The 72,089-nt window shown below is 43.8% G+C and overlaps 1 protein-coding gene across 1 annotated transcript; it reads left to right on the top strand.

Moving 5' to 3' along the window:
• Positions 1–18,457: 18,457 nt before the first annotated feature.
• Positions 18,458–62,965, top strand: LOC311237165 (uncharacterized protein; the record flags this gene model as incomplete). Its single annotated transcript, XM_084324974.1, has 4 exons — positions 18,458–18,569; positions 28,728–29,683; positions 30,287–30,585; positions 62,954–62,965. Exons 2-4 carry the CDS (start codon positions 28,759–28,761, stop codon positions 62,963–62,965), a joined length of 1,236 nt encoding a protein of 411 aa, XP_084181100.1. The 5' UTR covers positions 18,458–18,569; positions 28,728–28,758.
• Between the last annotated feature and the right edge of the window lie 9,124 nt (positions 62,966–72,089).

Below are 72,089 nucleotides of genomic sequence, written 5' to 3'. Positions count from 1 at the left end.
CCACTGCTACGCCGACGACACCCAAATCTATATCAACACACAATCCCCCCACAACCCACCCCTCAGTCACATCGAGTCCTGCATATCAGAACTACAAACCTGGCTGACCCACAACCTCCTCAAACTCAACAGCGACAACACAGAACTATTCATCATCGGCACCAAAACCACCCTCAGCAGATCCGGACCCATCACACTCACCATTAACGACTCAACCATCACCCCCTCCCCCCTAGTTCTGAACCTCGGCATCATCCTGGACCCCACCCTCTCATTCGACCCCCATGTCCGCTCCATCGTCAAAACCTCCTACTTTCACCCCCGCAACAACGTCAAAATTAGACACTGCCTCTCCCCCCCTGCCGCTGAATCCCTCATCTCCTCCCGCCTCAACTACTGCAACTCCCTCCTCACTGGCATCACCTCCCGCTCCCTCCATAAACTTCAGATGGTCCAGAATTCAGCTGCCCACCTCCTCACAAACACCCAGTCCCATGACCACATCACTCCTGTCCTCCACTCTCTCCACTGGCTCCCGATCAAGGAACGCATACACTTCAAAATACTACTCCTCACCTTCAAAGCCCTCCATAGCCTGGCCCCCACCCTACCTGACTGACCTCCTTCTCCCTTATCGCCCCACCCGTTCCCTCCGGTCCTCTTCCACTGCTTCCCTCACTGTCCCGTCATCCAAACGCAAATGTTTTGGTGACCAGGCATTTTCACAAGCTGCACCCCGACTTTGGAACACCCTTCCTCAGACTGTCACTCTCCCTCACTCTTCACCTTTAAATCCCGATTCAAAACCTACCTGTTCTCCCAAGCATACAACCTTCCCTACCCATAACCACCCTCCTCCAACCTACCACCTCCCCTTCCCTACTTTCTCTCCATCTCCTGTCCCCCCCCTCCCCTCAGTTTCCTTACTTCCCTGATTGTTCCCCTACTGGACTTTGTATTTGTTACCTGTTACTCGTGGTTTTATGTCTTGTGTATTCATACTGTTGCTTATTCCATGTGGTTCTATGTTTCTCTGTTTATTTGTTTTGCTTATTGTCAGCATCTTTGGGTTCTTGAAAAGCACTATACAAATAAAATGTATTATTATTATTACTTTTAAACTTAAGAATAAAAGTATTTTTATTTTAATGAATGGGTAATGCCGTTCGACCGAACAGACTTTTTCAACTTTATTGCCAACTATGATTTTATATTTAGCAAAAAGGAAACATCACTCACATCCACATCGCCACGGTTGCCCAGGTGTGCCGAGCGGAGCGGTACTCTTGGTACTGCTGGTCGAGAGACAGTCGCTCTCTTTACCTTGGATGGGGGTGGTAAAGCTCTCTGGAAGCCTGGAGGCGCATCCGATGCTCCGTTGGATTACAAGTCGCCACTACCTCCTCTATGGACAAGCCAAAAAAGGCTCTCCTAAGAGAGGGGGCTTTAAGGAGAGGAACCTTCCTCACCTCCTCCAGGGATGACTGCTCTAGCCAAAGATGTGTATGGGACATTGAGGCTAGGGTCATCGTCTTCCCCGAGGCTACAGCCTACACTGTGTTAAGTGCAGTATAGCCCCGGAGGCCCGGGCAAGGGTATCGGCATCTCGGAGATCCAAGACTGCAAAAGACTTTACCACCACCTTTGATAAATACGAGGTATCACTGGACGCACCTCTTGTCTCTGATAAATACGTCCAATGATAAATACGAGGCCAGCAAAGCAATGTTATTGCCTGTGGCCGCGCTTTGCGCAGTGGCAGTGTGGCTTTATCCGCCAACCCGCCACTTTACGTGCCCGTTTACCCCTAGATAAAAGCTTCTGATCAGGGCACACATCATCTCGGGCAAAAGACAGAGGCGAGCGGCTTATCAAAGCGCGCCCAGTGGTCTAAAGCCCCCAGACCCAGCCTTTTTAAAAGGACAGGTAGGGCTCTTTTTCTTCTTTAGTTCAAACTCCTTACATTTGACACAATCTCATGGCGACATAAGGGTCAAATGCACAGCAGCTCCTGATCAGGGCACGTGAGCTCCCTAGGGAGAACACGCGCCCTGATCAGGAGCTGCTGTGCATTTGACCCTTATGTCGCCATGAGATTGTGTCAAATGTGAGGAATGCTGTGCGGTCGGGGTGGTTAGCCCTGACACGCCACACAGAACGTACATTTTGGGTCCTTCATCTCTATTTATTTAGATAAAGGAGAGCACCCAGGGAAATGCACGGCACTTCCCTTTTGTCTAAAAACGGGGCTATGGTCCCGGCTTTAAGCCTGCTTCAAGCCTCCAGAGACCCGTAGCCTATCTCTACAGACTGGCCGCTCCTCTTGCGTTCCGACAGAACGGTGCACTGAGCACGTACCCCGAGAGTGAGCCTGAGGTCATCAACCATCAAGGGAACTGAAGTCGACAGGCCCGAAAGCTAAACCCGTTTCGTCCCTAAGACACCACTGGAACTAGGGCCATATAGTCCATGGGCCAGAGGCCAAAATTTCACTTGTCGGTGCCACTCAGGGTGAATAAACGTACATATCATTTTTTCAAAGATCTATGTCTGTAGATGATATTTTTGTATGATAGCCCTTCCAGAGTGGTAGCTTTATCATAATTATCAAGTCATGAAGTATACCTACCCCCTCAGGAAATTGCATTTCAGATGCTGGTGCATATCCTGCTTTAGACTCATGTAGAGGACATCTGTCAATGTTTCACAATATTGTGTTTGGTATCATTTTAAAGGGGACTATGTAATCTTTCATTCAAGCTAAGATGTGAATCTTTCTGATCAATATAGAGGTCACTGGAGCTCTTTGAACAGTCAACAACACACATTTCTACCCGATTTTCGCCTAAATGATATACTATCGTTTAGCCTTGTGTCATCTAGGAGCAACAGAGATACAAAATACAATATCTGCAATACTCTCAGGACCATAAGGATTCAGGAAATGTATAATATGCCTATACTATTTCATTGTTACAGGTCATTGTGAGCCTTAAATTAGAAGAGCAGTATTAGGCTCCTATTAAACTATACAGAACAGCCACTATAGTCTAGAATGGAAACATAGGTCCACTTGCATAGGGTGAATTTTTTTTCACCACCTGTTTTTTTTATTAATCCTTGGAGTGTCTATTTTAAGATTCTGACAGGTAACAGGTTGGAATAATGTCCCATGGGGTTTATTTTTAACCCTTTATTACACCTATCCTGAACCAAAACCTGAAAAAGAAGAAAAAGAAAACAGCATAACTTTTGAAGTTAACAACATATAGAGACAAATTAAAACATTTTCCCAAACTAGTTTGACCCAAGGAATTCAGTACAATTGTTATTTTTAATTTTTTTTAAACGCTGAAAAAACATATATCACATCTCTATCCCTTTTTACTGAAATGTAGTGCATTGGACGAGATCGATTTAGGTTAATATTGGAAATAGTATTGTAATAAAGATTGTCTCCATGCTGTTATGCCCTAAATATTATAGTTTTGCATAAACAATTATATAGAGACAAATTAACACATTTTCCCATGCGATTTTGATCAGTGATTTATTTATTGTTAAGGTTCAAACTATATGTTTTCATATGCACTGGATATCATGGACTGGATATCTTCTTTGTTGACACAACATTCAAGTATTTTTTTCTATTTGTATTTTATACCCTAAACTACTAATCATCATCATCACTAAAACAATTGTCAAAGTCTATCTCTTCGATCTCCATCTCTTCCTCCGCCTCATGACACTCGTACTCTCCATCCTCCTCATCCATGTTATTTTTTTGCGTAATCTGCCTCCTTATCAAGAGCTTCTTGCTCTTCTGACTCCACTTTCTGGGCCAGTACCTCAACAAGAGAAGGACGGAGGATGGGTCCAACCGTCCAGACAGGTTCTAACACCTCCTCATTCATTGTTTTTCCCAGTCGATACTTTGATCATAGGCTTTGGGCCTCTTGAATATGGGCTGTTCTGCTCTTTTGTAGCAGGTGACTATGAAGTTGGCTCGCTGTACATGTGGAATGAGACAGACCTTGGGGGGAGGCAGGCGTTCAATGTCTACTTTGGAGTTTGCATCCAGGACTTTATCAGCACCCATCATTTTCTGCAGCATCTTGGCTCACACAGCATCAACTGACTTCATCCGACCATGGCCATCCATAATGCATGTGAAGGACTCCATCTCCTGTTGGAGCTCATCTGTTACCAGCGACAATGCGCCAAGCTGACTAAAAGCCTTCTGGAATCTAGGGTTCTTCTGCAGCTTATTCAACGGATTCACCTGTCTCTTTCCTTTGAAAGTGCTGGCACAGTCATCCCCAGAAAAGTCATAGTATCCCAGTAGAGTGCTGCAGTACAGAGACTCAGCCAGTTCGGACACATGTATTAGCTTGCAGTGCCAAGGTGCCAGTGCCGTGGTCCAGGTATCTGGAGAGTAGAGTCTGCCTAGAGTCTGCCTATTTCAAGTTTCAAGGACAATTTTGTCACATCTCTATTCTTTTTACATTATAAAGGAGTGAAATTCTTAGTTCCTGGGCTCCTCTGCCTACCAACAGCATCAACACAAGTAGTACAGAGTATCATTAATTGACGAGGATTACAATAGATTTGATCAAATACATGTTTATTATTTATACACAGCCACAGTCACCGTTCTGGTTCTTGCACGGCCAGACACTCTCTGGCCAGTAGATGTTCACATAGCTAATAGGGTTTTTGTGGAAGGGCTGTCTCTGCTTTGTCTTCCTTCCACAAGTACATGAATAATCAGCGTCCCTGCAGAGCCAAACTGATGTTGGGACGGTTCCTTCAGCCCTCTCCTTCTCCTGCCATTCGTCTTTTATGGCGAGTTGCCGCTCTTCCAGAATCAAGATGTCCAGCCTTTTATTCTCTTCCTCCAGCTGCTGGCTCAACATCTCCACCATTTTCTTCCTATTCAGGAGCACTTCCATCTGTTGAAACACATCGATGTTAATTTTACTACCTTTTAATAGTGACATTACATTAGCAAACAGGATTATTTGAATGGAGAGAAAGAAATAATCCTAAATAATTTTTTGAGAAATGCAAGTTTCAGTCTATGTGTTGTAGGATATACAGTCTATCTATCCTGTCTCAAGATGCACAATGAGATCTTCTTCTTCTTCTTATTTGAATTTCCGGGTTGAATATATATAGAACACAAAATGTGTGTCTATAAATATTCAACAATTCTAGAACATGTAATGTTCTAGAATGTTCTATTATGACATCATACTGTGACATCACAAATGTTCTCAAATGTTCTATTATGACATCATACTGTGACATCACAACGGAACATGTTTGAGTTCCATTTTATATCCTCAAACTAAATCCTCAATTTGAATAAAGTGATTAATATGATTAAATTAGTCTTTTTTCTTTTATTAAATCAACTTTCCAGCTTTGAAATCACTTTGTCAAATGATGTCAACTGTCAACCTGAATTAACATTCAGTATTCAATATTGTCTGATTCAATATTAACATTCAGTATTCAAGTAGAACAGCTAGCTAGCCGTTGTGGACACTCACCTTTCCACAGCAAACCGGTAGGCAAGGCACCTTGGTTGAGAAATGCAGGCTTCAATCGATGTTGTTTAGTCTATCTGTTCAGTACTGTTCAGTACTGTTCAAAGATGCACAATGAGATCTTGAGAGAATTGTTGAATATATATATACTGTCACATCACAAATGTTCTAGAATGTTCTATTATGATCATACTGTGACAACACAAATGTTCTAGAATGTTCTATTATGACATCATACTGTGACATCACAAATGTTCTAGAATGTTCTATTATGACATCATACTGTGACATCACAAATGTTCTAGAATATTCTATTATGACATCATACTGTGTCATCACAAATGTTCTAGAATGTTCTATTATGAGATCATACTGTGAGAACACAAATGTTCTAGAATGTTCTATTATGACATCATACTGTGACATCACAAATGTTCTAGAATGTTCTATTATGATCATACTGTGACACCACAAATGTTCTAGAATGTACTATTATGACATCATACTGTGACATCACAAATGTTCTAGAATGTTCTATTATGACATCATACTGTGACATCACAAATGTTCTAGAATATTCTATTATGACATCATACTGTGACATCACAAATGTTCTATTATGAGATCATACTGTGAGAACACAAATGTTCTAGAATGTGCTATTATGACATCATACTGTGACATCACAAATGTTCTAGAATGTTCTATTATGACATCATACTGTGACATCACAAATGTTCTAGTATATTCTATTATGACATCATACTGTGACATCACAAATGTTCTAGAATGTTCTATTATGAGATCATACTGTGAGAACACAAATGTTCTAGAATGTTCTATTATGACATCATACTGTGACATCACAAATGTTCTAGAATGTCTATTATGACATCATACTGTGGCATCACAAATGTTCTAGAATGTGCTATTATGACATCATACTGTGACATCACAAATGTTCTAGAATGTTCTATTATGACATCATACTGTGACATCACAAATGTTCTAGAATGTCTATTATGACATAATACTGTGGCATCACAAATGTTCTAGAATGTGCTATTATGACATCATACTGTGACATCACAAATGTTTTAGAATGCTCTATTATGACATCATACTGTGACATCACAACGGAACATGTTTGAGTCCATTTGAATAATATAAATAATGTTTGGTAAGGCTGTCACCGAAGCCTGTTTTTGGGATTCAAACTTCGTCAGGGTTCTTCATGTTAATTAAAAAAGTAAAATAAAAAATAAAAATTATAATTTTCTTTTATATCCTCAAACTAAATCCTCAATTTGAATAAAGTGATTCAAACTTCGTCAGGGTTTTTCGAACGGACGTTCGAACCTTCGTTTTTAAAATAAAGAAAAATTAACATTTTTTAATTAAAACATTTTTATCCTCAAACTAAATCCTCAATTTGAATAAAGTGATTCAAACTTCGTCAGGGTTCTTCGAACCTTCGTTTTTAATAAAAAAAGTAAAATAAAAAAAATATATTATAAATTATTTTATTTTTTTATATATATAATCAAAAATAACACTTGGAACAAAAAAAAAACGATAATATACGATTGGTAAACACTGATTAACCAAAACACTTAAAAGAAAACTAGATGAATTATCTTTATCGTTGCTATTGTAGATAACTGTGGCAATTCTAGAGTTAAAGAGTGTAAAAAAATGTATTCATTGATAACCAAAACAAAACATTATCTACTTGAGGAGAGAATGTGTATATCTGTGTTTTAACTTTGTGTACACACTTACCACCCATAATGGGAGTAGGTATGCGTTACTCATAAATTGTTTCTGCTTGGGGAGAAGTCTTGGTTTTGGGGAGAGTAATACTAAAGGGGTCCCCACACGGCGAGCGATTTTAGCCAGGCGACCGATTTTTTTAGCGAGCCGACAGACAGAATTGTATCGCCTTCATTGTTATGAATGAGAGAACCCACACGGCAGGAGATTCTGAAGCGACGGTCGCGCAGCTATTTCTGTCGCCTCGCTCAAAATCGCCTCGATCCTATTTTTGGAGGCGACGGCAGGCAGGACAATGAGGAAATAACATGACTTCTAGTATTCTACAGTAGTTCTACTGGTGTATCATTTGTACACCATTAATGTATCATTCAATACATTCATTGATCAATAACCTCCGTATTATTACCATGCTACTTATGTTCATTATTATTAATGGGAACAATTTAAATAAATAACGTTAGTTTGAGAAGCTGTAGTGGCCGCTTGTCATTAACTAATAAATGAACAATGCGCCACGATGCATCTACTAGTGTTTTTATACTCGGGTAACAAAAGAAGTTGTGGATGTTGACAGAGTTTAATGTCCAGGCTGCAGCTGATGTAGTTTGTAAGGTTTATTGTCCAAAGAAAATTATGGTTGAGAACAAAACAGTTTGCGTCTTCCGTGAAAAATACACTCTCTCAGCAGCTGCATAAATGAACGTATCGTAGCGATCAGGCATGCAGTAATGTCAGGAAGAATGAGGAGAGGTTGTATTCGTATATGGTGGTTTAATTCCAGCTCAATATGGGTTTTACAGGTTAATATTCCCTCGTAACGCGCAACACAGCTACCTGCTAGTGCTAGTGAAGAGCTGCTAATATGCTGCTCACTTCACAACAACATGACGTCCGGTCCCGGCGGTCCGTCCTCCTATATCTCCCGGGGGGAAACAAGTAACCACACCCCCAGCTAGACAGAGCGACGGTCGCCTCTGGTGTGGGGGGATAAGCGATTGTCGTTGAGCAACAGGCGATCGCATCGCCAGGCGACGTCTGTCGCCCGCCGTGTGCAGACCACTTTAGGGTTTCCAACCTGCTCTACTTCTAGAAACAAAACAGTGAACAAAATGTGTATTTTAGCAGCTTTAGGGGCTACAGGCGTGTAGTTCACCAGTTTGATAAGAATTTATTTTTTGGGAAACAGAAAATACTCTGTCACTATAACCACTTGTAGAGCTGGGCGATATGGCCAAAAATGATATCGCGATAACGATATCGATAACAATATCGATGCTCGCAGCATCCGGCGCAGCCATGAGCAGTCGCATTTCTGAGAGCTCTCGCCATAGAACCAAAACAACAAGGTTTTGTGCACATTTTCTCCTCCTGCTAATATGAATTACGGACTCATACCTCAATTCATCAATGAATCAACGACAATCAGAAGTGGAGAGAAGTGAAAACGGAATAAACAAGACCCACAGTGACTTTACCTTCTCAATGGCTCGGAAAATAAACACCAGCCGTTGGAACTGCGTCTATACACGCATTACTAACAGCAAGCCCGGTACGTAAAAACGTACCCCCGTCTGGCAGATTGGACCGAAGGACCATGATCATCCTGGTCCTGCTACTTTCAGGAGACATTCAATTAAATCCAGGCCCGGTTTTGACCCGAACTCAAGCTAGAAGACTTGATCTGGCTGCACAAGAAGCGATGGAGGTGTCCATCGTGAACAACAACAACAACACACCCCAAGGCTACATCCACAGCGTGGACGGCGACTTTCCCACAATGACGCCTCAGCAGACAAACACACGTGAGGCAGAGACGAGAGGAAGGGAACCGAGGGTCGCAACCATGACGACCAACTCGACGCGGGACTCAAACATCTCGACGCCCGATAGCCGGCTGGCTAGCATAGCCAGTTTAAACAACCATGAACAAAGGACCGATGGCATGCTAGCTAATGTTGCTAGCAGAGTCGTCCCAGGACAAAGGATACACCCCATCCCCCCTTCCCTCTCACGGATCAAACATCAACAAAGCCCCCTCCTCCCCCTACCGCAGGACCGGACACAGAAGAACAAAAATACTTCCAACCTGACGACATCAATCAGATAACCAACACAAATGGACTTCATATATTTAACTTAAATACAAACAGCCTGAGACCTAAACTGGTTGAAATCAGACAATTGTTTTTGAACGGTAAGGCTAACATATTGTGTTTCACAGAAACAAAACTAGACTCATCTGTACAGGATCCAGAGATTGAAATCGAAAACTATTCAATAGTCAGGAGGGATAGAAATCAGTATGGAGGTGGCGTCTGTGTGTATATTCACAAAGATACCAAATTCATCAACCGTACTGACCTTAACCATGACGAAATTGAAACTGTTTGGATTGAAATCTTATTGGAAAGGGCAAAAACAGTACTAGTAGGCACAATCTATAGACCGCCAGAACAGAGTGGCTTCTATGACACACTTGATGGGTGTTTAGCTGGGGTGGAGGGCGTAGAAAAGATTCGTATTGGGGACTGGAACACGGATATGCTACGTAAAGCAGCACCCGTCTTCAAGGCCTTCAGTAGGTTTTGTGATCTGCACGGCCTCAGCCAGCTAATCACCCAACCCACAAGGGTATGTGATTCAACACAAACCACCATTGACCTCATTCTGACCTCTGACAAGTCCATGATCTCCAACAAAGGGGTGATAGACAAGAACAAGTTACAGGTTGAAAAAGCCCTCAGCTCGGAACTAGGCAAAATCTGCATATGGCTCGCCGACAACAAACTATCATTACACATGGGCAAAACAGAGTCCATTCTCTTCGGTTCAAATAACAGACTCAGCAAGACCGACGGCTTCTCGGTTACAGTGGGTGACAATATTGTCACAAGGAAAGATGAAATTACCTACCTGGGTTCCTTCCTAGAGGCTAATCTAAAAGTCAACCAACGAACTCGATTCTTGTACCAGATCTCCTCTCTGGTAAACAAGAATACCCTGAAGACTCTAGCAGGAGCACTCATTCAAGGGTACTACGACTATGCTTGCACCTCATGGTACCAAAGCACCTCAAAGGCACTAAAAAACAAATTACAAACATCTCAAAACAAGCTAGTCAGACTACTGCTTGACCTGACTCCTAGAACCCACCTCACCCCTGCCCACTTTGACAACCTAGGATGGCTTAGAGTAGACGACAGAGTACAGCAACTTGCAATGGGCCTGGGCTACAAGATACACTACGCGACCAAGGTACCCATGTACATGTCAAAATACGTCCCAAAGGTCAGTGAATACCACGATCACAACACCAGAGGGAGCTCCACAAATCATGTTAAACCCAGATTCGGCTCAAACAAGGGACTAAACACGTTTCGCAATTATGCCACATCAATGTGGACCCAGCTGTAAAGGAATGTGAATCACTACCCACTTTCAAAAACACTCTCAAAAAACACCTACGTGAGACAGCAATTCGAAACTGGCCCCTACAAATGTCCTAACCTAGTTGTACAGTAAATGACCAAGTAAGGCTTTGTCAGTATTCCAATGTACAGTGTAAAATGTGTGTGTCCCCCCTACCCAACCCCCCCCCCCCACCTCCAATGTACAGCCCCCACCCACCCACCCAACCCCACCCCACCCACCCAACCTCCTCCAATGTACAGTTTCTATGTCAAATGTATATACACTCTTTTTCTGGACACTTTTGTATCACAAACAATACTGTATTTGCAAATCTGATATGTCATAAATGTATAGATGTAGCAGTATGTCATGTATGTCATGTTATGATGAATTGAAAATGGGGGACCCTGATGTAAACAAGACGAAAGTCTTTCTCTGGTCTGCATCCCCTTAACAATTGTATGTATTGAGCTGTACTGTACTGTACCCATTCTGCAATCTGTTAATAAACTTTTCAATCAATCAATCAATCAATAGCATGCGGGTTAAGTGACCATTATATGATTTTCTGTACCCGCAAAAAGCTCAAACAAAAGGCCGGCTGTCACAAAACAGTCACATCTAGGGACCTCAAAACCTACTCTAGAGAGGCCTTTAACCAAGAACTGGAGAGCATGGACTGGTAAGATGAGCTCAGGGGTACACAGGTTGAAGAAACATGGCTTGGATTCAAAACCAAATTCACAACAATACTTAACAACATGGCACCCCTAAGAACCACCAGGGTTAAAAATCGTGCTGAGCCATGGATGCACACTGAAATACTGACCGCTATGAAAACCAGAGACAAAAAATGCTCTGAACTTCATAAAAGCTTTCCAAAAGCTCAAACAGTGAACTCCAAGCCCATGTGGTTGAACAAAAAATTCAAAGAAACAGACTAAGAAATGACGTAAACACCATGATCAAAACCACAAAAAAAATGTCATCAATGACAAAACTGAGGAAAACAAAAACAAACCACGTGAACTTTGGAAATTACTCAATAATCAACTAGGCTGCAGTAAAAAACTTAAAACCAGATTCTCAAACATAAACATAAAGACGGACAACACGCTCATCACAGACAAGCTAGATGTAGCCAATTACTTAAACATTTTCTTCACAAACATAGCCACAACACTGGTAAACAAACTACCCTCCCACTCAGGGCATTATGGGGTAGAACACATAGTAGCATACTACAAAAACCTAGGGGTCCGCAAAGACGACTTCAAACTGGAAATGGTAACAGACGAGGTACTCAAAAAAACTGAGCGCCCTCCAACCTAACAAGGCCACTGGCCATGACAACATCCCCTCCAAATTCCTCAGAGACTCAGCAGCCGCCATCACCCCAGTCATCACACACATAATAAACCTCTCCATAAAACAGGGACACGTCCCCAAGGACTTCCAAATAGCGAGAGTGACCCCTCTGCACAAAAAGGGCAGCAAATTAGACGCAGGCAACTACCGCCCTGTTTCTATTCTTACCTCCATCTCGAAAGTCATGGAAAAAATTGTCTACGAACAGGTCGAAAAGTACCTAGCGGAAAAAAATCGAATCTACGAATTCCAATCTGGCTTCAGAACATCCCACTCCACTGACACATGCCTTCACGACCACATCAAACAAGAGGTGGACGCGGGCAAATACTGCCGCTTGGTCATGCTGGACCTACAAAAGGCCTTCGACACTGTCAATCACTCCATTCTGATTGACAAGCTAAAAGCAATTGGTTTTGATAGTCTATCAGTGAGCTGGATGCAATCCTACCTTGAGGGGAGAGAACAGATGGTGGAGGTAAACAGTACTCTATCCCCCCCCCGTGAGCTGTGGTGTTCCACAAGGAAGGATACTAGGACCGCTACTGTTCCTAATTTATGCAAATGACATGTCGTCAGCTTGTGACTGCAACTTGTTCCTGTTCGCGGATGACTCAGCCCTGCTGGTCTCTGACAAGAACAAGTTACAGGTTGAAAAAACCCTCAGCTCAGAACTAGGCAAAATCTGCATATGGCTCGCTGATAACAAACTATCATTACACCTGGGCAAAACAGAGTCCATTCTCTTCGGTTCAAATAACAAACTCAGCAAGACCGACGGCTTCTCAGTTACAGTGGAGTACAAGGAAAGATGAAATTACATACCTAGGTTCCATCCTAGAGGCAAATCTTTCCTGTGACAAAATGGCATCCAATGTAATAAAAAAAGTCAACCAACGAACTCGATTCTTGTACCGGATCTCCTCTCTGGTAAACAAGAATACCCTGAAGACTCTGGCAGGAGCACTCATTCAAGGGTACTACGACTATGCTTGCACCTCATGGTACCAAAGCACCTCAAAGGCGCTAAAAACAAAATTACAAACATCTCAAAACAAACTGGTCAGACTACTGCTTGACCTTACTCCTAGAACCCACCTCACCCCTGCCCACTTTGACAACCTAGAATGGCTTAGAGTAGATGACAGAGTACAGCAACTTGCAATGGGCCTGGTCTACAAGATACACTACACGACTAAGGTACCCTTGTACATGTCAAAATACTTCCCAAAGGTCAGTGAATACCACAATCACAACACCAGAGGAAGCCCCACAAATCATGTTAAACCCAGATTCGGCTCAAACAAGGGACTACACACGTTTAGCAATTATGCCACATCAATGTGGAACGCCCTACCCACAGCTGTAAAGGAATGTGAATCACTATTCAAAACCACTCTCAAAGGTGTAAATGTCCTAACGCAACCCCCTCCAATGTACAATAAATGTCCTATTAAACCCAATAATACACGAGACCCTCTTCTTGGGACCAAGTAAGGTTTAGTCGATAATCCAATGTACAGTTAACCCCCCCACACACAACCCCCCCCCCACCACCACCACCTCCAATGTACAGTTTCCCCCCCACCCCACCTACCCAATCCCCCCTCCACCCCTCCTACCAACCTCCTCCAATGTACAGTTTCTTTGTCAAATGTATATACTCTCTTTTTTTAGACTCTTCTTGTATCAAAAACAGTACTGTATTTGTAAATCTGGTATGTCATAAATGTATAGATGTAACAGTACTGTCTATCTGTATGTCATGTATGTCATATATGTTATGATGAATTGAAAATGGGGGACCCTGATGTAAAGTCTTTCTCTGGTCTGCATCCCCTTAACAATTGTGTGTATTGAGCTGTACTGTATTGTACCCATTCTGCAAGCTGTTAATACAATTTTCAATCAATCAATTATGAGCCCTGTCTTATCAATTCTGGGTCCTTAAGTTACCAAAGATGTTTCAAAATAACTGGAGAAATGCACTGTGGCTCCCTCCTCCCTTTCAACAAGAGCTCAAACTACTGTTTAGATTTGAGGTGAGGGGCAGAGCACACCGCTGTGAATGAAGGGTGCACTGATTTTGACAACACAAGACAAAATGTGAGCAACACGGCATGTGGCACAATTATAGTTTTATCTCGATTATGTTGTTTTCATGATTGTGGGAAGACAAAATCATAATTGAAATTAAACTTGAAATCGCCCAGCCCTACATGTTCTTCTGTCAAATGTTCTCGTTTACTCGTTATGAAACATATATAAATTATATGTTCCCAACCATAAATAACTTAAAAGAGCTTAAAAATTCAAAGGAACGCCATGGCTATTAATCTTGTAACAACTATGCTTTGGCGGCCATGCCCAGTTGACAAAGCGGTGACTTGCCGGGAACACACAGATAAATAAAAATTTTTGTATTGGATAGCTACTCAAGTTAGACCACTACTCTGTTGACTTTATCTAGTTAGACAATAACTTTGACAATAACAATGTTATTTAACCTATTCGATTTTATTTGACAATTATTTAGTTAAAAGTTTTTGGGTGAAAATGGGTGGATTTTGTAACTATTTTTTTTTTACTTTATTTCGGTTTTAGGGTTAGGGTTATGTTATTTAATTATTTTGGGGAGCCAGCCCCCCAAACTCCTGAAATGCATAGAAATCTATGAAATAAATAAAACAATCTGACATTTATATTAAAGAGCTAGCCCCCCAAACCCCTAAAATACATAGAAATCTATGCATTTTGGAACAGTTACTATATATATAGTCAAGAAAGCATTTAGTTAAAGTTTAAAGTGCTTTACTTGCATTGAACATTGCATTGAACATTGAACATTGAGGAGACATCATTAGAAAGCACAATGTATGTTTCCATAGTTACGCAGATGACACACAATTGTACATCTCCGCTGAACCAAATGATCACACAGCTATAAACTCCATTTCCGCCTGTCTCTTAGCAATAAACAAATGGATGACGAACAACTTCCTAAAATTAAATGAGGGCAAAACTGAAATCCTAGTCGGTCCTATAACAAAAAGAGAAATGTTACAGAGCAATATGGGGCAACTTATTCCTTGGATCAAACCCGAAGTTACAAGTAAGTAACCTACAGTACACTGGCTTCCGGTAACATTTAGAATTGATTTCAAGGTCCTCCTCCTTATATACAAAGTATAAACATTGCGATTATCTACTACTGGTCTATTGAAGGTTCCAAGCCACAGTCTAAAGAAAATCGGGGATGCAGCCTTTGCTAACTATGCACCAAAGTTATGGAACACACTACCTATGGACATTAGGGAAGCTAGATCTCTTAATATTTTCAGAAATAAGCTAAAAACGTACCTCTTCACCATAGCCTTCTAATACACCCCGCTGTTGATTGTACTGTAGCACTATTTTACTCTGGCCATTCTATTGCATAATTTTACTATCTATTCTACTATTCTATTATTGCACTGTATTATTGGTGTGCAAACCAGTCAACTTACAAAAAAGAGCCTGTTGGAGGATTTCAACAAGATAAATGCGACAACAGTGCAAAATATTTCACTATAATATTTCAAAGCGAAGTAAAAAATATTATAATAATTATTTTATCATGTTAAATGATCATTTGATCATGTTAAAAAATGGAAAATAAAAAACATTTGATAGTGGTCTAAATACGCCGATGGGGTCCCCGACCAGGAATTTTTTTGTTACAAAGACTTAATTTCCTGCATTCTGGTGAATTTTAGTGCATGTGAATCACAAACTAATGAGCCAACAATTGCTTAGTACAATGTACTGTTATGAACCTCAAATAAAACTGTTGTGGCACTAGCAATGCTACTCTCTCCACCTTCAAAAAGAAAAAAGCAAGAGCACAACATATTTTTCTATTTACTATTATAATAGTTAATCACTCTCTCCACCTATTCAAACAGAGCAAGAGCACAATACCATATTCACTTTACTGATGCACTACCCATCAACAGTTAAAATAGCCCTTTACACAAACATTAAATAACAGACATTTCATTACAATACTATAATAACAGTAGCCACTGCCAGAATAGTGACACATGTATCGCGTGTGGTGAGCACACGCATGCATGCACAACGAAGACAGAAGATTGCGTTGTCTCAATCATTTTAACTATAAAATTAGCTCAAAGTATGAGCTCACTGACTGAAATTTCCAACAAAAAGCATCAATTGTCAAATAATATTGATCACATTAACTATACTAGATGTTTTTGAGGAAATTAGAAAGGGAACAACAACTTAACCCTTGTGTCTGATCAGATTCTTATTTTTTTGATAACTTTGCAGCGATTATGTTTGTAGCCAATATATGTGGCAAAGGTGTGTAATCTTTGAATTATCTTGGAATTATTTTGACTTTCTCTTTCATAAATTGTTTAGTCAACTTCAGCCGCGATCATAACCACCACATATTGTTTTTTGTAATGTCAGATTTAACAACTCCTTTCAGAAAAGTGGGAGTATTTCATTTTTAATCTGAAGTTGAATAAAATATTTATGGAAAAGAAAGTGGGAAATTATTTCAACATATAATCTTTTTATGGCGTTTTTTCCAATTTAGTCCCCTAATATGGTAAGAGTATAACACTTTAGTTTTCAGACACAAGGGTTAAATTATTTATTTGTTTCTTGGCATATTTAACATTGGGCTTTTGACAGGGGAGATGATGCATTGCATGGTAACGTTAGCTAGCTAACATCCACATGTTCATTTTTATCACTAACTAACCTGCTGGTTCCTTGACCTTGGTGCAAGAAAACATTTGATAAATGTTGCCGGATTTAGCAGCATCTCCTGTAAGGGCCTTTCTTTTTCTTTGTTTTATCCCTCTCTCCTCCACCCTCTCTTTCTTCCACTGTCCATCTTGACATCAACGTTAATTGACTTTCGCTCTACTGTATCCAGGCATGCGGTCGTGCACAAACGCGGTTAAACGCCGTTTAGGTAGGTCACTGTGAGAGGCAGAAGTGCGCGCGGATGTGCACGCGCGCACACAAAAATGCGTTCACTGGACTCGTCGTGCCGGCCGGCACTTATCACCTAGACTTTGCATAATAATAGGATACCGATAGCTATCACCCCCTTACATCCCCCCTCCCTCTTCTCCCCTACTCTCACTACTGAGATGAGACATTAAGTTGTGCTTCAGTCTCTGAAGGAAACTGTCCTTCTGTAAACTAACTCTAAGTTACATTGTTAATTTAGTTTGTATTTACTTTTCTAGTTTAAGTTAATTCAATTAAAGAAATTGTAACTACAATTACATTTAAAACATGTATGCATAATAATCATCTGTTCTGTGCGCAACCGAGGGAACATGTATGCGTGTGCGCGTGCTCGCGGGAGCGCGCGTGCACGTGGCGTTTGGGCAATTAGCAAAATTACGACTGCACCACTGACTGTATCTCTCCCGAGTCCCTCACTACCTCGCTCACTGCCTGGCTGTTATTCTGCATTTGAGTGCCATCTGCCATTCCATTTGCCACCTCCGCTGTCAATCAGTTGTATCGCCTGGTCCCGCCTCCACCAATCACAAGCGGCAGCACGGCTCCATTTGTGTGTGTGTGATCCGCGAGAGGGAGAGAGTCAGATAGTTCTCCAACTCTGTTGCAGACAGTGAAATCCTGGTTGTTCCCCACCCACCTAGATTATCTAACTATCGCGCCGCCACAACTAGAAACAATGGCCTGGAAAAAAAATAAAAGATTATAATTTTTTATGTAATTTTTTTTTCTTTTTTTATCTGTGCAGGCCAGGCCACCGGGAAAACTCCCGGTGCTCCCGATGGCCAGTCCGGGACTGTATACAGTGATAAATCAACTATACAGTGATAAATAAAACCAGTGATGACGTATACATGCACTACGGTAGTAAGCCTCTGGGGGCTAGAAAAAAGGTAGATGCCACAGCCTGGAAGAAAATGTTTACATTTATGTAAACTATAGAATTTTTTATTTGTAGGTAGTAGGAGTGGTTAAGGATAGGTTTATAAACCACTTTTAAACATTGCCGACCCCATGTGATCTATAGCATCAATCTTGAGAAAACCTCTTTGAGATAACGCATGGACACTGATGCACTCTGGGAGTTGTAGCCGTCATTAGCCCCGCCTCTTCCGGCTAAAACAGGATATGACGTAAAAAATGGAGGGATTGGGGATTGCTATCAACAACAAAAACCATGATGTTGGGGATTCATCATTGAACTAATCGTTTTATATACGTTAAGGTATTATATATTTGTACAATTTTGAGTCTACGCATAACCAATGTGAATAATGCACGTGCATTGGATATAACTTTTGAATTGCATGTCCTTACTCCCAAGACTCCATCCCAATCGTGGACATGTGAAATATTAGCATTAACGACAGTTGTATTTTTTAAGTTAACGAACCTTGTCTTTCACTATTTCAGGTAAGTCGATATCCACAAGTTGTTTCAGTTTCGCTTTTCCCAACTGCAGACTAAAAGCCTTTGACCCAGTTTAACAGGGGAGAACAAGTTTTGCGCGGACAGACGGAGGATTTCTCTTTGGTCCAATTATTATTATTATTATTATTTATCTTTGCCATGTGATGTTCGGTGCCAAGCTGCACCTTGCGTGCCGCTATCGCTCATAGAATGGCATAGAAGGGGGTCGTGGTTTCAGGCTACTCAACGCTTGTGGCACACGGGTTTCATGGGTGTCATTGCGCGTGTTCGAGATTGTTGTGTGTATACTTACGCACAAAATGGGCCGTACGCCAAGCCACTTTTCTTCTTCTTTGGCTTATTGGCGGGTCACGTGACGACCATAATGTTGTCATCATCATAGATAGTTCTATATATATCTATGGTCATCATTACAACAAAAATATGTTGACATCTAACCCGGTTACCCGGGTGCAAATGTAACAGTAAAGTGCATAACAATATACAGTGTAATTAAATGTAAAAAAGTGATTAAATGGCTACTGAGTAATGTTAATCTGATGTATGTACAGTGTTATTATGTACAGTGATACAACTTAGTATATACACTACAGTTGTAACTAATAAGAGTAGGTATGGGATGTATATAGATATAGTATACTTACTTACGCCTGCTACCCCTTCTGGGGCATAGGCCATCAACAAGTGATCTCCAGATATAGTGTATATAAACAGGAATATATGCAGATATAGATTAATATATATATATGGTATATCAGTATTAATGTACATGGCTATCATACAGTATTATAGGGGTAGACTATAGGTTGAGGTAGCACTTAGCGTGTAACACCTGTACTCCACTTTTTAAACTGAGACGTCGATTTATATGTAGTAAATGGCTCTTATTTGAACCCTGGCTGCTTCCTGGCTGTATACTGTATGTATGCTTCACTTTGCTCACTTCATATTACAGGCGGGCAAATGAACATAGACTGAAATTAACTTTAGATCTCCCAAGCAACATTATGTAATTTAATTTTACTCACCCAGAAGCATTTTATATTACTTAAACATAAACATGTGGGCCACCTATTTGTCAAACACTTACCTCAAAGTTGTTGAAATGGTCCAACATTTCAAAATTCAATGGAAAGTCTGTCTGTTTCCCGGGTGCTGAGTCAACTGTGACTTGGGGAGTGTAATAAAATAATGAATTTTACATTTTAATCAAGATGTTAGCCCCCAGTAAGTTGCATTCAATTCATCATGGCAGCACCCAGTAAACAGACATGCTCTCCATTGAAATGTTGATATGTTGGACCATTTCAACAACTTCAGGTAAGTGTTTGACAAATAAGTGGCCCGGATTCTATGTTTAGGTAAAATAAAATCTGACCTCACTTAACCTCACTGTTTATGAACTCTAACCTTAACCTCGATTGAGACGTCACACTCGACCGTAACCTAAACTAGAGATTAACTTATTTGTTTGTTGTAGGCCTATCAGTTTTCAAAATTGTAATGCTTTCAATCAAATCAAATTTATTTGTAAAGCCCGCAATCACAAGTTAAAGGAAAACTCCAACATTTTGGGAAATTAGCTTATTTAACATCTTCCCTGGAGTTAGACATGAAGATAACATACCTTTCTTGTCTCTGTGCGTGCATTTAGCTTAGGGAACAGTCGCTCCGTTAGTGTAGCTCAGCTTCATCACTGGAAGTGGGAAGGTTTTAGAGCCTGACGTTCCCTACAGTGCCCTACAGTCACCAAATACACTCCAAATACAACTCCAAAACGTTCCTGTAAACATGTTGTGACCTGTGTATTTACCACGTGGAGAAATAAAAAATAATTGAATTAGACAATTACGTTTTCTAAGCAGATATACTCTGAACAATTTTTTGCCGAAAACTCCTCTCTGAGCGCAGTCAGTGATTTCTACGTGGAAGCCGTGTTTGTTTACATTCTCATTCATTCAAAGGATCTGAACCGATTGAAGTTTATGGATACCATGACTTAAAATCCTCTTACCTTGACGATTAAAAGCCTCCCCAATTTAGAACACAGTAATCCAATGGCTGGTATTGATAATATACTACTAACTACTGCACGCTCGGAGCTAACCGGAGCTAACACTAGGGGTGGGAATCACCAGTTTAATCACGATATGATACGATATCGATTCTTTGGACAACGATACGATATTATCCGATATCACACAGTCTGCCACGATACGATATGATACGATTCGATTCAGGTGCCTGCGATCGATATGAGACGATATTATGTGCCCATTTAATACAATCGGTAACATTTAAATCAACAAAAAAAAAGGCAATGGAAATATCATGACATTTTTATTTTTGAGCTCTTCCAGACATTTAAATGAAAAACAATCTATTGTTTTTAATACAAATAGACCTCCTGTTCACTGTTTTTGGTTCATTTTTCTTTTTTTTCTCTCTATTAATATCCTATTCACTGTCACAGAGCTGTATTTTGGCTGGAAAAGCATATTGGGAGTCCCAAGGTGCAGTACCGGCCAGATCCTGTTAGTGGGGCTATCCCCGAGAATGCACCCTCCCATTCCCCACTTCTCTCTGCCTATGGCGCTGGGTTAGCTTGTTAGCTCACGCTAAAGTAACGTTATCTTCGATCTTTAACGCGACGTGGGCATAATGGAGTGACGAGGATTGCAAAGCAGGTTAGATGCATTGGACCCGTTGTGGAATAAAACAGCAGGGACATGTTTTGGGTCACAGAATAGGCACACTAGTGACGCTCTAGACGCTACTGCTGTTGATGTTAACGGAGTTTGAGTTTCACAACACTGGGCGCGGGGCGATGACGTCGCCGTCGCCGGATTTTCAAAATAAGAGTATCGCAATATGAATCGATCTTTTTACGTGGCATCAATCCTATTTGATTATTGATAATAGATCGATATATCGATCTGGATCGATGTATTGTCCCACCCCTAGCTAACACTAAAGCTAATATAATGACTTCCTTTCTGGGGGGTTTCAAAATAAAAGAGCAACGTCTATAGCAGCGCAATACGTTTATTTTGTACATTATCTAACGTTAACACAAACCTAAACTAACGTTACAACTAGGGATGCACGATAATTATCGGGCCGATAACAGCAATTATGACGTCATCCCGATAAACCCGATAACGTTATTGATAGCTCCGATAATAATACATTTTTTGGTTAAAAGAAATCCGGTGTGGGTGGATTTGGATGAAGGGCGCTTGTTTTTATTATAGCCTCCTCCCGTTTTGCCAGTACTGTGGTACGACTGACAGCGTGTGGTTTAGGAACCGGGAGTTTTTCACAAATCCAGCGCTCCCTTTCTTGGCTGTGACGTAGTCACGTTACATTCGGAGGTAGACAGTCGATCTGCCAATTACGTCCCACCGCTTGCACCCACCTCTTCTTACCACCAATCAGAAGCTCTCGTTCGTTTATTTACCTCCGGATTGTCGGCCATTATTCTACTCGGAGCTCAGGCTAATAACGTTAGCTCCCCGCCAGCCACATTGACAAGTACCAGCGCTTATACATTACTGGCAAATGTCTTGTTGCACTTGTGGCAACGAGCGTTGTCGGCATCGACTTTAGTAAAATAGACCCAGACTTTTGAACGTTTCGTTCTGTCCGCCATGATGAGAGCAGAGCTGTCTGTACTCGGCAGCACCCGTGTGTGTGTGTGTGTGTGTGTGTGTGTGTGTGTGTGAGCACAGCCCGCTCCTCGCGCAGGCAGAGACACCGAGGCAGGAGAGATATAGAAAACGGCCAACAAGATTAGTTTGCGACATTTAAATTCCTCAAAAAAAAACTCTAATTTCTCGAGTACCGATAGCAGTACCGATGACGTCGGAGCTTATAAATACTAAAAAATATATATATATATTTGATAAAAAAAAAATATATATATATATATACATTTAAAAAAAGAAAATTATAATACAATAAATATCGGCTTGAGGAGCATAAAGGTATCGGTGTAAAAAAATCGATATCGTCACATTAAACATTCTTTGTCTATAGCTTGCTAGATATGTAGCTAACGTTAGTTAGGCTAACGTCGGAAGCTGTAGCTAACGTTACTGTCCAGTGGCCATGCAAACCACTCGCCGAAGGGCTAACGTTAGCTCACGTTAATTACCCTGTGTATTAGTGTTGTCAAAAACATCAAAAAATCGATACATATCGATTCTGAATATTTAAAACTGTTTCGATACTCATTTCCCGAAATATCGATATTTAATTATTCATAATTTTTTTTATTTATTTTTAAGGAAGTTGCATTGTTCATTTCAATACCTGTAATAGTACAGTAGTCCACACACACATGTGCATTCAGTTAAGTCGGAATATGACTGTAATAACAGTTCAGTTTGTCAGGTACATGCAACACAGATTACAGTGTTTACATCTGTCTGCTTGAGAAAATACCATGTTCTGCAATAAAAATGATTGAAGTGAGATGAACAGTTATTTTTAAATGTGTGATCTAAAGATAAACAAAGGGTTTTAAAAGTGTTATATTTATCTTCTCTTATAGTACCAGAGAGAAGCTGAGGAAAATCAACCAGCAACAAAAGCAAAATTTGTAAAAAAAAAAAAAAAAAAGATATATATATATATTTTTTGTATCGATAATATCGATACTTTTCAAGGTATCGTATCTAAGTCGAAATTCCAGTATCGTGACAACACTACCGTGTATAGAGCATTATTTTCAGATAACTAACAGCACATCATGTATGATCCATTACAGCTAACATTTTGACTAGGGATGGGAATCGAAAACCCGTTCCCGTTGGGAACCGGTTCCTAATTGGCCGATGCCTGGAACAGTGTGGCTCCCGTGACTTTCGATTCCCTTATCGCTGCCAGGTTTTTCCTACAGTTGCGCAATAACGTTAGCATGTAGCCATGGCAGACTCTATTTGATTCCTTAAGGGCTCGAAATTGCCTGGGTTTTGGTAATATGCTCCCGAAATGCTCCCGCTGTTTGGCTACTTGTGTGTGTGTGTGTGTGTGTGTGTGTGTGTGTGTGTGTGTGTGTGTGTGTGTGTGTGTGACTGTGTGTGTGACTGTGTGTGTGTGTGTGAGACAGAAGTCAGAGGAATAACGACCTGTTATTCAATAGATTAAATTAGTTTAAGAATAAAAAAATAAATACATTTTAAGAGAATCTCAAATACATTCTTTTATTTAAGTGTAGGCTATAGTTAACACTTTGGCTGCCGGAAAACGCCTAAACACGTCATTCCCGGCCATGCTCAAGTTGCCGAAGACGCCTTACAGCATCTTTAATATCAATATTTCAAAAATCTGGGATCGGATTCATATTTCCCCTCCGCTGGCTTGAGATCCACCAGGAGGACCCACTGAGCTCTCTGGTGGTTCAGGAGCGCCATCTGGTGGCCGATCGGCGCAATCGCTTAACAGGAAGTGCCGTAGAGGTTGTGCTGGTCGGCCGTATTACTTCCGGGCACTCGCTATAGGTCCCGAGGCTCGATCTCGACACACTACATAGCGATCGATTGCCAATAACTCGATAAACAACATGATTTGGACGTATATACCATTATACAAGCTGGAGATGGACCGGGTAAATCGACATCCCATAATGGTAAAATTTCTACTCTACGATGATCGCCCAACGGCGCGCGGAGACTGGGGTAAGTTTTAGCGTGTAAAATTACCGTCTTCGATACTAACTGCTATTATCAACATTTGACCCACATTAGATGATTGGTATAACGCTGACGTGTAGTAACTTCTAGAAGTACGTCTAGTTGGAATCTTTTATATCGCGCTGATTGCCATAAAACTGTATTGCATCATCAATATAATGTATTTGGGGCTATAGATCACGTTCTGGAGAAAGCTGCAGAAAGAGATGAAAACATACTTATACATTAGACCATACTTTACTATGAATATGTGAATGAAAAAGTTTAACGTTGCTACACAATGAACAATACATATAGGACTTTGAATGGGCCCTAATAATGGCAATGTAGCAATAGAATTTAAAAAGTTATAGCCCTGCAAAGAAGGGGACTTTCTCTATAGACAAATAGAGCCGGCAACCTATGGTTGATAATGAATGGCAGCCAAAGTGTTAATGTTTTATTTTTTACAGTTTTTGTATTTTTCTGACATGGGGGCTCAACAATAAATGACAATCAGAAATGTCAAGTTGCATGTTGTTATTCTAACCAGCTTAGACCACTACGCTCTGCATCTTCTGGCCGCCTCAGACCTACTCCTATCCAAGCTCCGGGAGGGTCATCAAAGAGAAGTCGCCTATTCTCAGTCCTTGCCCCACAATGGTGGAATGAACTACCCACCCCAGTTAGGACAGCCGAATCATGTCCAATCTTTCGCCGTCGACTAAAGACTCACTTCTTCAACCATTATCTGAATAAAAAAAAATATATCTAACCCTAACTAACCGTACTGTCATGCACTTGTCCTAATAAACTAACCTACACTGTAGCACTCAACACTTTGATGAACATTGTTGCTCAGCTGATAGAGTTGTGCCCTTCCTGATGGCTTGTCGTACAGAACTTGTAAGTCGCTTTGGATAAAAGCATCAGCTAAATGACTAAATGTAAATGTAGTTCTGTTGCATTTCCAATTTATTTATGTAAATTATAAATTGATCAGGTATCGATAAGGGAATCGATAAAGAATCGAATCGATAAGCAGAATCGATAATGGAATCGTATCGATAAAATCCTTTAAATTCCCATCCCTAGTTTTGACAGGAGATAGTTAACGTTAGCTAGTTAGCCAGCTAGCTAGTAGTAGTACCGGTGAATCATGTTGCTAATTGATTTCGGTCGAGGAACTTTAGTGAGATTGGCCTACAATCCGTTACATATTCATAATCATGAGAAGGATAGGAGTCTGAGGCGGGGATGTCGAAAGACGACGATAAACATTAATTGAATGTTAAACTCTGTTGACGTTAAGCTAACAGTTAGTGTGCTGACAGGAAAGTAACAAGCAATATGGTCCGTGTGGAACCCTTATCGCCAACACATTTATTTTTTACCGAATACCGTGATATACCGTGAAGCGGGGTATTTTTGCCCAAGGTTATCATACCTTCAAAATGTCATACCGGCGCATGCCTAAACCCGATAAAATTATTGATGGCTCCTAGTGATGCACCGATGTGAAAATTGTGGCCGATACCGATAACCGATATTAATATTGCTGTTCTGGCCGATACCGATATTTACTGATGTCGATATCTCTGTATAGAAAACACTTTTTTATGATAATCAAATAAAGAGCTATTTTCCAAAACGCATAATTTTTTTTTTTTTTTTTTTTTTTTAATAATAAATATCGGCCCTATCTTGATATCGGTCCAATACCGCTGTGTAAAAAAACGGCCATATCGGCCGATATTATATCGGCGGCCGATATATCGTGCATCACTAATAGCTCCGATAATATATAATATATTTTTTGGTTAAAAAAATGCGGTGTGGATTGGGATGAAGGGCGCTTGTTTTTACTGTAGGCTCCTCCCGTTTTGCCAGTACTGTGGTACGACTGATAGCGTGTGGTTTAGGAAGAGGGAGTTTTTCACAAATCCAGCGCTCCCTTTCTCATGCCTGGCTCAGCGTTTCCGTTAGCCGGTAATTACCGGTATTTGACCGGCAAAATCTGGTGAAGTCCGACATATCTAATCTCTCCGGTCATAATGTCCGGTGAAAATAATTCCCTCTAAACACAATTAGATTATTTGAATTGTATTAAAATAGGCTAAAATTAAATAGCCTATGCGATGAACGAAACAATCATTACATTTGTCGTTGCTTCACCAAGCAGCCGGTCAATGACATCCTGTGTCAGCGAGCTGGCAGCTGATATATTTACGTGAAGCATGGCTTGGCAGGGTGCAGTACTCCAATTCAGCCATTGGCAATTCAGCTGTTGGGTGGGGGCGCTGCTGACACCGCTGCTCTGCTCTGTCTGCTCCTGCTCCATGCTTCACGTAAATATATCAGCTGCCAGCTCGCTGACACAGGATGTCATTGACCGGCTGCTTGGTGAAGCAACGACAAATGTAATGATTGTTTCGTTCATCGCATAGGCTATTTAATTTTAGCCTATTTTAATACAATTCAAATAATCAAATTGTGCTTAGAGGGAATTATTTTCACCGGACATTATGAGCAGCAGCACCAAGTCGTTGGGAGGTGGAGATATACATCACGGCGCAAACCCACGATAATGTTGCCGTCTCTCTGCCAAATTTCTCAGTTCTTCGCTTGATATAATTAATACAAATGTCCAATATAACGGAATTCGTTGGCTCATAAAAATGTGATTATAACAGACTGCTGTTTATTAAGGTCGGGCAGACTGCCCACCGACACCTCAAGTCGGCAGCAGCACGCAGTCTCGAGGGACTTATTTTATTTGGAATATATTAATGACTGTATATACGCAAAAGTAGTCTAGTTTTAAGTTAAAATATTATAAATGCCTTGATGATGTCATTCTTTATATAGGCCTATCAATTGTTTTTAAGCTCAATAAACTCTGACCGGAATTTATCCCATTTGTCCGGTAGATTGAAATCTACCGGACACTCAGACCTGCAAAAAAAAATTCTAACGGAAACCCTGGCCTGGCTGTGACGTAGTCACGTAACTTTCAGAAGCAGCACGGTTGCTGCTTAAGTCTAAGTCTAAGTTTAATCTTACAAGCTCACACTTCTTTCGTTACCTGCAGGTTAGAAATGATGTCCGCAGTAATATCCCAGACTTTGAGACATGTCCTGCTGATTACCAGTTTTATAATCTCATGAGCCGATCACCAGTTTCAAAACACCTGATCTCTGATTTTGTTTCATATTTTTGTTTCATATTTCTCGGTCCAATCTATGGCTTCCTCCGACCACATTAAAGATGTATGGTCCACAGAGCTTAGTATGGAAATCTCTGATGAGATGTGGGAGGAGGGACTTAGCAGGATACATAAATGTTCTATTAATGCCAGAGTACAACTTATACAGTTTAAGGTCATTCACAGACTACATTACTCTAAAACCAAACTGCATAGAATCTATCCCTCTGTATCGCCTCTCTGTGATCGTTGCATGTCCGCAGAGGGTAATCTTTCACATATGTTTTGGTTTTGTCCCAACCATCTCTTCTCGTTTTCGTTTTCAAGGTAAAGGTTGTGAACGTCTTTCTACTATTGCCCTGCACATACCTGTACCTCCCCTTCACACAACTAAGTTAGCGCAACGTCACAGCTGTGCTCCAATAGGAAGGCATTTGCGCGCATAAATAAAAAAAATTATAATAAAAAATAAAAGTACAGTTTCCCCCAAACGCAGTATAGTATCATTTCAAACATTCTAGTACCGCGGTACTATACCAATACCGGTATACCGTGCAACCCTAATGGGGGCGACATCATCTTGGCCATCACCACAGGACATCCACCACCTTAGTCATCACCACGAGACATCCACTCACAGGGAGACGGGGACAGGCGTTAGACGGTTTCCGTGTTTGTGGTAGGAGGACATGGCATTAGCAATAGATGCATGTAGTATAGTAAGCATGTGAATAGAATAGAAGTACTTAACCCAGCAATGAATTGGAACAGGCATGGTTTAGACATTGTAATTATCGTTATCGTTATATCGCCCAGCCCTGTCCTGAGTATTGCATAATAAAGTTCAGTCTGTTCATCTCACTTCAATAATTTTTATTGCAGAACATGGTATTTTCTCAAGCAGACAGATGAACACTGTAATCTGTGTTGCATGTACCTGACAAACTGAACTGTTTGTATTACAGTCATATTCCAACTTAACTGAATGCACATGTGTGCGTACTACTGTACTATTACAGGTAATGAAATGAACAATGCAACTTCCTTATACAAAAAAATATATATACAAAATGTTATTTTAAATTTTCTTATAAATAATTAAATATCGATACTTTGTGTCCCTGTATTGATACAGTATCGCCACGCAAAGTATCGCGATAAGTACAACGTATCGATTTTTCCCTTTACCCCTACTACATGGCTACATTTATTATTCTCACTGTCTATAACTGATACCGTCACGTTTGCTTTCAATCGCAGGGCATCCAGAGAGGGACGGGATCTGTTCTACATGTTTGAAGGCTCCAGTAGCAGTGATGATGGATTAGATCCATCCGTATATTTCGATGATAAGCTGAAGGAGAAGTGCTGGGAATGCGGTGAGAGTTTCCAGGCCATGAGCCACTTGATGGCACACATTCGGAGCCACAAAGTTCAGGCCACCTGCCGCATCTGCCGTGTGACGTTCCAGCGCATGACGTCTCTCTCCATGCACATGTCAAACGCGCACCCCTCATTCCACTGCAAACCCTCATTCCACTGCAAACCCTGCAACCTGAAGTTTGAAAACCAATGGGAGTTGAACAGACACAGCTACGACAGACACACTAATCTCAACAGACACCGGGACACACATTTGATCGCACAAGTGATCGCACAAGATCACTCGTACGGTTGCAGCCTCGAAAACGTCGGACAGTTAACCACAAAACCGAGCTTTGACACTGCGTCAAAGTCGAGACCCTTGGTGAGCGGCAAGACCCAGCGAGAGAGACCCGAGCCTACTGGTGAATATGGAAATTACAACTTGAGACCACTCAAGGTGGTAGAGATTCCCCATCAGTCGGCGAGTGACGAGAGCGAGGACACTGACGATTCAGCAAACTACCAGGACGACGAGGCGGCTGGAGGTGATGGAGATAATGGAAGCTTGGTTGCACCTGCAAACCAGGATGTTGGATGTGTAGAGAAGCAAAATGACGAGGACACAGACACTGCATCTGAAGAGGATTCTGACTTCAATCCAGATGACAAAGCATTAGATTGTGGCTCAGAGCGCAGTTCTAGTAGGTCTTCCAGTAGTACCTCCTCCAATGACCACTCTGTCAACATTCCTACATCAATGTGTGGCGACTGTGGTAAAGGACCATTCAGGAATGTGAAAATCCATTTACTGCACTGCACTGGGAAGAGGCCAGACATCCACTGCTCTGCATGTAAACGGGACTTCACTGACGAAAAGTCAATGTCTGAACATTGTGAAATGCACCGTCTGCACGCCTGTGGCCTCTGTAACCAAGTCTTCACTCACTCCAGGTCTTATGTAGCCCACCATTGTCTCGAGCCAAACGTTTCAAGACCTTCAACCATCATATACAGTTGTGCTCCAGCGATACAAAACCAATGCATTCTGTGCAAAGCCTTTCTTCCTACTGAGAAGGATCTGTTAAAACATATAGTTACGTGTCATAGCAAGCATACCCCGACTACTGGCACTCAGCTTGCTCCACATAAGAGCTTCCCAACACGACAATTGACTTTACAGAGTGAAACGAAAAATCACCCCCAAAACTTGTCCCCTCGGATGATGAGTAATCTGCTGCTACAGTTGGTTACCTCGAAGCAGTCTTTTTTCAACAGCCCCAAACTCATTGCTTCGATCCCTGGAAAACCCTCAGCCCCCATCTTACTGACGGTCTCTGCTCCACCCGTTACACCGGGGACCGCCAGTACATCAGGCCAAGTTGCGTACGGTGCCCCAGGACCTCTTTCTACGCCCGCTACTCTAGTTTCTGTAGCCTCTAAGACCTCATCTCCAGCGATGCCCCCCCTGACTATCCTGGCCATATTCAAGAACAGCAGCAGGGAGCTGGCCCTGAAGAGACGTATGAAGACAAGCTGGCGCTCCAAGGCCACCTATCCCTGCAGGCAGTGCGGTGCCGTCTCCCGGCAGCCCTCGCTCAGTGTTAGCCACCGCTACCTTCACCGCGGCCGCCGCTCGCACCGATGCCACTGCGGTCGCACGTTCCTATGCCGGCTGCACCTGCTGCGGCACCGCGTGCAGCACGCTGAGGCTACCAGCTACGTCTGTGTGAACTGTGGGGAAACCTTTGAAGGGGTGAAATTATTAGCGGAGCACATGATGGGTGTTTCACGAAGACCCGCCTTTTCTGGAATTAAACGGAGAAAGGGAAGGAGAAAGGGAATGAGGACTGAGTGCAAAGCGGCATTGTCTTGTGACTGTGGACAGATCTTTGTGAGGCCCTCCGCTTATATATGGCACCAACTTAAAAACACACCGAAAGCTAAACGTCATAAGAAGCCCTCCAAATAACGGGCAAGATATTCTCTCTATAATCTGACGTATTCATGACGTTCATGACGATTGTGGGTAAGACCGGTGTGTTGTTCCCTGCCCTTAAAGGGATCATTCTGGTTTTTAAGACAAGATATTCCTTTATTAATACTCTTGGGGACATTTTGGCATCATAGCAGCATGGGGGAGGGGAGGTACCGGTATGGGCAGGGTAATAGAATATACTTGTCCCCTAATGTTAAGGACAAGCGCTCATTGAAGAAACTCAATTCCTTTGCCAAACATCTATGCTACTCATGGGGGTCAAATAAAAAGGTCATATGTGTGTGTGAGGGTAGGATACAAAGCTGGATTAGGGGGTGTAGGAGTAGGGAATAGGATACAAACCCGGTTTAGGGTGTGGGTGCAGAAGGACATGTGATCTCCAGGTATTGACAATGCCGATGCTACATACCCTACCACATGGTCCCCAATGGTCACCACAACCCAACGTGTAGATAGATAGGCAGCGAGAGCCAGGTGGGCACCTCCCTTCATTAGTGTTTCGTCAAGTTGGGCCCACAACACCTTGGGAAGGCTCAACGGTTAGTTCCAGCGTCCCGGAACCACCCCCCCTTCATGCTAGCTCCTTTTTTCCCATGATATCTTCACACTGAACTTCCTTATGTTATCCTATCTCTAAAGGATCATTCCTGATACCAACACCAGCAACAACAGAGAAGAAAAGGAATTATCTTACCCTTTGTAATACATTATGTCTCCTCAACCAAATCCACTGACTGCCTTTCAAGGTTCCATGGTGCTGAGGTGTGAGCTGGCGATGGTCAGAAGCAGTATTAATTTAGTCAACGAAAATGATGACTATATGGTCGTCAACAAAGCTTTTCCCCCTGATGACAATGAGACGAGTAGTCACGTTAATGGAGATCATGTGACACTAACATGACTAAATCATGCAATGTCGTTGACTACAAACGTTGACACAAAATGTAGTTTAGAAAATAAAACCTTGCCGAAATCTCTTGACTAAAACAAGACTGGGCCGTCACGCACTCGTGGCACTATGCTCTCGTCTGCTGGCTCCGTGCTGCATTTCTTGCCGATCATCCAATACACCATTCGAAAGTTGAGTTTGCCGCCTTTCGATCGCCATCACACTCAACCAATTGCGTGCTTCTGGTATCAAGTTACAAGACGATATATCCGGCGAGCGTCATTTGACAGGATACTCCGTCAAGTGACCACGTCCGACTATATACGGTCCTGAACTGACCAATCACTAGGGATGGGTACCTTTCACATTTGAACCGATACCGGTACCCAACGGTACCTTTTTTCGGTACTTTAGTCTCAAGAAATTTAATTTACCTACCTCAGTCGTAAAAAAAAAATCCAAACTTCAAATAACTACAATTTCAACAGTTTTCGGCTTGTCATTGCTCCGACTGCTTTGTTGTTGAATCAAGTCAAATCCTAGGTAAGCATATATTGTGCGTGTGAACGTTGACATGAAAAGAAAAAAGTAAAATTTTTTTTTTTTTTTTTTTTTTTTATAAATTTTTTTTTTTTTTTTTTTTTTTTATTTTCTTTTTTTGTTTCTCACTTGATTCGATACTCGGTAGTACCGACGTGTTTCAGTTCGGTACCTCAAAAGTACCGAATTCGGTACCCATCCCTACCAATCACCGTTGTAGCCAAGGAGTGTCTACTCCGAAAGTGATCCCGGGCGGGTGAGAGTGGGGGAATGTGACGAAGAAGTCCTTTGTTCTGACACATTACAAAAACCTTTCTTAAAAAAACTCATTTTCCGTGGGATTTTTATAAACTTTGGACTGTATGACTATAAGACTTCAGGCTATGGAACCATTGTGTTTCCAGCTCCTACCTCTCATCTGGAACCTCAAAACAGGCATCTGGCAACACAAAAGTAAGGAGAAAATATATTTTTTCAGTATATTAAAACCTCTTTCTCTAATACATTAGCACTCAAAGTATTTCTTTATTGTGTTCGCAACTTCAGAATGTTACCTTTAAAAAGAGACCAGACTCATGCATGTGCTATAAGTATACAGTAAAGCTTTGTATGCAATAGTCAAAAACTGACCCGTTTTTTCCCAATCCTTAACACACACATTGGTCGCCAAGAACGACTTATGCTGCGTAAGTCGTTTTTGGGATCAATATCTAATTTTTTCGCCATGGCATTCATAATTCATCCAGTCTCCCTCCAGACTGCAGTGGCACCCTGTATGAGATTGCAACGCCTCAATACCGCCGCCTGGTGGATGGTCGGGCGAGTTACACTCTCGCCAAAACCGGAAGTGGCACTGGTGCATCGAGGAAATCGCTCCGGCAGTAATATCTTGTTACGTGGATCCAGACAAACACTATAGTGCATTTGGATCGCTTTCTAAACTCAATAATCGATATGATTTCGGCGTTTATTGCGCCATACAAACCGGAAATGGATCTAGGAGATCGGCGTCAAATAATTTGGATCTTTTTCCTCCAGTCTCATCGGCGAACGGTAAGAGGACAGTAACTTTATTTTCAGCCCGATTGTTTATTCATTTCACTGCAAACCATCTGATCAATATATCAACCCATATTAAATAAAGCCGTTACTGACTATCAAGGAATTATAAACGACCCCCCCCCCCTTTCCTTCACGCATGATGAAGCATAATGTATACCGATCATATACATTTGAATTTCTTAATATAGCGTGTAGAGGAAAGAAACGCCAATCGATAATTTATCATATGAGTCAGGGCCTAACTCCTTTTTGGAATTACAGCAGAAAACCTTAAAAACATACTTATATTCTAGAGACGGTATTAACACAACAATGTATGAATGAAAAAATATAACGTTCCCACATCCTGAACGATAGATAATCGATGTTGAATGGGCCATAGTAATGTCAATATAGCAATACAATTTAAAAAGTTATAGCCCTGCAAAGAAGGTAAACATCTCCATAGGCCTTCAACGGTGGCAGACTGGGTACAATGATGGGCACAACCCCCGGCGCCCAATGTGTTAAAGGAAAACTCCAACATTTTGGGAAATTTGCTTATTTGGCATCTACCCTGGAGTTAGACAAGAAGATACATACCCTTTTTCTTCTCTGTGCATGCAGTAGGAGCAGGGAGCGAAATAAACTTTTTGACTCACCGGCCAGTGGCGGGTAGATGGGAAGAGTCTACCCGCCAAGCATATTTCTTACCTGCCAAAATTATTTTGATTAAAAAAAAATATATATATATATATTATATAATTTTTTTTTAAAATAAAATATATATTATATAATCATACTTGTAGTTGTATTATCTGCGAGACATCGCCACCACGCAATAAGTCAAAATGCTTGCTATCTGCAAACGGCTCCACTGTCTGTGTGTATACTTGAGTAGCCTCCAGCTCCAGCAAGGATTCTCCGGCCCTGCAGCTAGACCCTATATTCAGCTAGACCCTACATTCAGCATGCAAGGATTCTCCGGCGATGCAGCTGGACCCTATTTTTAACGTTACGGTTATTTTGTCAAATCACATTCAACATGCCCTCAGCTAGAATACGCATTCAATCAATGTTATAAGACATTGATATCAGGAGCTATCTGTAGCTACTGCTAGCCCGGTAGATAACGTTAAGACAATTTAGTTTACTGGGACATTTCGATCTAACGTGAGCTAGCTAACGCGAGCTAGCTAACGAGGGAACGGAGGTATTATGCAGCTCATGGAGGTCCGATCTAGACTAGAGCAGACTGCTACCATTCTGAGAGCTTAACGTTAGCACTAGAGCTGCGGGCGAGCTGCTACCATTCTGAGAGCTTAACGTTAGCACTAGATGCTGCGGGCGAGCTGCTACCATTCTGAGAGCTTAACGTTAGCAGTGGCACTAGAGCTGCGGGCCGCTCTGTGTTGATACGAGCAGAAGCCAATAGTATCCCGCTGCAGGGCTGGCCCGGCTGGGCGGATATGACTCGTTGCCACGTTTTTTTTCAAAATAAGAATATCATACGAACCGAATGCTGCTAACTGCCGGAGCCATCGATATTATGACTCTAGCTGCGCTTGGGCCGGAAATGAGACCTGCACAGATTTTCAAAATAAGAGTATCGTTATGAACTACACGTCCACACGCCACACGGCGGGCAGGGCTCTCAGTGGCAAGCGCCAAAGGTAAAAACTGAGCGCCCCTGGCGGGCGGCAGGCTTTAATTTCGCCCCCTGAGTAGGAGTAGGAAGACGCGCACCGTTAGCCTAGCTTAGCGTCAGTCACTGGAAGTAGGTTCCTCCATTAGCCTAGTTCCAAATGTCTTCCTACTCCTACTGCATGCACAGAGAATAAAAAGGTATGCATCTTCTTGTCTAACTCCAGGGTTCCCAAAATGTTGGAGTGTTAAGATACATAAATCTTTCTTCTCTGCATGCAGTAGGAGTAGGAAGACGCGCACTGTTAGCCTAGCTTAGCGTCAGTCACTTGAAGTAGGTTCCTCCATTAGCCTAGTTCCCAACGTCCTCCTACTGCATGCACAGAGAAGAATAAGGTATGTATCTTCTTGTCTAACTCCAGGGCCCTATTCCCCGTACCTGGTTCAACTAAGTCGATCAAAAGTCCCATTATCCCAATTCAATGGGTACAAGAATCGGTACAATACAGTACGACTCAATAGCCTCACCGACAAGTTAAATGCATAATCTATAGGCTAATTTTAAGTCCCTCATTACCCCAATCAATCAGATTATATTTCTTTAAATGTGCCTGCTGGCAGTAGGTAATGGAATGAATAATGGAATGAGATCTTGCTAGCGAAAATAATTTGTTAAACTCGTTCAGATTAAGTAGATACAAACAAGCCCAAAGAGTATCTAATTGATACGAATTAATTGATACTTATGAGGATATCTGTACTGTATGCGCTCGGCTTAAGTTAGGTATCATGTACTTTATATATAAATACATGGTTCCCAAAGTTTTCAAGGCTCGACCCCCGAAATAAGAGAGGCTTGGAGGGAGGCTATACAGTTTCACTATTAATCAGGTTTTAATCTGTTTCGGACATCATCCATACATGCATTGAATTGATTAACCTTTGGTTTATACGAGTGACACCAGTCATGTTAATCACCTTCTTGTTCATCATCAGATAACACTAACAGTGCTTGAACAGATACATGCATTTTCTCAAATGCATTCATCAAAACGTCAAAGGCTTGCAATTGCTCATTAATTTTCTCAAGTCACGTCCACGTCATCAAATCAAACAGCGCATCTCCTCAAACATTTTAATCCCAGTTACAATATCACAATAACGTGTGAGTGACCGTGACAATTCAACAATCCACATTCAGATTCGTCGTAATTCATATCCACAATCCACGCATGAAGACGTCAATGTATGCTTGAATGAAACAAAATCCATGCGCTCCGTTAAACATCCACAGCGGAGAATATGAAAGGAATCGGAGCCAAACGAGCGATGGGTTTCATTCATTAAAAACATCCCCACGACGGGCGGTTAGGTGGCGTAGCGGAGATTGCGTTCGTCACCAACCCCGGAGCTGTGAGCTGGATTCGCCTGTTCGAATCCAGCTCACAGCTCCGGCGTTGTCACCAGCTTGGCTGGCCGTTCACACTAATACAATTGGCTGTATTAGAGGGTGGGAGAAGCTGGCGGGGTGGGTCCGGGTCGTTGTAAACAGCGACTCCTACAGTTCGGTCGGGGCGCCTGCTAAGCGCGGATAGGACCCGAGTGGGATAGTGTGATCCTTCCACACGCTACGCCCTCTCAGGGAGGATCCGCGCTGCCAGGTGAAAAGAAGCGGTTGATTGGCTGGACGTGTGTCGGAGGAAGCACGTGATAGCCTCCACTCTCCCAGATGATCTGACTGTGGGGGGTAAGTGCGCAGCGACCAGGAAGGGGATTGGGAATTGGCATACGACTAATATTGGGATGGGAGAAAAATCTGAGGAAAATGGAGGGGGAAAAAGATAAAAAAAAAAAAAAAAACATCCCCACGGGATTCACATTTGCAATGCTGCACGTTATTAAAATAACCACATAATGTGTATATCGCACCTCTCGATCGCCGTATATATAACGTGCATTATTTAGGACAGTAAATGTATTGTCCGAATTTTAGGTCTATTATTTTACATTTCAAAAGCCCCCTCTAGAAAAACGAAGCACAAAAACATAATTCAGAATGGTATAATGGGATCTAGACTGTGAGAATTATTTCAGGAAGCGAGCTGGCATTTCTTTGCGAGGTGTGGCCATGGTTTATCCAGCTAACTGAACTAAACTCTGCCCTCGACCAGGTTCAAACTTTTTGATCTGTTGTCAGTGATTTAGACAATCGAGCGTCGCGGAACGGAAAGGTCTGGCTTAAGTCAAGCTATGCTGAAAATTATCCGGCTAACTCAGTTCGCCAGGTACGAGGAACAGGGCCCAGGGTAGATGGCAAATAAGCAAATTTCCCAAAATAACGTTAGCTTGTTTTTGTTTAGAAAAAGCTCACGCCAGCTTATGAGGCTGTAACTGAGTGGTGAGACTAAACAAAAAAGACCAAATCGAGACTAAAATGCTCAGACCTGTAGTTGACTAAAACTTGATTAAACAAAAATTAGATAAAAGTGACTAAATAAATGCACAAAAAAGTGCATTTGACACATGACAGACTAAAATAAAAAAATAGCTGACGAAATTAACACTGGTCAGAAGTCCAACGGAGGATGCGGGGGGGGGGGGGGGGGGGTGTACTCCTGGAGGTCAGTGATGTAGATGGGGTGGGGCTAGATTATGGAGGGCTTTAAAGGTGAGTAGAAGGTTTTTGTAGTCAATCGGGTAGTGCACAGGGAGCCAGGAGGAGAAGTAGACCTGTATCATCGTCATGGCAGTGAAAGTGGAGGATTGTGCCAAGGGGGAGGAGATAGATGATGAATAGGAGTGGACCCAATACTGACCCCTGGGGGACACCCAGTGAAACAGCCGAACACCCCGACTTGTGATTCCTTAGTTGTACAAACTGTTTTCTGTCAGTGAGGTATGATGAGAACCAGTGATCCCATTGCCAGCCAGGCAGTCCAGGAGTATTGGATGGGAGATGGTGTCGAATGCAACACTGAGGACGAGGATGGTGAGAAGTCCAGAGTCAGCTGCATGAAGGAGGTCGTTGGTGATTTTTACCAGAGCTGTTTCGGTACTGTGTTTTGGGTGGAAACTGCAGGGTTAATTTACCGCTTTTCGCAAACTCCACCCACGAATCCCCAACTCTCCCAATAATGATAAAGTTGATCATGCTTTAAATCCTCTGCATCCTACTTCCACTGTACGAACCCTAGCTTTCCTTCCTCACTGTTCAGTTTCTGCTGCCAAATCTGCATATTTAAGCATTTTCCTTTCATATGCCTCCATTGAATCCTCCCAAGGCACTGTCAATTCTAGCTAATCTTCCTCTTCTCTTCAATTTCCCAGTTAATCCACTGTCCCTGCTTAGCCTGGGCCACAGCCTTTGTACACCTCACTACTTCCTCTAGTCGCTGTACCTGCTCCACCACCAGCTTGTTCCTTTCTGTCGGACCTGCTTTACTCCATACTGGCTTCCCTGAGCGGAGCCCTAGGCCCCCTGACATTGTTGCACCTTACCTACAAAGAGCTGTCTCTGCTTCCTGTACTGCCTGTCTTGGGTTCCATTTCCTCCCTCTAGGAGGGATATCGTCTGAAACTGGCTTAACAGTGAGGACTCTTTTCTTCTTGGGAATTAGGATTCCTGCTCTACACCAAGCTATTGGTCTAACCTGTTAATCCCATACGACTCAATAACCTCCACAAGAATCTGAGAACATTGGACACACTTTTATAAACCCAGTAGGGGAATCCATTCGGACCTGGGGCTGAATACGCCTTTGCACGTCTTACTACAGCTTCCACTTCCTTCCACCTTGGTGGCCTAATATCCATCATATAGGCTACTCTCTCTCCTAATGGTGGTGAATAAAAATATGAGAAAAATAAACGGTGTAAACGATACAATTAAATCTGAAAATAGAATTATGATAGGCGGCTACGTGGTGCAGTGGGCAAGGCGCTCACCACGAATACTGGAGACTGCTCGAACAGGTTCGCCTCCCTGTTCGAGCCCAGCGCTCCACATTGCTTTCAGTTTAGCTGGTCGTCCGTACTAATACACATTGTCAGTATTAGGGGGAGGGAAACTGATGGGTGGGGATCGGGCGTTGTGAACAGCGACTCCTACAGGTCAGTTGGTGCGCCTGCACAGTAGAATCAAGAAGCGACGGGGGCGGGGCCCCTCCAAAGCCCAGACCCCTGACGCTGAAAGATCGAGCCGCGCAGGTGGAAAGATGCGACTGCTGTTACCTCGAGTATCGGATGGGACTCGTGCTATGTATGACTTAGTCCACATTGCAGCCGGCTTGTGGGAGGCATGAAACAGCGTTCAAAGACAGGGGAGGGTTGAATTGGACGATGTGAAAATTGGGATGGGAGAAAAATTTAAATGGGAGAAAAAGTGGATACAAAAAAAATATTATGAATGATCCTTGTAAACAAAGGTGCAGATGAGGGTCTGTATTTTTGGAACTGATGTTGACAAATTATTATTAGTCTATTTTGTGTGCACTGGGCCGGGAGTACATTTCAGTGTGCCCCAGTCAGCTTGTACAGACAGAAGCTCAACCCCATTGATTTGACATTGGTTTGTGGCTTAACTATCCAGAGCTAGTACGAGGAACAGCATGGATGGTGCCGAGAAACGACTCTTGGTTCGTAATTTAGAAATAGGGCTAGGGGTTAAAAAGAATCGGAACTATCCCTTTAAGTCTGAAAGATGTAATGAACCTTGTATGTTTTTACTGTTTGTATTCTGATCAGGTGAACTGTATTTGGAAACCAAGATCGTTTTATTAAAGAGCCTTTCACACCTGCCATGTCTTCATTGTTGTTCTTTTGCTAGTGGTATACATAGCCATTGGCCATTGGCCCATTGATGAGTTACAAAAGCAAAGTGAAACCACACTGATTTACCTGAAGTCGTTTTCACTAATGGATTTTAACATTTAACCCATTTAGACCTAAAACGCCTGCTCATAATGCATTATATAGCCTGCATATAAACACAATAATGTGTTTCAATGGGTTGGTGTCCAGAGGGGTGCTTTACAATGCATGGGTTTTTAATGTACGAAATACACGTGTACCAGAATGAGAATATACACCCCATTCGAAATATATTTATCTCTCTCAGTATGATTTGTAAGCTTAAATGCTTTGAATTTCCAGTTTAACCAACTGATCAAATATTGGTCCAGTTTCAGCCAGGGTACAGACATACTATAGTCTATAGAGGTTGGAACAGTACACAATTCCATCACTGAAGTAAACAAATAAATTATATAATGATAGAATGGTACTCTGGTAAAAGTCCTCCATTCAAAATTATATTTAAATTAAAGTATCAAAGTATTTGATATTGAATATATTTTAAGTATCAGTAAGAGATTCTTCCTCTTAGACAGAGGTGTAGTGGAATACAATGTTGGATATTTCCTTTCCTTTAAAATGTAAGTCAAGTCAAGTGTTCCTTTATGAATCCCCTTGGAGAAATTAAGGTGTCATTGCAGCATTGATAGGATAGGTAATAATAATGGAGCATAGAACACCGGAGTCAAATGATGAAGGGCTTTAAAATGAGTACTCTGCTTTGCTTCAGTCCAGTACTTGAGTAAAGTAGTAAAGTTACTTTCTCTCTTTGATTCAGCTGATTTTTAGATAATTGAGCATACTGTTATTGCTATGTACTTCATAATCACATCCACTAGATGGAGCCTTTTGCTTGTGGTTTCTTCTGTGTCTCAGCTGCTCTGAGAACAGGTTGATTGTCAACTTTGATTCCCCACATAAGCGTCCGTCCTATACATACCTGGACGTCTTTGTGACCTTAACCGTTAAGGCTTAACGGATAGAAGAAGCTAATGTAGATGACAGTAAAAACCCCTAAAGTGTTTACAAGGAGGCCAAAGCAGCTTGTTCCCACAGAACTTTAACTAAAGGGCCACTTTACCAAAAAACAATGCTGATTTATTTTGCACATTATCTCACACATCCAAAAAACAAATCAGTTTTTCACACATTCATTTAGTTTGACTGTTATTGAGAGTGAATGTAATGAGTATGAATATGGCCACCAGTGATGTCATCAGGTACATTGAATCCTTGCGTTGTGGTAATTACAGCTCCATGAAATGATGAAGTCCCTTTAAGATGAGCTACTGTTATTTTTTATATTATCTATATATAATTTTATGTAGCTGTATTTAACACAACACAAGGATTCAATGTCCTCGATGACATCACTGGTGGCCATAGATTCGAGTTTTTGGGTGAAGTAAAACATTTTCTTTTGGTGAAGTGCCCTTTTAAAGTTAATTTTCTTTCCCTGAATGAGAATAAAAACAAGTATCTTATTCCTTAACTCATTCAGCGCCAGGGATTAGCCTTGTCCCGTTCTAGCTATGCCACGCTTTAACGATAGAGGTGCGTCACTTTTTTTATTTTTTTTAATCTACTTTTTCTGTGATTTTTCTCCCCATCCCAATTTACCTCTCCCCTGTCCTGATCGTTGCTCGCATATGCCCTCCACTGGCAGGTTGTAGGGAGGATAGAAGCCTTGCATCACATGTCCCCTCCGATACATGTGGAGGCAGCCTGTCACATCTTTTCAACTGCCAGCGCGGACTCTCATTTGGCGAGGAGTAACGTGTAGGAGGCTCACACTGCCCCCACCATTTTCCTGACTTTGCTGTGCAGGCGCCCCAACCGACCTGTAGGAGTCACTGTTCACAATGACCAGACTACCACCCTTCGACTTCCCACCTGCTAACTCTGCCAATTGAGTTAGTATGACGGCCGGCCCAAGCAGGAGGCAACGCCGACGTTGGCGTTTCTTGCCTGGACACGCTACTATTTCCAAATCAAATGTAGGTATTATGTTTCATCATTTTCATTTTCATGTTTATTGCAGGAGTAGTTGGGTGGCTTCTCTTGTCAGGAAGGGGTGGATAGTTCTCACGTTGCTCTGGAGGAATCTGCAGGTTCTGGTTGTTGAGGCGATGTGAGCAGAAAAGTTCAGATGTTTGTCAAGGACCACACCTAGGTTCTTGGTGGTCGGGGACGGAGCCACGGCTACCACTGCCAGATTCAGCAGGCAAGTGAACTAGCTCCAGTTTGCTCAGGTTTTGTTTGAGGTGGTTGGTCATCATCCAGTCGGACAGGCAGGCTGAGATCCGTTCAGAGACTTGGGTATCTGAGAGAGGAAAGGAGAGGAAGAGTGTCATCAGCATAGCAATGATATGAGAAGGCATGAGACGTGATAATGTTACCCAGATATTTGATGTAGAGAGAGAAGAGGGGGCCCTGGGGGACACCTTTCTGTAGGGGGCGGGGGGCCGACAGGGTGCCTCTCAAGAGGATGATAGCCATGCCAGCGCAGAACCTGCAACTCCCATTCTTGCGAGGGATGTAAGGGTGATCTGATGGTTGACTGTGTTAAAGGCTGCTGACGGGGACAGGAGAATCAGGACACAGGAGATATATATGGCCATGGGCGTATGTTTGGCCATGGGCGGGTAGCGGAGGTTGGCCGGGTTGCTTCCAGAGTAGTTTATTAAGCTTTTAACTTTTCTCCTCACTTTTTCCTCACTCCCTTTCTGTCTCCCCACGTTCTCCCCTTTCCCATATACCCAATCCATATATTTATTTTGGCTTGCTGTTTGGCAAACTGAAATACAGTTTCTTCTGCAATCATCTCATCCTTATTATTCTTCAGCAGGAAATAACCTCCTCTTCTATCTAACGACATGTGTATTACACTGAACAGGAGGTACAGAAGTGTGATTTTTGCAGGATTGTGTGTGTGTGTGTCTCAGTATAGGTGTAGGGCTTGGACTTTCCACCTTACAGTGTGCAGAAACTGTAAATATACATTATATATTGTGGAACCAACACCTTGGTATTGAGAACACTAGTGGTGATGTGGCACCTCTGTGGCCTTAGTCGGTTGGTTGGTTGGCCCACAACATTTCCTCTAGCGGCCACATTTTTCACTCCTATGAGGCTGACATTTTGCATGGAGGTCAAGTGTGTGTGTGTTCATGGTAATTGACAAAAAATGGATATGGTAATAGTAGGCAGAAAACTTTCAAATGGATTCTCAGACTTGCTTTTGATTTTGTGGAACGTTTGGTGATGACCCAAAGGACAGCTGATTAACTGAAGAAAATAACAAGAAAAAGGGGCGTGAACAACATCCATGAATCAGCAATTCCACACTCCAAAACAGTAGGAAAGCAGGAGGGCTATCGGCGGCTGGGTGGCGCAGCGGACATTGCACTCGTCACCAACGCAAGAGACACCGGGTTCAAATCCGGCTGTCGGCGTTGCCTCCAGGTTGGGCCGGCCGTCATACTAACTCAATTGGCAGAGTTAGCGGGTGGAAGTCGATGGGTGGTAATCTGGACGTTGTGGACAGTGACTCCTACAGGTCGGTTGGGGGACGCCTGCACAGCAGAGACAGGAAATGGCGGGGGTAGTGTGAGCCTCCCACACGTTACACCTCGCCAATGAGAGTCCGCGCTGGCAGGTGAAAAGATGTGACAGGCTGCCTCCTCGTGTATCGGAGGGGACACATGATGCAAGGCTTCTATCCTCCCTACAACCGGCCAGTGGGGGGCATATGCAAGCAACGTTCAAGACAGAGGAGGGGAGAATTGGCACAGCGGAATTGGGATGGAAGAAAAAGTGGATAAAAAAAAAAGAAAGCAGGAGGGCTATCTGTTCCTAATTTTGAACAGTATTATTTCTCCTTTATGCTCAGGCCGTTGCTAAGATGGTTCAATAATGATTCTGACATACCATGGGTGAATATGGAGAAGCACATTGTATCTCCATATACACTCAAAGATATCCTCTTTTCTGGTCTATCCCAAAGCTTTTGCCGTACTAAATTTGTCCCAATTATAGCACATTCAATTTACGTTTGGAAATATATTGCCGAAATGGGACAGTGGGACACAAAATGGCACCTACTAGATACCCCTATTTTTGATAACAACTTCTTACTGTTGGGTGGGAAACCAGTTACATTTCCCAATTGGCAAAGACAAGGTATTCACAAACTATCTGACATATACAGTGAATACGGTCTTAGAGCCTTTCAAGAGCTCAAACAAATCTATAATGTCCCTAGTACATCCTTCTTTTTTATTTACAGTTGCGCACTGCAATGTGCACTTATGGTGTCCCATGGAATCAACCTTTACCAGTTCATCCTTTATATAGAATAGAATAGAATAGAAATACTTTTATTATCCCGTGGGAAATTTGACACTGCAAATCGCTCAACATTTAAACATTTAGACAGGACAGGTCACGAATTAGAATAATAACACAAATCAATCAAGTTGCCTAGGATAAGAGTAGAGTAAAATAGAATAAAAATGAAATAAAATATACAGAAACAAATACAGTAAAAATATACTGAGCATGGGGGAAAGGGGGGGGGGGTACAGGTAGTAAAAACAACACAGCAGTGTAAACAATTTTGTCAATATAATTTAACTATCTAACTAAATGAAATATATATTCACAGTATTCACAGTGTCACATAAGGTGCAGTATGCTTCAGGTAGTGTATTGTCCTCCTTGGGTTCCTATTAATCCAAGGTCAATGTCTGGCAGCTGTCGCTGCCCCCTGTTTTGGAGCCTGGAGGCCGCTAGTCGCGGCCTCCTGCCACTATTGAGCTGCCGCTCTGTGCTCAGTGATGCAGTGAGGCACTGTGATGCATTGTATAGTCTGATGGCTGTTGGAATGAAGGACTTCCTGTGCCGTTCAGTGCTGCATTTGGGTAGTGTGAGCCTAGCACTGAACATGCTCCTCCTGTCAGCCAAGTCTGTGTATAGTGGGTGGGTGGGGTTTTCCATGATGGCCTGGAGCTTAGCAAGGCTCCTCCTTTCCGCCACCCTCGCTAGAGAGTCCAGCTCCACCCCAACCACGCTGCTGGCCTTCCTGACCAGCTTATCCAGCCTGGTTGTGTCCACTGCTCTCAGTCCGCTGCCCCAGCAGGTCACAGCATACAAGAAGGCGCCAGCCACCACAGACTCATAGAACATCCTCAACATCCTTGTACAGACATTGAAGGATCTCAGCCTTCTGAGGAAGTAGAGTCGGCTCTGGCCCTTCTTGTATAGTGCCTCTGCATGTTTTGACCCGTTCAGTTTGTTGTCGATGAGCACACCGAGGTATTTGTACACCTCCACCATGTCCACATCAACTCCCCTGATGGAAACGGGGGTCACAGGTGCACTCCTCCTCCTCCCCAGCTCCACAACCAGTTCCTTGGTCTTCGCCACCTTTAATGCTTATAGTGAGTGGCATAAATGTTAAAAGTAGTTTTGTTTCTGGGTTATATAATAAAATACAAGGAAAACTAAACAGAACTACAGGTAATATCACTGTCTGGAACATAGATTTAAAGGATTACAACGCCTGCATAAATTGGCAGAATGTATGGGATCAATTAACTCATTACAAATTTATACAAAGATTTTATCTGTCACCCAGGAAACTCTGTCAATTTTTTTTTTTACAAAGTCCCCTATGTTCTTTATGTCCGCAAAAAGTCATAGGAACATACATATGATGTGGGAATGTCCAGCAGTACTAGCTTTTTGGGCCAAGGTTGCATTATTTCTCACTGATATAACGGAGATAAACATACCTTGTTTGCCACACATTTTATTATTAAATGATGATTCATCTCTAAGATTAACACCTCACAATTAGAGAGTGTTTCTGGCCGGTTTAACGGCAGCAAAGAAAATGCTCGTAATGAGATGGAAACCACCTCATAATCTCAATATTTACCGTTGGAAGCTGTCTTTCTACGAAGTCTTAAGATTAGAGGCATCCAGTGCTAGAGCACAGGGCGCAAGGACAGAATCGATTCAAATATTACTTACTGCGGCCTAGAAGGTAAAATCAGTACTCCACTAGGTTGAACAGTTGTACTTTGACACCAGAGACTGAACAAAAAGTATTTAGTTTTTTTCTGTTTTCTGTTGTTGTATCTTTTGTTGTTTTGTAACAGGATTAGAGGGTATCTAACAAACACAATTATGATTTACTTTAATTTTTCATTTCATTGCATTTAAAAAATAAAGGAAATTGTATTCTATACATGTATACATCATGGTTTCTTCCTTTCCTAAAATGTCTATGCGAACCCGGGGGGCTGGGAGGGGGGTTAAGAAGCGACCTGGGCTTTTTTGCAGCCACAGGACCGCCAGATCAGAGGAAGAGACTGTCACAACTGCCAGCAGGCAGGCTACACAGTACATGACTATACTGACGGACAATCTATACACTGAAAAGACACTTTTTTATGCCACTGTGGGAATTTGTATGAACTGCTGATGTGAATGTCTCTTTCCTCTGAACTTGTTTAAAAAAAAAAAAAAGATAAAATAAAAAGTTGGTCACAAAGAAAATGAAAAAGGGGAGTGGCAGTGGGAGTGGCCTATAACACAATTAACTTCTAACCGGATTCACGTAACATGGCCAAACTTTGTGGAAAGCTTGATCATGGGGCAAGGACACACACACGTAGCCATGCCCCCTTATGTGTGTGTGTGTGTGTGTGTGTGTGTGTGTGTATGAATGCATACGCATGCATGCGGTTGCAGCTATTGTGAATTAGCGCTTGTTTCAAGGGTATTTGCTGTCTGTATACACAACTCTGGAGGTTTTTACATTGTTACTTGCATCATCAGAGGGCAGTTGTTTTCTTGTTTAACCCTTTCACTGCCACACGACAGAAGGTTAACCCTTTACTATCACACAACCGACGGTCGCCGGTTCATATGCCCCCACACGCACACGTACAAACGCACTATATTATATTAAATAGTAATATTCCATCACATCTACCACATGGCCTGTCTAATGGAATGGAATGGAATCTCACTTTACTGTAGACTTTATTTGATTTGATAGGTGTATAATCCTCAAGCCACTAACATCAAGTTTATGAAAATGCCAGAGGCTGCCAAACATCCAAGTCATTAGCCTATAGTCATAGCCAAGGCCTCTGACATTTGAGGACTAATACTGGATCAGTTAGTTGAAGAAGACTTCCATAATACAGTACAGGTTGAATGGGAAAACCTATTTCACAGGTAAGCATTTCCCACTGATCATTGACACAATTGACAAAAGAACACACACACACACACACACACACACACACACACACACACACACACACACACACACACACACACACACACACACACACACACACACACACACACACACACACACACACACACACACACACTGTCTCTCTTTGCTAGCTTTATGCAGAACTGGCAGCTTGCACAGTGCAGCTTAGTTGTCAGAGGGCTGGACAGCCTAGAACCAGTCAATATCTAATCTCTCTCTCTCTCTCTCTCTCTCTCTCTCTCTCTCTCTCTCTCTCTCTCTCTCTCTCTCTCTCTCTCTCTCTCTCTCTCTCTCTCTCTCTCCACACCTCCCCTCATCCTCTGGCTCCCTGACTTTCTCTCATTAGAATTACAAAACAGCTGGAGAAATGGAGAAGAAAGCACCCCCCTCTAGCTCAGCTGAGTCAGCAGTGTCAGACAGCCTCTCTCTCTCTCTCTCTCTCTCTCTCTCTCTCTCTCTCTCTCTCTCTCTCTCTCTCTCTCTCTCTCTCTCTCTCTCTCTCTCTCTCTCTCTCTCTCTCTCTCTCTCTCTCTCTCTCTCTCTCTCTCTCTCTCTCTCTCTCTCTCTCTCTCTCTCTCTCTCTCTCTCTCTCTCTCTCTCTCTCTCTGCCCCCCCCCCTCTGTCCTCCCATCCTTGCCTATCATCTTACACTAACCCCTAACCCTGGCAGTGTTAGTGCCTTGCTCTACCCATTGAGCTACACATGGAATGGAACCCCTAACCCTGGGGGTGTTAGTGCCTTGCTCTATCCATTAAGCTACAGGGAATGCAACCCCTAACCCCGGCAGTGTCAGTGCCTTGCTCTACCCATTGAGCTACACATGGAATGGAACCCCTAACCCTGGTGGTGTTAGTGCCTTGCTCTACCCATTGAATTGTAGGACTTATTCAGTCAGTGAGTTTCTCTGCATATCTTTCTTTCAGCTTCGGCTGGTTTAGTCTATTTCATGTGTTGTCAGTCTAACTTAGAGCAGGACTCTCCAATTTTGTCCAAATTACTGCCTATTGTTCCCCTCTCAAATTGTCCATAAGCGTGTGTGTGTGTGTGTGTGTGTGTGTGTGTGTGTGTGTGTGTGTGTGTGTGTGTGTGTGTGTGTGAGAGTGAGTGTGAGAGCCTCAGGGGTGAGGTGAGGTTGGGGGGTGTGATACATTGTGTGTGTTCTTGGGGTCATTGGGGGTGGAGGTCATAGGGCAACTCTCATCATCTTAATCACATCACAACCCCCAACACACACACAAACACACACACACACACACACATATATACATTGTTTCTGTTAAATGTGAGAATATTCCATAGACTATATTAGTCTTATAACTAACCCTAACCTTAACCTTGACCCCTGACACTAAAATAGCACCTACGAGTTGACAAATCAGGACGTCAAACATGTCCTGATTTTGAGTGTGTATTTTTAAAGTGTGTCCTAATTTTTCACATAAACACACACCCCTGACACACACATATACACACACACACACATACACTGCGTCACACAACCATGCACGTGCGCACATACACACACACACACACACACACACACACACACACACACACACACACACACACACACACACACACACACACACACACACACACACACACACAGATACATATACGGAGGTGATGGTGTCCCTCACCTCTGTGGATTTATGGGATGTATGTAAAAGCCCATAATACAGCTCTATGTCCAGATGGTATTTGATTAACAGGCAATAACCTTCAACCTGTGGTCTGACCCGTTACATTATACAGTCTTCCATGAGAGGATGGAAGAATGATTCTGTCAGCTGGTGCTCAGTTGACTATGAAGTGTTGTGTGAAGCAGGGGTTCAGGTTCAATGCACCTGACATCCATATGATATGCAAGGCTTTCATTCCAACATGCTTTCAGTACATTCTGGAAATTGTTCTAATTTGAAATGCATCAGTTTTTTAAAACCGCAGCTGATGATGATGGTCATGGCTGTTGCATTGACTTGTTTTCCATCTTGAAGTTAGTGTCACAGGTTGAGGAAATATTAGTAGTAGTATGTTCACAGCAGAGGGCACAGCAGTGGCGGAACTTTGGTCCCAGCGGTGGGGGGGACATATTAGGGGGCGTGGTCAGTGACGTCGCAGGGGGGGGGGGGGGGGGGGGCGCCCCCCCTTTCCAATTTTTTTTTTCTAATACCAGGTGTGCAATACGCATTTTCCCAGGCGGTGGCGCCTCTTGTAAGAAGTGGTCATCGTGGAGCCAGGGCTTGTCCAGCTGCACGTCCGCTAATTTAATATAATGATACTAGTGAATTTTTTTTAACTCTGTCAAAATAAACGAGCTGCATAGGCATAATAAACTGTAAGCGACATATACATGTTTGCACTGTCTTTTTTCTATTATAAAGTGCCTCTCGAGACTCTGGTCCATAACACATAACAGATCAGTCATTTGATTGTAATGCAGGTGCTCGCATTATAAATCGAATGTATGCGAGACAAACAATGTAATCGTTTTGATGCATACATCTCTGCCCAGCCTACCCCACCTGTTGCTGTTGCGCCCCCGCACAGAGACCCATATCCCCGCACCAGAACGCTACGACGGGGACGTCTCTAAATGTCATGCCTTTATTTTTCAATATTCACTAGTATTCGGACAACAGCCGCACACTTAAAGTGATACATCTAAAATCGCTTACCTTACCTGTCGGGGGTCCAGGACTCCTGCGTTAGAATGGGCGACAGGCAGCTCAATTCGTTCCCTGCATACATCGCAAAAGGTATTCGATTTCGACCACCCTCCCGGGGCTCGGATTATGATAGTTCTTGTAACTGCCTCCGTGTTCAAGTTTAAGTTAAGTATGATGTCATAGACTATGTCAAATGTCATGACTCATAGTAGAATCGGCTGGCTTTTTTCGCCATCCGCCAGGGAAACCGCAGATATATATTCCTTTACTGCGAATTGAGACGAGAGCGTCCCAAAAATGATTCCAGGCCGCTATTTCTTTACCAACGGATTTCCAGTTCCAACTGGTTCATGCCTCGGCTACACGCTGCTTTAATAACACTGCATTATCGAGACAGCGCCCCTATGTATGACTTTGAGGAACTGGCAATGAATTCCAAGAGTAGGGTAAATCTGCAGTGCCGGCACTGTGTAGTAGCGAGTCACAGTGCTGGCCGCCAGGCTGCGCAGTTGCAGCGGTTTGGAAAACATGGGGGGGACAAATACTGCATTCTGAAATCATGCAGGGGACATTTTCCGGGGACCCCCCCGCAAGTTACGCCCCTGGGGCACAGCCACAGCAGATAGAAAAAGAAGAACACAAATATATTTACATGACAATACACTGCAAATTGGGGAAATGGGGGATGGGGGATTAAAATGAGCGGACTCCAGGTTGGGTAGTTTAGAGGTCTAAACACTAGGAGTGGCTGGGTGGTGTAGAGGTCTAAACACTAGGAGTGGCTGGGTAGTGTAGTGGCTGGGTAGTGTAGAGGTCTAAACACTAGGAGTGGCTGGGTAGTGTAGAGGTCTAAGCACTGGGTGCGGTTGGGTAGTGTAGACGTCTAAGCACTGGGTGCGGTTGGGTAGTGTAGACGTCTAAGCACTGGGTGGGGTTGGGTAGTGTAGACGTCTAAGCACTGGGTGCGGTTGGGTAGTGTAGACGTCTAAGCACTAGGAGCAGCTGGGTAGTGTAGAGATCTAAACGCTAGGAGTGGCTGGGTAGTGTAGAGGTCTAAGCACTCGCCTACCACTGCAGAGACCCAGGGTTCAAATCCCTACGAAGACAATTGACAGTGTTCACAGGTGAGAAGCTGGTGGGTTCCTGGTTGTTGCAATTGCGACTCCTACTGGTCGGTCGGGGGGAGATAGCGTGGACCTCTCCCAGCTGGTGACTCCACATGTATCAGAAGAACCATGAGGTACAGTAGTCTACACCCTCCCCAGACTGACAGTAGGGTAGTCTACACCCTCCCCAGACTGACAGTAGGGTAGTCTACACCCTCCCAGACTGACAGTAGGGTAGTCTACACCCCTCCCCAGACTGACAGTAGGGTAGTCTACACGCCTCCCCAGACTGACAGTAGGGTAGTCTACACCCTCCCCAGACTGACAGTAGGGTAGTCTACATCCTGCCCAGACTGACAGTAGGGTAGTCTACACCCTCCCCAGACTGACAGTAGGGTAGTCTACATCCTGCCCAGACTGACAGTAGGGTAGTCTATACCCTCCCCAGACTGACAGTAGGGTAGTCTACATCCTGCCCAGACTGATAATAGGGTAGTCTACATTCTGCCCAGACCCACAGTAGGATAGTCTACACGCCTCCCCAGACTGACAGTAGGGTAGTTTACACCCCTCCCCAGACTGACAGTAGGGTAGTCTACACCCTCCCCAGACTGACAGTAGGGTAGTCTACACCCTCCCCAGACTGACAGTAGGGTAGTCTACACCCCTCCCCAGACTGACAGTAGGGTAGTCTACACCCTCCCCAGACTGACAGTAGGGTAGTCTACACCCTCCCCAGATTGACAGTAGGGTAGTCTACACCCTCCCAGACTGACAGTAGGGTAGTCTATACCCTCCCCAGACTGACAGTAGGGTAGTATACTATACACCCTCCCCAGACTGACAGTAGGGTAGTCTATACCCTCCCAGACTGACAGTAGGGTAGTCTATACCCTCCCCAGACTGACAGTAGGGTAGTATACTATACACCCTCCCCAGACTGACAGTAGGGTAGTCTATACCCTCCCAGACTGACAGTAGGGTAGTCTACACCCCTCCCCAGACTGACAGTAGGGTAGTCTACACCCTCCCCAGACTGACAGTAGGGTAGTCTACACCCTCCCAGACTGACAGTAGGGTAGTCTATACCCTCCCCAGACTGACAGTAGGGTAGTATACTATACACCCTCCCAGACTGACAGTAGGGTAGTCTATACCCTCCCCAGACTGACAGTAGGGTAGTATACTATACACCCTCCCCAGACTGACAGTAGGGTAGTCTACACCCTCCCCAGACTGACAGTAGGGTAGTCTACACCCTCCCCAGACTGACAGTAGGGTAGTCTACATCCTGCCCAGACTGACAATAGGGTAGTCTACACTCTCTCCAGACTGACAGTAGGGTAGTCTACACCCTCCCCAGACTGACAGTAGGGTAGTCTACACCCTCCCCAGACTGACAGTAGGGTAGTCTACACCAGTGGTTCTCAACTGGTCTAGCCTCGGGACCCATTTTCCTTAGTCATTAAGTCGCGACCCACATTTTTTAACGACTATGATTTAAAAATGATAGGGTAGGGTAGTCTACACCCTCCCCAGACTGACAGTAGAGTAGTATACTATACACCCTCCCCAAACTGACAATAGGGTAGTCAACACCCTTCCCAGACTGACAGTAGGGTAGTCTACACCCTCCCCAGACTGACAGTAGAGTAGTCTACATCCTGCCCAGACTGACAATAGGGTATGCACAGTAGGGCAGCGCAACAACCAAGGGGAATTGGCATAATGACTCAATTAGGGTGCAATCCCGATGGCCACCGGGGTCTCTGGACTTCCATTGGCCAGCAGGGGGCACCGCCACCCTTTGTGCAGGAGCAGCCGGACATGGACCTCCCACAACACGGCAGGGAGCACTGTCACTCCCAATGCAGGCAATAGTATCCAGCTGCAGCCCGGCAGCTTATTGCTTATTCCCAGAGGAAGAGTGCTGCCGAGTGCTTCCGCGTTTTCCCTGATTGGCTGCGACACGCCCCGCGGCAGCGCGGCAGCCGCAGAGCGGAGCGGCAGAGCTTGCGGCAGAGCTTGCAGCATTATGTAGCCGTAATCCCCAATGATTTTCATTCTACGCTTAGCTCAACTGGCAGCGCTGCGGTCCTGCGGTCCGTTTTTTTTCTTTTTTTTTTTTAACGTGCATTCTTTCGCCGGTTAAGTTTAGGCATGTTAAGGTTAAGGTTAGGCATTGTTTCGGAGTTGGTTAAGGTTAGAAGGGTTAAGTTTAGGCGCTGTTAAGGAGCTGGTTAAGGTTAGAGTTTGTCTTAGAGAATGGCAATATTCTTTCGGAGTTGGTTATGGTTAAGGTTAAGGTTAGGCATGGTTAAGGTTAAGGTTAGGCATTGTTTCGGAGTTGGTTAAGGTTAGAAGGGTTAAGTTTAGGCGCTGTTAAGGAGCTGGTTAAGGTTAGAGTTTGTCTTAGAGAATGGCAATAGACAGCCTATTTCCGCGCTGCAGCGCGAGGCAATAGACAGCCTATTTCCGCGCTGCAGCTCTCTTGCGCTGCCGTGGTCACATGGCCAATCAGAGAAAACGCGGAAGCACGCAACGCACTCTTCCGCTGGGAATAAGCTACACGCAGCCCAGCAGAACCATACTGGGCTCCTCCCACCATAGATATATATAGAACACTAGATAGCTTGCCCGCGCTGCCGGCCAATGGAGAGCGACGTCACTGAACCGCCGCCATCTTGCCAGGGGCAGCCTTGAGTGAGAGTGAGTGAGCTGCACAGACAAAAATACTCATAACTCGCTGAAATATTGACGGATTTACAAACGGTTTGGTTTATTACAAGCATTATTAACGTGGCTATGATTCAAGCGGTTTGTAAAAAAAACATCTTTAACATTTTTTTTTATAAGTATGCAGTATCATAACTACATCTTTGATGTTTATAGCAAACCAACCCGTTTGTAAATCCGTCAATATTTCAGCGAGTTATGAGTATTTTTGTCTGTGCAGCTCACTCACTCTCACTCAAGGCTGCCCCTGGCAAGATGGCGGCGGTTCAGTGACGCAGGTGACTCCTCCTTAAGCTATCTAGTGTTCTATATATATCTATGCCTCCCACTGCCACACTGTCAGACCCCACAATGTCAGACCCCACGCTTGCCGGCCCCTCTCTCCCAATGGCTGATTTGGGTCACGTGACCGTCACAGGCCCGCTCAGCAGCGCCACCCACCCAATGGCTGAATTGGAGTATTGCACTGTGCGGGATTGATTGATTGATTGATTGATTGAAAACTTTATCTCAGACCCCACGCTTTCCGGCCCCTCTCTCCCAATGGCTGATTTGGGTCACGTGACCGTCACGGGCCCGCTCAGCAGCGCCACCCACCCAATGGCTGAATTGGAGTATTGCACTGTGCGGGATTGATTGATTGATTGATTGAAAACTTTATTAACAGATTGCAGAATGGGTACAGTACAGTACAGCTCAATACACACAATTGTTAAGGGGATGCAGACCAGAGAAAGACCTCAATGCAGTACTGTTACATTTGTGACATACAGTAAATATATACAAGGGGGAGGGAACTGTACATTTATGATTAATTGAAAATGGGGGTCCCTGATGTAAACAAGACGGAAGTCTTTCTCTTGTCTGCATCCCCTTAACAATTGTGTGTATTGAGCTGTACTGCAGATATATTTCAATTGCCTTACTTATTTACATAAGTATTATAGGCCTACAGCAGTATTGTACAGCCATAACTATACTTTTGCTCACACAATATCTTGAATGAATGAGTTTATTTATTTTGAACATAAATTGAAAATAAATAATAATAACAGATAAAAAAAAACAAGCAGTTCATGTATAATATTGTAAAATAGCTTAGACATAGCCTACTTGCATATAATAGTCATGTATAATAATAATAATTCCATTCTACAACCTTATATTTGAGGCTATTTTATAGGGCTACACCCCCACCTCTTTTCCCGATCCTGTTAATATAATTGAGTTCATATCCATTCAACTCAATGTCAACTATTTTCTCAGAGCTAAACCAAGTTTCGGATATTGCTATGATATTGGTTTATGGAATTGCTCCAAATATTCTTTAATGTTTTGATGGTTAGCATATAAGCTTCTGCTGTTGAAGTTTTAAACAATATAAAACTCAAAAGTATTATTATAATTCTTCTTATAATATTGAAACATAGCAAAATAACTCAGTAGTGCAATAATGATGGCATCCTCTCATGTTATTTAGACTTCATATCAATAGGGTTTAGCTTTGTCAACACAGGGAAGTTCTACAAACAGGCCAGAGGATGTACATACTGTATGAGTAAAATATATACTTTATAGATTTCTCTTTTCTTTTTTGCTCACATAATATCTTAATATAAAACTCGAGCTCTGCCCCTCTGTGTTCACATAACTTTCCCAAAACTGACTTGTAATCTAAGTTGCCTAAACCAGTTTGTCAATTTTAAAAGCTCAGAGGACGGAACAGGTTTATTTGTTTATTATTATTATCTCGTTCCCAGTTTTATCTCATCCGTTTCCCCAAGATGGCGGCGGTCTCGTGACCAAATTCAGCCATTGGGTGGGTAGCGCTAAGATGGCGGCGGTCTCGTGACCAAATTCAGCCATTGGGTCGGTGGCGCTAAGATGGCGGAGGTCTCGTGACCAAATTCAGCCATTGGGTCGGTGGCGCTAAGATGGCGGAGGTCTCGTGACGGTCTCGTGACCCAAATCAGCCATTGGGAGAGAGGGGCCGGAAAGCGTGGGGTCTGACAGTGTGGGGTCTGACAGTGTGGCAGTGGGAGGAGCCCAGTATGGTTCTGCAGCTGGATGCATCTCAATGCAGGGGATAGCTTTTCTTTCAGTGGCTAGGGTTTTGCCTAGCTCGGCTCTTTGTTCTTTCACTTCCCTCTGTAGTCTGGCATGCTGCATTTCACTTCCCGCTGTAGTCTGGCATGCCGCATTTCACTTCCCTCTGTAGTCTGGCATGCTGCATTTCACTTCCCGCTGTAGTCTGGCATGCCGCATTTCACTTCCCGCTGTCGTCTGCCATTCAGCATGTAGCTCTCGGAGGCGGAGACTGAAAGCCCCTACACTCTCTCCAGCCTCCGGTTCTGCTTTGAAAAAAATTGGCCCTGCATCGTGCAGTAGCTGAAGTTTTTCCATACAGATTTTCTAACGCAGTCAGAATCCTGAGCACTGTGGGCTAGATCCACAAAGAATGGATTGCACGGTGCTAGTTGCACCCTACTTACAATTCATTTTAAATTGAAAATGGGGGACCCTGGTGTAAACAAGACGAAAGTCTTTCTCTGGTCTGCATCCCCTTAACAATTGTGTGTATTGAGCCTTACTGTATTCTACCCATTCTACAATCTGTTAATAAAAGTTTCAATCAATCAAATTTGATTTATTGAAAATTCTAAGTGGGAAGTTTGCGATGCCACTGCTGATTCTTGTTTAATTTTACACTAGTTGGACAGTTTGGTCCCAGTATCGTGAACTATAAGGGTGCCGCGCTAGACTGACCTAATTTGCATGCAGTTGAAAAAAAAGTGAATCGTATGCAAGTGAGGTCCGTCGAATGCACCTCAACCCTGTTACAATGCTACCACAATGCATTGCAACCCTGTCACAATGCTACCACAATGCATTGCAACCCTGTCACCCCTGCATTGCAACCCCTCCTACTTCCCATAGGAAATTAATATAAAGCATTGAGACGCACTATATTTCCTGGCCTGAATGATTTCCCCAGTCCGGCCCTGGTTAAAAGCCTCCAATGCTTATTAGTGTGTGTGGTAGATTTCCATTCAAACTGTATTTATTGTACTGTACACCTTGGATCTCAGAATGGCAAAAACACCGACAGGTAAAATGCATTCACTATTCTTCCTGGCTCCTCTGCCTCTATGAACAAAAGAAACGAGACGCATCGCTGATTTGAAAACGCAGCTGCGTGGCTCAAGACTCCTAAAAAGGGTGTTGAAGCAGGCAGCTGCTGATTGAGTGAGAGATAGTGTCTCGTTTGAACTTCCTGGGAAAGTTAATAAACATGGGTGATTTTACAACCCAGGGCTCTAGGCAAATGGTCCAACCAAATTGAATACAAAGAAACTGCCTTGAGAGACGCCAGACAGTCTCTTCTGAAACAAAGGATCAGTTGATCAAAGGACAGACCAGTTGAATCCACATCGTGACCTAAATCAGTGCAAAACGTCACGGTAGGGAGTTAGCCAATGAGAGCTGAGAATAAGTGTTCTCCAATAGGAACGCTCGAGGCGAGTTTTGGAAACGCCCGCTTGCCGTAAAATTAGAGGCGGAGCCTAAATTGGATATAACCAAAACTCCTCGCCAGGAGAGACACACAACCAACCCAGAGACCCAGGAAGCAACAAACACACCCTTTTTCTCCACTAGAACCCAGCGAGGAGAAGAGATCGACGCAGGAGATCGAGATCGAAGCCGAGACGCGAGAATGTTTATAGACAAGCTTTTTTATTGAGAATTTAGTCTGAATTTCTACGATCCTCCGGCATATTGGATGCTTCTCGTAGATTCATTGCACATATTTCTTTTGTAACATCTGATTGAAATCCATTTTCATTAAAAACTGGTTCTTTTCAAACTGCTCAGATCTCGCTTCATTTCAAACGGCAGCGCCGTATTTTCTCTCTGGGTAAGCAGTAACCAGGTTAAAAACAGTGGTTATCTGCATTTGACAAGAGTGGATTCCAAGAGCTTGTAAAAAGGTTTAAATCACAACGCAGAAGTAGTAGTAATTTAAGCTGGGAATCCACTTCATTGTGGTGCCGTAGCCAAGAATCAGCGCGCTCGTTTTGTCATCACAACAAAGAAAAGTAATTTTTTTTTCTCTCTTCGCTTTCTTCACGACGGTCAACGGGGGAAACAACTGATCGATCGATCGTCTTCAAGTGACTAGGAAGTTGCTAAGAGGTGAGTGTGATGATATATTTGGGGGCTCTATTCGAACCAACGAGGGGGTTGCTAAAGATATGACTGTAAAGAGATATTGAATTGAATGTTCTGACTAAAGGATGGCGGCTCTAGGTTCAGTGTGCGTTGTATGTCCTGAAAGCAGGATTTTAAGCACACCGTGCGTCGTATGCCTTAAAGTAAGGGCTTAAGCACACCGTGCGTGGTACATTTTAAAGTAAAATTTTAGCACAATAAACGGGACGCCGCTGGCAGTCGGAACATTCAAGAAGGTAAGGGAGTAACTAGGAAACATGTCTAGATTTGTGCTCAAGGTAAAAACCAAGGTAAACAAGTGTGCGTCGTATGCCTTAGAGTAAGGGCTTAAGCACACCGTGCGTCGTATTTTCTAAAGTAGAGATTGAGCACAAATAGGTCTAGTTTAACCTTGGGCACGGCGGGCGTGTTAAATTTAGACGGCGATAGGCTGTAACATAAGATAGTACTTAATGGGGAGTCGAATGTTGCAAGCTATGGTTAAACATTTGTTGGTGTATGATGTTTGAGTATGAGTGAAAGGACTTATGGTTATGATTGAACGTTGTGTGATATATATGGATTAGATCTGTAAATTGGCACTTAAAATATGACTGAGGACGGTTTTTTAATATTAGATATGGTACGTGGAGGCGAGCGCCTCGTCCATTGAGTCACTCAACTGCTAGTAAAAGGGAGGGGCGCGTGCATGCTCGTGCTGGACAGAGCGCGTTCTCGTCAGAACTCGTGCGTATCGTAGCGCGCGGCTAGGCTACAAACAATAGCTCGTCGTGGCTCGCTTAGCTACATGCTACAAACGATAGCTCGTCGTGGCTCGCTTGGGGGGTTTAATACTGTATGTTGTGAATGGGGCGATGTTGCAGTGTAACTGAATGGTCGTTTGTGGTGAATGAGCTGTGTGAGTTGCGGTGTGGGCTAATGTTTACAATGGTATTGGCTGAAAGCTTGAACGGATGCAGGATGAGTGATGAGTGAGTAGGCCGTATGAGAGGGCGCGCATGCGCACTTGTGAGAAAGAACATTGTGTGTGAGGCGTGTGAGACTGAAATTAATTATGATGTGGTTAAGAGTGCACTAGGTGGCGTCAGAGTCAACCTGGGAGACGCGGCCGTTTTAAAGTGGAGTGTACGGTGTGGCTGTAGTGTGCTGCACTGGGTGGCGGTAGAGGCATTGGACTCCCGTCCTGAGCAGCGTGTCATGTGTGGCTGTAGTGTGGTTGGATGTGTGTAATGCCCCTCTCTCCCTCTTCCTCTCTCTCTCTTTCTCTCTCTCTCTCTCTTTCTCTCTTTCTCCCACGCGCACCATTCTCTCTCTCTCTTTCTCTCTCTCTCTCTCTTTCTCTCTTTCTCCCACACGCACCATTCTCTCTCTCTCTCTCTACCCCCCTCCCCTTCCTCCTCTCTCTAGCCCCTCCCTTTCCTCCTCTCTCTACCCCCCTCCCCTTCCTCCTCCTCCCCTTCCTCCTCTCTCTAGCCCCTCCCCTTCCTCCTCTCTCTACCCCCCTCCCCTTCCTCCTCCTCCCCTTCCTCCTCTCTCCTCTCTCCTCCCCTTCCTCTCCTCCTCTCTCCTCTCTCCTCCCCTTCCTCTCCTCCTCTCTCCTCTCTCCTCCCCTTCCTCTCCTCCTCTCTCCTCCCCTTCCTCTCCTCCTCTCTCCTCTCTCCTCCCCTTCCTCTCCTCCTCTCCCCTTCCTCCTCCTCCCCTTCCTCCTCTCTCTAGCCCCTCCCCTTCCTCCTCTCTCTACCCCCCTCCCCTTCCTCCTCCTCCCCTTCCTCCTCTCTCCTCTCTCCTCCCCTTCCTCTCCTCCTCTCTCCTCTCTCCTCCCCTTCCTCTCCTCCTCTCCTCCTCTCTCCTCTCTCCTCCCCTTCCTCTCCTCTCTCCTCTCTCCTCCCCTTCCTCTCCTCCTCTCTCCTCTCTCCTCCCCTTCCTCTCCTCCTCTCTCCTCCCCTTCCTCTCCTCCTCTCTCCTCTCTCCTTCCCTTCCTCTCCTCCCCTTCCTCTCCTCCTCTCTCCTCTCTCCTCCCCTTCCTCTCCTCCTCTCTCCTCTCTCCTCCCCTTCCTCTCCTCCTCTCTCCTCTCTCCTCCCCTTCCTCTCCTCCTCTCTCCTCTCTCCTCTCCTTCCTCTCCTCCTCTCTCCTCTCTCCTCTCCTTCCTCTCCTCTCTCCTCCCCTTCCTCTCTCCTCTCTCCTCCCCTTCCTCTCTCCTCCTCTTCCTCTCTCCTCTTTCCTCCCCTTCCTCTCTCCTCTTTCCTCCCCTTCCTCTCTCCTCTCTCCTCCCCTTCCTCTCTCCTCTCTCCTCGTCTTCCTCTCTCTCTCCCCCTTTTCTCTTTTTCTAGCTTTCTTGCTGTTCTCTCTCTCTCCCTCCTTCTCCATAGGAGACGTTTGGGCAGTGCAGAGTATGGCATATTGTGTAATGTGTTTTATGGTTTGGGACAGGTCTGTTCGGGACTGCGTGCCCCCCCACCCCCCCCCCCCCTCTCTTGATGACCCCCCCCCCCTCTCTTGATTTTCCTTTGAACCCCCCCCCCCCCCCCACTTCCCTGATGTTCCTTCAACCCCCCCCCCCCCCCCACTTCCCTGATGTTCCTTCAAACCCCCCCCCCCCACTTCCCTGATGTTCCTTCAAAACCCCCCCCCTCCTTTTCTCTTTCTCCCTCCTCTCTCCCGTTCCCCCCCCCCCCCCCCCCACTCCACCCTTTGCCCCACTTGCTGTGCCTCTCTCCACCCTCCCCCCTCTTCCTTCTGAAGACCGACATGGGGTTACATGTTTTCCCTCTGGCCTGGTTCTCTCTTGGCCGGTTGGCGGTTACGTTGCGGCCTTTTTTACATGTCCTGGTGTTGTGTTTAGGTTGGGGTCTTCATATCAGTAGACTGAGGGTATGTTCGGTTATAAAGTTGTGTTGTTGTTTGTGGGGATTGCAGGACATATTAGGATACGCGCCGGTGACGGAGGGAGGAAGAGGAGGACGGAACAGACAAACATGGTTCCTGGTTTGAGTGACAGTAGTAGGCGGGTGCTTCGGGGGTGTGCCGTGGCAATGATTTGGTTGTGTGTGTTGATCGGTACTATAATGTATGATCCATATCTGCGACCTGAACAGCCAGAGGTGGTGATAGTGGGTAGGAGGTCGCAGCCAGACCATCACGGTAATCTGTTTTTGGGGATGGCGAGGACTGTGGCTAAGGCAGCCAATAGGTCGGATTGTTACGTGTGTGGCTTGGCCCCGCTAGCAGGCGACGCAGGTCTTCCCTTGATTGCACACCCCTTAACGAAGTGTCATGCCAATGTGTTGAGGGACGAGCCTCTGCTCGGCCTATGCGACGGGGTGGGTCATGATAGGATGTTGAGGTATTTGGGCCGGGAACAGGGGTCGAATAAGGCAGTGGGTTATGGGGGTCTTAAGGACACTAGCCCCATTCCAGTGGCGTTTAGGGCGGCTGGGTTTGAGATGTGCGTAGAGGGGAAGTCAGGTGGTAAGGACGTGGGATATTTGGACGGCTGCAAGGGTGAGAGTGGAGTATGGGGTAAGAATTCGGAGGCGCCGGCCCCTAGGGGGGCGTTTTGGATTTGTGGTGAGTATGCGTACGCGGCGTTGCCTATTAAGTGGAGGGGTAGGTGTGCGTTGGGGTATTTGGTGCCAGCTATGAGGGTGTCAGATGTTTTGCCGACGATTCCCAAGTCAAGGAGGAGGAGGATGATGGATGCGGACCACTTTTTCAGGGTGGCGTTTCCCTGGTGGGGGACGTATGCAAACATGGGTGAACTGGACCATCTAGCTCGCGTGTTTGAGGATATGACGGCTACGACCGCGAGAGGTATGGCCCTGGAGAATCAAGAGTTACGGTCCTTAAGACTGATGGAGCTGCAGTCAAGGACGGGTTTAGACTTCCTGTTGGCGAGTTCGGGTGGCACGTGTGCATTGATTGGTCAGGAATGCTGCACATTTGTCCCAGAAAATGACATGGGCATACAGGAGGTTATAGAGCATTTGAAGAATATTACTAGGGAGATGCAGCCCACGCGGGAGGACTCGTGGGAGGGCTGGGGTCAAGGTTTGATGGGATATATAGGATGGACAATTGCTAAGTATTTGCTGTGTGCTGTGGTGATGTTTGCGGTTATAGTAGTTTGTGTGAATGTTATCAGGGTGTGTGTGACGTACGTGTTCAAGACTCTCGGCGCGGCTGGTTCTGCGTCTGGGGACCCACACCGCTCGGTTGCACCTGCGTATGCGATGATGGTGATAAAGGATGGCGCGGAGGGTGGCAGGGTAGGTGTGGGCGTTCCGATAAAGCCGTGGTGCCCGGCGTCCGCGCTGGCGACTATTCTCTGATCTGGGTGGTGGACATTCAGGGTTGGGGAGTGGGAGGGCCGGGGCGTGCGTGTGGGTGTGAGGCGGGGGACGTTCCTGGACGACCGTGCGTTGCAGTTGACGGGATAGGGTTGTGTGTACATTTGTGTTTTTTTTTTCCCATAGTAGGTACGTTTGGAGTGGCTGTATGATGTGGGGCGGTGTACCCGGGGTTCGGTGTTGGGTCTGGTCGGCTATGCATGGCCGTCCGGCAGGGCACTGGACTCTGGGGATACTGGCCTGAAGGACGGGAGAGGTTGCCGGGATGCTGTCTGCTGTGTACCTGTGGTGAGGTGGGTTTAGGCCACTGTGGAGGGGCTGTCAAGGTCTCTTCAGTAAACAGGGTCGACACCTCACGGCGTGCGTGGCGCGGCGTCTGTGGCATTCTTTAGATTACCTCTGGGGGACACGTGTCTGGGTGACAGGTGTCCCCTGGGGGGTGTGGTACTAAATAATGGAAAAGAATGTGAAAAATGAATGTAACTATATTAATCAAGATGTTTTGGTTTTCCGAGGAGTATCAGAATTGGAGCAGGATCAAGCGGAAGTAAAGGAGAGCGGAGATTCAACAAAAAATAGGAACCCAGTGTGTTGACAGAGATCGAACGAGATAAGCTGTATCGTTATATCGTTATTTTCAAACAGATCACACTGTGTCTCTCTAAATATTTTAGTATAGTGTTGCCCGACATTTCCAATGCATAACGAATAGTGGAAATAACAGGGAAGTGCCACTGTATTAAGTCTGGATGTTTTTGCTTTCTTTCTGTACAGGTGCTCGGCTGAACAGGAGCTCTGGACGATTTCCATAACCATCTAGGGGAACGGCTGTAATGAGCCTTGGTATAAGTATGAATGATAAGCCAGTTATCAATCCTTGTCTGCACAGTAGAAATTTGACAGTGTGAGTGTTTTAACTCAAGTAAGTGGAAATAGTGAAAGACAGAGCAACTTGTTTTTTCAAACGGTAATTGCAGGAGTGTTTGAAGTGGAATGAATGACAGTAACATAGGAAGTTCACCTTAGTGGAACATTGATAGGAACAACTGGAGCGGTAAATGCAATATTATTAACAATAGAATAACAACAACAACAATATGGAAAAGGGCCTTAGTAGTCGGGTCATTGGGGGGAGAAGGCCGAGAGCCTCTGCAGACATTTCCCAGATAGACTTTACCAGTGATGATCTGATTGATTGGAATTGGAATATGGACTTCTCTCATGTGACCAGTACGACAAAAGGACTTGAAATGTTGACTTTGGTTCCAATACAGGGGAGTGAACCAGTGACAACGGTGTTACTCCAACCAGAACCAATTCAAGCTGGAGTGTCCATTACAGGCGACTGCAGTTTAACCAAGGTACAGAAAAAGAGACTGAGGAGGGCGGCGTTGTTACAGCGGTCCCGTGAAATCCACTCTGGCCGGATGGCTGGGACTGAGACCGACAGCAGGTATGGAATACACGAACAGCTTCTACAGCCCACCCGTTTCCCATGTCCACCCTGCCCTCAGCACCGAAGCCAAGATGAGAGGCGAGAAGAAACACATTCCATTCGGAGGACACAACGACTTTGTGGTCAAACCCAAACACATGGTGATGGAGAACCCCTCCCCCATCAGGCCGTTCCAGTACGTGTGTGCTCCAGACAGCGAGCAGACCCTCCTCGCCGCCCCGGCCCAGTTCCTGCTGGAGACCTTTCTGCAGAGCTGCTGCCACAGGTTGTTCCCCAAAGCCGTCCGGAACAGAACCAACCCTGTGCTGTCCATCGACAGCTACCTCAACATCGGCCCAGCCCAGCGTTGGGAAGTCAAACCACCAGTGCTGAGATGGGGGAAGAGGCAGCATCCTATAGACAACAGAGAGCGTTTGTGACAGCGTTCGAACAACACGAGGCAGTTCATCGAGATCTGATGAAGACACAGCTGGAGATTGGTCAAGCCGCACACGAGACTCAGAGATTGGGACGAGAACTGGCAAGAAAGGCTGCGCTACTAGAAGCGACAGCTGTTGAGATCATGCTTCGGGCGTCTGACCTAGGCCGCCGTGATCAAAGAGTGCCCTGTGCTCCGTTGCCCGGACAGGGAACTGGGCCGCGACAGGGTGAACAAAACCGCAGGAGGGGTGAGTTTCTAGGCCCCTCCCAACACAAAGGGTGGCAACCACGACCAAAAGGTGGCAGAGGCCGGAATCCGAATGGATTCCCGGTGCGGAAGGTGGTGTGTTGGACGTGTGGGGAGACTGGTCATATCTCACGGGAGTGTGCGAACAATGGCCCGGCTAGCTCAGTCGGAAGAGAATGAGACTGATTAGAATAAGGATAGAGATGAGGATACATAGATAAGGTTTGATTAGGTGTGCGAGTTACTAAAATGGTTTGGAAGACTAACCAGGGTAAGTTGGGGCTATAGAGGGATGACATAACTGAATATTGCATGAGCTAATCAAACTAACAAAATTAATGGTTTTAGACAGGAACAATGGAACATTTAATGTTAGACAGAGTTGGAAACAAAGGACTATTTAATTTTGTTGCGGGGGTATTTATGCCTCTAGATGATAGTTAATTCTGTTGGATGAGTGTGTAGCATTTAGGCACTCACAATTTTTTTTGTTTATTTACAATTTTCTTTGTTTTTGTTTGACTATATTTTTTAGGAACTGGCTGGCTGGGAGGAATCTCTCGCCGGTCAGGGATAGCAGATGGTGGTGACACAGCGAGACTGGTAGGAAGTCTGATATAATGAGCTGGAAACTGAGAATGGACGGGAGCTGGTTCATGGTTTGTTTTCCGCTCATTAAGAGACCAGATGTAGAATCTGGGGAGTTGTGTCACAAGCTGGGTTAAGTGTTGGGGAAACATATTTCTCTGTCTATAGAAAGCTCTGTAGGTTTCTGGTCGCAAATTGGCCAGATAGTGTTCATGTAGGGTGCAGACATGTGAATTTGATGATTGACTTATGGGAGGCTCTGCACCGGCTTGTTGAAAGCTGGCGGAGTGTGTGTGATGTGTGTTTAAAGAGACTGTGGTTTGTTGACCATGCACATAGGTTCTGTTGGTGATTGGCCTCGTCTAGAGCTGGCTGTCCGGACCGAGGAGCTGTCGGGAAACAAGGTATTGATAGTGAAATAATGAATATTCCACTTTTAAGGGTGTAGATAGTTGTGTTGAGCTTGAGATATTTGATCTAGTAAAACAGTACAGCACAAATAAGAAATGAGACAAAGGTGATTTGATTGAATGCTAACGTAAGAAGCTGTAAAATACATAGATAAATGATTTGGAGAAATATGTATTGTCAGAATGCAGAACAGTCGAGAATGTATCTGCGAAAATAAATGTTTCCAATCTATTATGTGTTTCGTAAATAATAATCCAAAATGCAAAAAAGGACAGAGGGAAAATCGTTTCCTTCTGTGGAGAATCGGAGCAGTACCGAGACCTGCACACAACAAAGAAGAGGCTGTGGTTAGCACAAGGTACAAGAAGAAAACGGTCAAAAACCACTAAAAAACAAATTGGTAAAGATCTGTCAACACACAGGCTTGAATTGGCTAAACGCTCTCCCGTTAGCTTTGATGGCTTGTCGTTCGAGCGAAATTCGCGGTCTGCGTCTGACACAGCACGAAATGATGTTAGGTCGCTGCATGGTAGTACCAGGTTTGCGCGCGACAGGCAAAGGTCCGAGTTTGGACATCCTGGACAACGACATGCGTGAGTACGTAAAATACATGTCAAAGATACACAAAAGTATTCTGGTTCATGTCTCCAGTAGACAGGAGCATGAAACCGGGGAGGAGGTGAATAGGCAGACTACACCTCAAATCATACCAGGCGACTACGTTTATGTCAAAGTATTTAGACGCAAGTGGTTTGGCAAAGTCGTTCGAGCCACCGAGAGGGCTTTACAAGTTGAAGGATCGCCTATGTGGTTTCACGTTACTCATTGTGTAAAAGCAACCAATACGGACCAAGAATGGGAACCTGAACCACAAGACCTTGACGGTAAAACCGGGGCGTCGCAACCGTTACACGAAGGCGAAGTGAAGGCGGCGCTAACCCCAAACGATGGGGAAGACCCGGATGATTATGGCGAGCCAGACCGAGGGGGCCACGATTGGCCACCAGTAGAAGATGAAGGTTTTTTACAGGAACCAGACAGAGGAGAAGATTATGAATTGGAACATAATAATTTCTCCTCTGTGGACTTGGAGAAGGTACCAGAAGAGCCAGAGGAACCAGTGCTTAGCACAAGCCCGGAACAAGATACTCGACCAAAACGAGTCATCCAGAAGCCTAAACGGTATACATAGGCGAAAGAAGGGATAGTGTAACTGATAGGCCTTGGAGAGGGCGTGTACATATTAATTTTTCATTTTTCATTAGCTGAGCTCTCTCCTTTTTTAGAAATGTTTAGATAGTAAATGCAATGTAAGGTCTTTTCTTTCAGAGTGAATTGCACAAAACAGACACATTTGGATAAAAAACACATAAAGTATAGTCTAAACCTGGTAATTGGTACGATCATCTTTTTGTATAAAGGGACGGACCTAGACTGAAGTGAAATTGATATAACTGATACATTGTATATAACCTGCAAATGAGTGGAAATTGTTAAACGGTGTGAGTGAATAGAGAACTGTGTAAATAAAAATGGGTCCATAGTCGGTCAGTGGAGGAGGGAGTAATGTGGGTGTTGAAAGCAAATGATACTAACAAATATGGAAAATGAGTCAGAAGGATTCTGGAAAGGTTTGGCTCTGAGGTAATTAGGTTAAACAGTAAGGTTAAGGTAATTGTAAACAGTTTGTTTGAGAAATTACTAACATGTATCTTGGGGATCATTAATCCCCAAACCGGGGAAACTGTGGTAGATTTCCATTCAAACTGTATTTATTGTACTGTACACCTTGGATCTCAGAATGGCAAAAACACCGACAGGTAAAATGCATTCACTATTCTTCCTGGCTCCTCTGCCTCTATGAACAAAAGAAACGAGACGCATCGCTGATTTGAAAACGCAGCTGCGTGGCTCAAGACTCCTAAAAAGGGTGTTGAAGCAGGCAGCTGCTGATTGAGTGAGAGATAGTGTCTCGTTTGAACTTCCTGGGAAAGTTAATAAACATTGGTGATTTTACAACCCAGGGCTCTAGGCAAATGGTCCAACCAAATTGAATACAAAGAAACTGCCTTGAGAGACGCCAGACAGTCTCTTCTGAAACAAAGGATCAGTTGATCAAAGGACAGACCAGTTGAATCCACATCGTGACCTAAATCAGTGCAAAACGTCACGGTAGGGAGTTAGCCAATGAGAGCTGAGAATAAGTGTTCTCCAATAGGAACGCTCGAGGCGAGTTTTGGAAACGCCCGCTTGCCGTAAAATTAGAGGCGGAGCCTAAATTGGATATAACCAAAACTCCTCGCCAGGAGAGACACACAACCAACCCAGAGACCCAGGAAGCAACAAACACACCCTTTTTCTCCACTAGAACCCAGCAAGGAGAAGAGATCGACGCAGGAGATCGAGATCGAAGCCGAGACGCGAGAATGTTTATAGACAAGCTTTTTTATTGAGAATTTAGTCTGAATTTCTACGATCCTCCGGCATATTGGATGCTTCTCGTAGATTCATTGCACATATTTCTTTTGTAACATCTGATTGAAATCCATTTTCATTAAAAACGGGTTCTTTTCAAACTGCTCAGATCTCGCTTCATTTCAAACGGCAGCGCCGTATTTTCTCTCTGGGTAAGCAGTAACCAGGTTAAAAACAGTGGTTATCTGCATTTGACAAGAGTGGATTCCAAGAGCTTGTAAAAAGGTTTAAATCACAACGCAGAAGTAGTAGTAATTTAAGCTGGGAATCCACTTCATGTGTGTGTGTGTGTTTGAACATTCGCATGTTTCAACCATACATTTCCATTTATAAAAAAAAAAAATATATAGCCTATATTTGTTTTTTATAAAAAAAATTATAATAATAATTTACCTCCTAATACTGGGGGTCGCGGCTCTCTGATACCGTTATTTCGGGGGTTGCGGCCTGAAAACTTTGGGAACCCCTGGTCTACACCAACGACTTCCACTATCGGTCAGAGTCCTGCCACCTTCAGAAGTTTTCTGATGACTCTGCGATAGTGGGATGTATAAAGTACGGTGATGAGAGGGAATACCGCGAACTGGTAGTGGACTTTGTCACATGGTGCGATAAAAACCACCTGCAGCTAAATGTGGTGAAGACCAGGGAACCCCCGTTTCCATCAGGGAAGGTTGAGGATTACAAATACCTCGGTGTAGCACATCGACAACAAACTGAACGGGTAAAAACATGCAGAGGCACTGTACAAGAAGGGCCAGAGCCGACTCTACTTCCTCAGAAGGCTGAGATCCTTCAATGTCTGTACAAGGATGTTGAGGATGTTCTATGAGTCGGTGGTGGCGGGCGCCTTCTTGTACGCTGTGACCTGCTGGGGCAGCGGACTGAGAGCAGGGGACACAAACAGGCTGGATAAGCTGGTCAGGAAGGCCAGTAGCGTGGTTGGGGTGGAGCTGGACTCTCCAGGCCATCCGGGAAAACCCCTCCCACCCCACTATACACAGACTTGGCTGACAGGAGGAGCATGTTCAGTGCTAGACTCACACTCCCTAAATGTAGCACTGAACGGCACAGGAAGTCCTTCATTCCGACAGCCATCAGACTTTACAATGCATCACTGTGCCTCACTGCATCACTGAGCACAGGGTGACAGTTACCATCTTCCTGGACTTTTACTTTTGAAACAACACTGTGCAATATTACACTTACTGTAGACTTCTGTATATTTTTACTGTATTTCTTTGTATTGTATATTTTATTGTATTCTTAGGCAATTTATTTGTGACTTGTTCTGTCTAAATGTTTAATGTGAGCGATTTCCCTCAAATTTCCCTCTGGATAATAAAAGTATTTCTATTCTATTCTATTACACTGTAATCATAACCTCAAACTAGTCCACCCATATAACTCTGCTGGTGCGGCGATATAGGCGAGGCAGGCGAGGCAGCCGCCTTAGGGCCCGCGCGGGGGGGGGGCCCGGGCCCGGGACTGAATGGAGTTGCCGTTCGCGTGTGGGACTGGATCGACAGACTGACTGTGCGTTTGTTTTGACTGTAGGCTCCTCCCGTTTTGCCAGTACTGTGGTACGACTGATAGCGTGTGGTTTAGGAACAGGGCGTTTTACACAAATCCAGCGCTCCCTTTCTTGGCTGTGATGTAGCCACGTACGTTTCTTGTGCCGCGTTCACGTTACGTGGGAAGAAGCAGAAGAACCAGCTTCCGACTGGGAAAAACCATTCACGTCAGCCTCCTAGTGGTAATTCCCATAGATATATATATATATCTATGGTAATTCCTACTAGGACATATGGGATTTTTTTATAGACCCCGATATCTCCCACTTCGCGTCACGAATTGCGGAAGTATGGATGTGGGCGTTTCATCGAGTCAATGCGTGAAGGCTTCCTAGTTGTAGCAACGAGATGTCCTCTGGTTCTTCCGCTTCTTCCCACGTAACGTGAACGCGGCACAAGCAGCGCGGACGTAAACAACAAAGATGGCGTCGGTTACGAATAGTTTCAGAGGAAAAAGATCGCTTGCTATTTGTAATAAATGCAATGCAGAAGTTCCACGAGGAGAGAAAGGGGCAACAAGCTATAACACATCCAACATAATAAGTCACCTGAAACATCACCACTGCTACGATGGTGTATTAAAATCCAACGACGCCGGGACATTTACTGAGGACCAGCACAAAGTGTGGATATTATGATTTAACAAGTCTATCTGTCCAGGACGACAACATTATTGCAGGTAAGCAGGCAGCCTAGCCGTTTCTAACTACTAACGTTATCACGCTAGCTTGGATGCTAACTAACGTAATGTCATGGTGAATGAATGAAAACTTTATTTAACAGATTGCAGAATGGGTACAATACAGTACAGCTCAATACATACAATTGTTAAGGGGATGCAGACCAGAGAAAGACTTTCGTCTTGTTTACATCAGGGTCCTCCATTTTCAATTCATCATAACATAATGACATACATGACATACAGATAGACAGTAGTGTTACATCTATACATGACATACCAGATTTGCAAATACAGTACTGTTTGTGATACGAAAAGAGTCCAGAAAAGAGAGTATATACATTTGACGTATTATTATTGTATTGTGATATGTTTTGTTTCATGTTGAAAAAATAAATAAATAAAAAATTTGATAATTTTTTTTTTAATAATACAATAAATATCGGTATGGGGGGGGGGGGGGGGGGGGGGAGCTGTCAATCTCGCCTCAGGGCCCGTGGGGCATTCCAACCGCCACTGTAACTCTGTATGATAGCATTTACAATTATGCTTTATATACCATATAGATATTTATATATTTATATTTACCATATATATATATTTATCCACATCTGTCTGAATATACCTGCATATAATAATCTTTACATACCTGTATATACTATATCTATATCTATATATGTATATATCCCTACCTACTCTTACTAGTTATACCACTGGCCAGTATGACTTACTACCATCGTGTTTTTATACCTGTATCACTGTACATAATACTACTATAACACTTTACATACATCTGATTCCTTATTACTCATTTACATACAGTATATGACAGTTTAATCACCTGATCATTACTATTGCATGCAGTTTACTGTTACATTTGCACTGCGGTTCGATACCAACTTATTTTCGTTGTACTGTACTTGTGCTGTATGATGATCACAATAAACTGAATCTAAACTAAGGTGCAACCTGTACTCCAAATGTAAACAAAATGAGTAACCCCACCACTGAAAGCTGAATTAGAGCGATTTCTTTTTCATTCTCAAATTGATGGAGTGAGCTTGTGATACACGTACGTATCATGTGTGCAGACTAAACGGGAATCTTTTTATTACATTTGTAATGTTTATAAACAACTTAAGGCTTATTGTCCATTTTACAAGTCAAATTATTTTCCTGATATGAATCTACATGCAGCCCAGAATTTACAAGGTCAAATAACCGACACCGTGGGCCTTTTATTAGGGCTTATTTCCTGAATAGCACCAAGGAGAAGCAACATTGCCACTAGAGGGCGCCTGAACCAACGGTTTAATTACAAAACTGCAGTGTGCTGCACAGACCGACGTAAGTCTTGTGTGTGTTTGTTTAATCAGCTTTGTTTGTACCAGATGGGTGTAGGGTTCACCGCACAAGACAATACAACGGGTGCCAGAAGGTTTAGACAGTTTGAAAGACTGACACTATTTGCATTGTCCTCGTGTTGGTTAATCCTCACCCGTCTGGTAAAAACACTGTTATGTACAAATGTTGTTTTTCCTTGGTGTTGACGCTGTATCTGCCGCTGATACTCAAAACTACAGCGACAGACTGTCTGATGATTATTTAGTGAATGAAGGAAAGGTAGGTTTGCTTTAGAAGATTCAAGATTCAAGAGGTTTGTTTATCACATACATACCAGGGCATAGCCTACAGTGAAATGCGGGTGGCCATGCCCATTTCGATTGTGCAAGAATACAATAGTAAATAAAATAAGTAGAAGATAATAAAATAGACATAAAATAGACATGATAAAATAGACATGTTAAAAGTCCTGAGATAAATGCAATACAATGTTGAGCTATAAGGCACTGGGTCCTATACATACAATATACAGTTTTACTCTATGTCCCTATGCTATACTTGCTATTACTCTATACTATACAAGAACCACAACAAGTTCTTTCCTTAAAGTGACCTTTTTTCCCCCTCCTTCCTTTAAAGTGTCCTTTTCTTATGTGTTTAAAGTGACCTGTGGTGCGTTTGTGTGTGAGCGAGTGCAGAATGTGTGTTATGTGTCT

Source organism: Notolepis coatsorum (genome assembly GCF_963971535.1).
Source record: "Notolepis coatsorum genome assembly, chromosome: 11".
In the NCBI taxonomy this organism is placed as follows: Eukaryota; Metazoa; Chordata; class Actinopteri; order Aulopiformes; family Paralepididae; genus Notolepis; species Notolepis coatsorum.
Note: the sequence above shows the minus strand (reverse complement) of the source record. Positions and strands in the feature narration are given on the sequence as shown.